The sequence below is a fragment of the Chenopodium quinoa genome, unplaced genomic scaffold, assembly GCF_001683475.1.
Source record: "Chenopodium quinoa cultivar QQ74 unplaced genomic scaffold, ASM168347v1, whole genome shotgun sequence".
Classification (NCBI taxonomy): Eukaryota; Viridiplantae; Streptophyta; class Magnoliopsida; order Caryophyllales; family Amaranthaceae; genus Chenopodium; species Chenopodium quinoa.
Window position 1 is genome coordinate 2,344,199 of NW_018742630.1, and position 60,949 is coordinate 2,405,147.

General features: G+C 36.2%; 4 protein-coding genes and 1 pseudogene across 5 annotated transcripts in view; 2 read left to right on the top strand and 3 right to left on the bottom strand.

The window, feature by feature from the left end:
- The window catches only part of LOC110721836 (cytochrome P450 71D11-like), a 7,248-nt gene extending 6,932 nt beyond the window's left edge, over nucleotides 1-316 (bottom strand). The window contains exon 1 of the mRNA XM_021901037.1: nucleotides 1-316. This exon is cut by the window's left edge and continues 599 nt beyond it. The gene's annotated coding sequence lies outside the window, so the exon portion shown is untranslated.
- Nucleotides 317-12,275: 11,959 nt separating this feature from the next.
- On the top strand, nucleotides 12,276-15,992 carry LOC110721770. Its single transcript, XM_021900959.1, has 4 exons — nucleotides 12,276-12,332; nucleotides 14,878-15,111; nucleotides 15,341-15,412; nucleotides 15,523-15,992. The coding sequence occupies exons 1-4, from the start codon at nucleotides 12,276-12,278 to the stop codon at nucleotides 15,775-15,777; spliced, it is 618 nt and encodes a 205-aa protein (XP_021756651.1). The 3' UTR covers nucleotides 15,778-15,992.
- A 3,474-nt stretch (nucleotides 15,993-19,466) lies between these two features.
- LOC110721837 (cytochrome P450 71D8-like) lies at nucleotides 19,467-22,070 on the bottom strand. The gene is made up of 3 exons (XM_021901038.1): nucleotides 21,448-22,070; nucleotides 20,496-20,826; nucleotides 19,467-20,256 (listed from the first exon to the last, which is right to left on the bottom strand). Exons 1-3 carry the CDS (start codon nucleotides 21,990-21,992, stop codon nucleotides 19,630-19,632), a joined length of 1,503 nt encoding a protein of 500 aa, XP_021756730.1. The 5' UTR covers nucleotides 21,993-22,070; the 3' UTR covers nucleotides 19,467-19,629.
- Nucleotides 22,071-33,096: 11,026 nt separating this feature from the next.
- Nucleotides 33,097-35,643, bottom strand: LOC110721839 (annotated as a pseudogene).
- Nucleotides 35,644-38,934: 3,291 nt separating this feature from the next.
- On the top strand, nucleotides 38,935-45,165 carry LOC110721838 (kinesin-like protein KIN-7B). Of its 2 annotated transcripts, none has more exons than XM_021901039.1 (15): nucleotides 38,935-39,599; nucleotides 39,964-40,217; nucleotides 40,304-40,393; nucleotides 40,483-40,583; nucleotides 40,787-40,900; nucleotides 40,985-41,066; nucleotides 41,426-41,493; nucleotides 41,682-41,741; nucleotides 41,819-41,943; nucleotides 42,071-42,269; nucleotides 42,437-42,574; nucleotides 42,799-42,885; nucleotides 42,971-43,882; nucleotides 44,339-44,643; nucleotides 44,738-45,165. In XM_021901039.1, the coding sequence occupies exons 2-15, from the start codon at nucleotides 39,989-39,991 to the stop codon at nucleotides 45,066-45,068; spliced, it is 2,841 nt and encodes a 946-aa protein (XP_021756731.1). In that variant the 5' UTR covers nucleotides 38,935-39,599; nucleotides 39,964-39,988; the 3' UTR covers nucleotides 45,069-45,165. The 2 variants fall into 2 exon arrangements, with proteins under 2 accessions (XP_021756731.1, XP_021756732.1); XM_021901040.1 differs by having other exon boundaries at nucleotides 42,074-42,269.
- The last annotated feature ends 15,784 nt before the right edge of the window (nucleotides 45,166-60,949 follow it).

Here is a 60,949-nt window from a genome sequence, read left to right on the forward strand (position 1 = left end):
TATATAAACTTGTGGGAGTATAGTTCCTTTTCTTGGTTTAAGTATAAAATATATGGTAGTCTAGTGGAGAATATGTGTCAGATACATAAACATGTGGGAGTAATTCTTTTTTGGGTTATCTATAATTCAGCTAATTTGAAACTCATTTAACAAAAATATACGAACGATTTTCCTTAATTGCATAAAGATAAAATAATTTCCTGTTTGCATCAGTTTAATTAAAAACTAATTCCTATCATATTGTCAACGTAGAATTAGTGATAGCTTTGTTATTTTATTTTATTTTTTAAAATTTTGGTTTAGTGAAGAACCGCTAATGGTAATAGCGGTATAGAACCGCTATCACCATTAGCAGTTCTTCTAATTAAAATATATCACACTTATAATTTTTTTCCACTTCCTTAATTAGAAAAACCGTTATCAGTGACTGCGGTTCTATACAATAAAACCGCTATCACCGTTAGCGGTTCTTCTAATTAAAAGAACCGCTAACCGCTAACGGTAATAGAAGAACCGCTATCACACTTATAATTTTTTTCCACTTCCTTAATTAGAAGAACCGCTAAGCGCTAACGGTAATAACGGTTCTATACAATAAAATCGTTATCACCGTTAGCGGTTCTTCACTAAACCAGAATTAAAAAATATAACGAAGCTACCACCAAGCCTACGTGGACAATATGGTGGGAATTAGTTTTAAAATCAACGCAAATAGGGAATTAGTCTATCTTTAAGCAATTTTGAGGGAAATCGTTCAAAATATATTCTGTATTCTATATTGATTTATTGTAAGAATATATGGAAGTAGGTCAGATATTGATTTTTTTTTTGTAAGTTTATTTATTGTGGCAAGTGACATAGAATATATAAAAATCAAAACATGTGGGAGTAATTCCTTTTTTGGTTTATCTATAAGTACAAAGGAAAATTTAACATAAACAAATCAATTTTTGAGTGGTTCTCTCATAATGGACCAACCTTTAAATCTTCCCAAATTAAAAACAAGTTTCATTTTTTTCTCCCAAAATGAACCCAAATGACCGGTGATCTGTACAACCGGTCATTTTTAAAATTTTTCTTTAATTATTTTTTTTAATTAAAAACCTTTATAAAAAACAAAAAAATTACAAAAAAAAAAAACAAAAAAAGAATCAACCCCTCTCCCTCCTCCGATCTCCCACGTGAACCAGTCCCCACCACCACCGGAACCCCCTATAACTACCTCTTCCAAGCCGGAGCAAACCCCCTTCTCTGTTGGCCCCACTCCCCTTACTTCGGAGCAAACCGAACCATTCGACCAAATCGCTTTCGAGTAGGAAAGAAGTGGGTTTTTGGATCTTGGTGGTTGTGGGGTGGGTTGGTATGGTGGTTTTGGTGGTTGGTATGGTGGTTTCGTTGGTTGTTATGGTTGTTGGTGGTGTATATAGGTGGTGGTGCAGTGGATGAAAGTGATGGTGATGAAGGTTAAGGTGTAGGTGGTGAAAATTACGACGGTGTTTAAGGTCACTGGCATCAAGGGGAATTGGTTGGGCGCCGGCCGCTGGTAGGGGAAGGGGTGGCTGGTGGGGAGGGGGGCTGGCAGTGATGGGAAAGGTTGGTTTTGGTTTTTTTTTTTGGTAAAAATTATCAAAATTAAAAAATTAGAAAAAAAACTTGGCCAATGATTTAATGACAAGTGGATTTTTACCTGGTATAACAGGTTTGGTGACCTGTTGGGTTCATTTTGAGAGAAAAAAATGAAACTTGTGTTTAATTTGGGAAGATTTAAAGGTTGGTCCATTATGGGAGAACGCTCAAAGATTGGTTTGTTGTTTTTTAATTTTCCAATTATAAATGGGAGTAGGTATAAGAATTAGGATTTTTTTGTCAAATTACTGGATTAAAAAAATGGTGTAAGAAACTACTAAAATATTGTACTCCGTAATAGATTACCTACTATGTCATGTTTGTTTAAAAAAAAAACTGCATCATGTTTGAAATTATCATATAAATACATTATAATAAAATTAATTTAGTGGTACCAACAACTAGCATAGTTTGATAGGATACCGTTTTGGGGGATGATACACAAGGCATAAGATCAATTCCCGTCAACATTATCATTTTGTTTGAATTTATCAGATATTATAACTAGTAGAAAATCATTTAGCAGCGAGAAATGCCCACCGGTTTTCAAAAATCGGTGAGGAAAAAAATAGGCGGGGGATTTGAGGAAAGGGAATGCGCACCGGTTCAAACCAAACCGGTGCGAAATTATATAAATAGCACCGGTTCAAACCGGTGCGAAATTTTTTTTTAAAAAAAACCCGCCTTATTCTTCCTTTTCTTTCTCTTTCTTCGTTTTCCCACTTCACTTCATTCCACTTCAGTCTTTCATTCTTTCTCTTTCTCGTTCCCTCCTCTTCGCTGCACCAGAACCCTCTCCATTAGTGCTGCCACCTGCCGCAGCCGCTGAGGTTTGCCACAACTTCGAGGTTCGCTATAGCCCCGAGGTTCTCCACTTCCCTCCATCACCCCTCCCACATCCCCAAGGTTCTTCACTGCCGCCGCACCACAGCCACCGCTCCAAAGCTCCGAGGTTCCTCCTCCACCAGCCGTCGTCCTCTTGCCCTCCATCTCTCCTCCCCTTCCACCTCCAATTATGGTGGTTATTCTCACCTTTTCCACCTAGGGTTAGTATTAATTTTTTGGGCATTTTGAACAATTGTTTTCAATTCTCTACCTATATTATCTTTTGAATTTAAACAATTGTTGGGCATATGAGCAAACTAAAGTTAGGGTTTCAATATAATTTAACCCCAATTTTGTGAATTTTTAGGTGGTTATAATGGGTAATTTTGAATAAATTAGAGATTAGTAACCTTGTTAGTTAGTTAAATTTTGGTATGTAAAATATAACTTGGTTGAATTGTGAATTTAGCTAAAATAAAATAAACTATTTCCCAAATTTCTAATTTTGTATGAATTAATGATTAGCAATTGTGTTCTAAATTAGTGAAGGAATAGTTTAGCAATTGTTAGTTTGATGAATAATGTGTTATAGTTTAGCAATGTATGTAGGTACTAATTAATTACTAATTTTTGTTTCTTTTTGTTTTTTTATAGATTCATATGTGAAGCACAAGTTTAGCTTGAGAACTTCAAGTTAGAAAGTGTACATTCATTGTACTTGCTATATTGGTATGAATTATAAACTTTACTGAGCTATATTTCTTTCACTTTATCCATTTAATAAAAGTTTTTTCATGCTATTACAACTTGTGTATTGTTTAATGACAAATAAATACAACAATATATAAAATGCTTAGTTATATTTTTTTCCTCTTTATCCATTTAATAAAAGTTTTTTCATGCTATTACAACTTGTGTATTGTTTAATGACAAATAAATACAACAATATATAAAATTCTTGCATCATCATATGCCTAGATACCCGTTCAAGGCTTTCTCATTAGGAGAAAGTCTTAAATAGTCCCCGGTTGGGACTGTTCTTGAACGTTTACTCTCACTTAGGTGGTGAATGTATGTCTTATTTTTTCGACTTTAAGGAACATCTTGGCTTACCATTTCCTCACCATGTTCTCTGGATACATATGTGGGTAAGTAATTACCTACATCGTGTACTTGGAGAACTGGGGAAATGCTACCGGATTTTCCTTAAAATTGGAAATTCGAATACATTCACTAGTGAGATCAGACGTTCAAGGATGGGTTAGGTTGGAGTGATAAGGTCCCTTTGGAAGCATGCATTTTTTTCACTATATGAATGGTATATGCATGGTGTGTACTTAATATGATTGACATAATATATGTAGCATTTACACATTATTCATAATATGTTGCTATGTTTAGAGACGATTTAAATGGAGAAGGATCGTGGTTGGATATATGGTAAACGTGATACATTGGGATTCTTTCATGGGGTTCAAGAGTTTTGCGCGAGAGCTTCATCTTATTAGCTCAGAATGGGTGTCGATTGGTTCTATTGTCCTTGTGTTGATTGTAATAATGTGAAGGTGGTCAATTGTGTTGAAATCATTAGAGATCATGCATGTAATTTGTCGTGGGTTTAGGCTAAAATACCATGTGTGGATTTGGCACAGTGAAGAAGGAGAGTACAGTGGGAATGTTGATGGGAATGATGTGCATGACAGAAGCGATGAGATTCGTGTGGACGAGGAATATGGGAATGATTAATATATTATTGATCATGTTGAAGATGAAGATGAGGATGAGGTCGAGGATGATCAGATTGATGAGGTCCACGATGAAGAGGTGGATGAGGTGATGCATGGTGTTGAAGGTGATGTGTTTGAGTCATTGTCGGAGGCTGCCAAAAAGCCTTTGTATCCTGGGTGCAAAAAGTACTCCAAACTCTCAGCCGTGCTAACACTTTTCAACGTTAAGTCAAAGCATGGTTGGACGGACACTAGTTTTACTTCTTTGTTGACCACGTTAACTGAGATGTTGCCTGACAGGAATGAAATTCCTAAGTCTTACTATTATGCAAAGAAGCTCATGTGTCCATTTGGTTTGGAGTATAAGAAGACACATGCATGTCCTAATGATTGTATTCTTTATCGAAATGAATATGAACAATTGGAAGAGTGTCCACGATGCAAGAAGTCGCGCTACAAGCACATGAGTAGCAATGCTGGTAAGAAGGGACCTCCTGCTAAGGTGTTGTGGTATCTTCCCATTATTCCAAGGTTCAAGCGTCTATTCTCAACACCAAAAGACGCTAAAAACTTGAGGTAGCTGAAAGGCCGTCATCAAGCCTACCAAAAATAAATCCTATCTTGGTCTCACTAACTAATAGCAAGGGTAAGAAAGGGTCGAACCCAAGAGAGGCGGTGAATCAACCACCAAGATACTACCGTTTAAATAAGCTAAATGAAGTCGATATTGGTTTGGTTTCAAGTAACTTCTACTAGTTCAAAACACTAAAACCTAAGGGGAGATTAACAATATTAAGGAAATCTAGGGCTCGGGTTATACCACTCAACTTCATCACAAATCACAATTAGCATGCAACAATCAAGGTAAATTAAGGGGATAAAATAGGGGAAGTCATCTAAGGCACCCAACTACCCTCTCAAGCTAGAGGGATTACTTGAATCATGAATACAACCTACTCTCGTGGTTACAAAGCATAAAACAAGTGTTAAAGCATAATCACAATGACATAAACATTTCCTTGACTGGAAATTCCTATTCTAATGGCATTTCAAGTCAATTAAGCATAAGGGAGCTAACTCAAGTTCATCTCTCGATCCTTCGTTGAGAAAGCTTGGATAAATTCTAGCAATGGCCATATACAAGAACTAAACAAATGAAACCACTTAAGCTCAACTAACTAACACCCAATAATTACCAAATTAGCACATGCAACAAATTCTTTGTGACTACATTGAGGGTTTTACCCAAACCCTAGAAAATAGACTACTCACAATCATGGAAAATAAAACAATTAAAGGTTTAAACAATTCATGAACAAATTCAAACTAAGAATTAAACTAATTAACAATCTAAGCATGCAAGAATTAAACAAGTAATTAACAACTAAGATGAGAGAAGATAGAAGAGTAAGGAAAGAGAATGTTACTAGAAGCTTCAAACTTGAACAACAATGGTGGAACCTTGTCTACAATGATTGAAATTGAGTTTTCCAAGCTAATAATTAAAATCTAACTAATGATTTGAGAGTTTTGATGTTCTAAGATTACAAACTAAGAGAAAAGCTCTAAAAACTTTGATTCCCGTACAAGGGGAGCCAAGGGGGTATATATATCACCCTCAAAACAAAAAGGACGGAAAAAACGGAAAAAGCTCGGAAACAGGCTTGCACGGACGTGCCAAATTTGGCACAGACGTGCAAGGCTCTGCACGGACGTGCCGAGTTTGGCACGAACGTGTAGAAGGGTGAAAAAGTGGGCAGTAGGTATTGCCAAGAATCGAGCAGGTCTGCATGGACGTGCAGATTTGGGTACGGACGTGTAGCCTTGCACGGGCATGCCATTTTGTTGCACGTCCATGCAGAATTTCCTACCTAGACAGCTTAACTTCGGGAGGTTGTGACTATTCGTTGGAAAGATCTTGAGAAGAACTTTAATCTCCAATTTGAATCACTTTAAAAGGTTGAGTAAATCAAAAGTTATGGTCAGTTGAAGTTGATGCTTACACAAACAACCCTTCAAGGCTTTCCAAAAGCTTCTCAATTCTCTTTAAGGCACTCCTCCTTCTTCCTCCATGGCTCTATCAACCAAGATTGACCTTATCCTTTCTCACTCATGCTTGATCACATCCATAGTGCTAAAAATGGCTACATTACATCAAAAACACAAACAACCCGTGAAGCATGGATGGTACAAAATTTGCATAAAAATAGGATAAATAATGAACTTTGATGCTGAGTAATAACGAAAACAAGGTTCAAAAGTACCCTAAAATCATACCAAATAACAAGTTATCAGTGGCATGTAGAAGGAAGAACGAGAAACAGATTGGTAAAGCATCCAGCTGACTCTCCACAATGGAAGAATATTGATATGAAGTTTGGGAAATTTGGTGATGAAGTCAAATATTTAAGGCTTAGGTTGTGCACGGACGGGATCAATCCATTATTTGGCACTCTTAGTACCCAACACAGCACATGGCCGGTACTTTTAGTGATCTACAACTTGCCTCCTTGGATGTGCATGAAACGTAAGTATGTAATGCTTTCACTGCTAATAACAGGGCCAAGGCAACCTGGAAACGACATAGATATTTATCTTGCGCCACTTATTGACGATTTGAGAAAGATGTGGGACGAAGGGGTTTCCGTTTTTGATGCTCATAAGAATGAGATGTTCACATTGCGTGCAGCCCTTATGTGAACCATTAATGATTTTCCAGCATATGGCAACTTGTTTGGGTACAAGAACAAAAGGAAAAAGCATGCCCCATTTGTATTGATGACACACCAAGCATACACCTTGATAATTTTCACAAAGAGGTATACTTTCAGACCCGAAGGTTGCTTAGGCGCGATCACCGATACCGTAGGCAGAAAAAAGCTTTCGATGGGACAGCGGAAGAGGGGACTACACCTAGGCCATTGAATGGTGAGGAGGTTTATGCTTGAGTTAGGCGTATACGAACGGTTTTTGGAAAAACTAAAAAAGCTGTGTACTCAGTTGCTCTCTTTAAAAAAGAATCAATCTTTTGGAAGATTCCATACTAGAAAGAACATGGCGACGTTAGGCATTGTCTTGATGTGATGCATATAGAGAAGAATGTGTGTGATGCTCTTGTGGGAACATTGATGAATATTCAAGGCAAAACAAAGGATGGAAAGGGTGCACGATTAGATTTTATAAATATGGGGGTTCGTCCAAAGTTGTGGGCTCAGGAAAGGGTTAGAAAGGGAAAGGAAAAGGAAAAGGAAAAGGAAAATGAAATTGTTTTGAAAAAAGAAAGGGGAAGAGCAAGGGAAAGGGAAAGGCCACGGATGCGTCATAGAAGAAAGATGAGGGAAAAGGCAAGGATGAAAAAGCTTATTTACCTCTCGCTTGCTACCCATTGTCAAGGGTAGAGAAACGAATGTTTTGTGCATGTCTGTACGGCATTAAGGTTCCATCAGGATACGCATCTAACATGAAAAGATTTGTATCCTTAAACGGAGAATTGAAGTTGACTAGTATGAAATCCCATGATTGTCACATTATGATGCAAGTATTCCTACCGATTGCAATACGTGGTATTTTACCGAAGCACGTGAGGGAAGATATTATAAACCTTTGTTCGTTTTTCAATACAATATGCAACAAAGTGCTTGATCCTAGTACACTTGATGCTCTACAGGCAGATGTGATTGTGACTTTGTGCAAATTTGAGATGTATTTCCCACCCTCATTTTTCGACATAATAGTGCATTTGATTCTTCATTTAGTTTGTGAGATTAAGTTATGCAGTCCAGTGTTCATGAGGTAGTGTTATTCTTTTGAAATACACATGGGTATATTGCAAAATAAAGTAAGAAATCCAGCTCACCCGGAAGGAAGTATGATTCAAGGGACTATGGGCGAGGAAATTGGTAATTTTGTGGCCGACTATGTAGCCGTTGCTGAACCTATTGGTCTTCTTACTTCTCGACATGAAGGGAAACTTGATGGTCATGGAACAATCGATTCGAAACGAATCTCACCTAACCGAGATAAGTTTTTACAAGCACATCTATCTGCGTTGCACCATGTCGCGGATGTTCACCCATACTTGGACGAGCACATGGCTAGCCTGCGTGATGAATTTCCATAGAAAGGTGAAAGGGCACTAATGCATTTTCATAATAAGAGGTTTTGATGTGGTTTTGTGATCGAGTGATGGGTAGATTAGATAAGAGTGTCTCAGATACAATATGGTGGCTTGCTTATGGTTTAAGGGATGATGTTCGCCCATTTAAGGGATATGACATAAATGGGTATACTTTTTGGACTAAGCGTCAGGATTTGAAATCTTCATCGACCTAAAACAGTGTTGTAACTCTTGTGGCATCATCAAGGGAATTTGCAAGTGCTAAGGATAAATCACCTGTTGATGCAGAGCTGTCATACTACGGCCGAATTCAAGAAATATGGGAGCTTGATTACTGTAGCTTCAAGGTTGCTCTTTTCCATTGTAAGTGGGTTGATAAGAACAGGCGTGACGTCAAGCATGATGACTTTACTCTTGTAGATATTGGCCATTTGAAGGATAGTGTGGAGCCATTCATCCTTGCATCTCAAGCTAAGCGAGTATTCTACGTAACTGACCCCATTGATCCAAAATGGTCTATTGTGCTAGCTGGAAAAAGAAGAATCCTATGCATTAAAGATGTTGAGGAAGAATATCATGCGTTTGATTATTCACCAACTTTCACTTTTACTAGACCTGTTGTACCAAATGACATAGACAACGAAGCAAATTATATGCGATCAGACCACAACGAAGGAATATTAGACTTAGGTACTATTATTTGTGATTTAGAGATTGTAAGCGTTGAAAGTATTATAAAATCACAAGTTAGGTGATTTAGATAATCATTTTGGTGAAAATGAATGAAAGTTTTAACTTACTTGCCTATTTTTCACATTTTATTTTAAATGAATCAAGTAACTCTCAAAACATGTTAAATATGAACTTGATATCAGATTTTAAGTGTAGAAATTAATATACAATCACAAGTTAGGTGATTTAAAGAGTCATTTTGGTAAAAATGGATTAAAAATTACCTATATGTTAACTTACTTGCCCATTTTTCATATTTTCTTTTAAATGAATCAAGTAATTCTCAAAGTAGATTAAACATGATTGGATATTATATTCTAAGAGTTGAAAATATTATAAAATCATATGTTAGATGATTTAAAGAGTGATGTTGGTGAAAATGGATTAAAAATAACCTATATGATAACTTACTTGCTCATTTTCTATGTTAACTTGTATTATAATTCATAAATTTATATTTGATTTTTAACTTTACCTAATAAATTCATTTCTATTACAACTAATATAGTGTTATGTTTGTAATGATAGGTGTTTCTCATGGAGGACGATGATTACCTTAATTGTAATGAGGATGTGGAGGATGATGATGATGACGTCAATGAGGATAAGGACGAGCTTTTTGATGTCAATAAGGAGAATGATTTGGGTGATCTAGAAGATGAGTTTGAGTTAGGAGAATGATTAGGCTCAGGATGAATTTGAGCGTAGGCTTGATGAATTTGAAATTTCAGCTAAACATGCACCCCCTATTGAAAATGTAGTTTCTGAGATTGTTGGTGAGAATCTTACTCCTCAAACTCAAAGCCAAGGACAGGGTCAAGCAAACAACACGAATGGTGGAGGGGGGGGGTAAAGGCACCGACTTAGAAAAGGGGTAGGGGTCCAACGACAAGTTTCAAGAAACCCGTCGGTCCCATGTTCCTTGAGTATAACGAGAAAGACTAACCTCGGGGTAAATGGCACCGTCAATATTCTATTCAAGTTGGCATATGTGCACGCAAAAACCCCATTACACTTGGTGGGAAACAAGTACCTCCAAGCTTGATTCAAACATTTTGGGATGATACAAGGGCAAGTGTTTTGTTGGCAAATTTACACAATTATAAATACCTTCACCTTATTGTTATTTGAATGGAGAAACTAATAATCGTTTTTATTTGTTGTTGCATAGTTTGTTCAATATTCCTAATGATGCACCCAAGCGAAGGTCGCTTGAATCTTCACTAGTGGAACAATTCAGAGGCTTCAAGACCAACTTAGTTCGTAGATGGATAACTAAGAAAGTTGTGAGAAAACCAAAGAAGAAGAAAGGTCGCAAGGGAAAGGATGATGGAGGTGGAAATGATGAAGAGGTCGTTGAAGACAAATTCCCATGGCAAATATGGCCAAGCGTCATGAAGAAGGATTGGGAAGCTTTCATGCTTCCAAAATGTACGCCAGAAGCAATTGTAAGTTTGGGAACAATCTAATAACAGTTTGTTAATATATTCAGTTTATTTGAAGTAATGATACTAACATTTCTTATTATGTAGGAACTGCGGGAGCAAAATTCAAAAAATGCATTGCAGAGGCTGTACAACCATCGTATGGGGTGTAGGACATATGATGAATGTAAGGAAACGTGAATCGAGGAGGGATTATACCCCAAATTGAATGTAGGGTCATCTCAAGAACCCTCCAACTCCACGATCACTACGTTGGTAAGTCGTGCTGGCGATTTCTTTTGTTCTCGACATGCGTTTGACAAGGAAACCGAAAAATGGGTCATCAAGGCTCCGGAAACCAAAAAAGTGGCAGATTCACTTGTAAGCTAACTAAAGGTGGGCACCGTGCCATGCTGGGGCACCGTGCCATGCTGGGCCACCGCGGGCCGTGCCTGGTGGTGGCTTGTGCCGGGTCGTGTCGTGCCTGCAACTTTGCGGGCCGGGCCACCATTTGGCACACCCCAGCCCACGGCACAACCCACGTGCCTAGCGTGCCGTGCTGTTTCGGGAAGCGGGCCACCCCGAATTAATTTTTTTTTTATTAATTGATATATTTTTTTTGAACAACTTTTAAAATGAGTATATTTAAATAATTTTATTAATTTATGTTTATGTTTTTGTATTATTATATTATTATTGTTCTTTTTATTATTATAGTTTTTTTACTCTTTATTATTATGTTATTTTTATTATTAATTTATTATAATTAATTTAATTTTTTTATTATTATACATATTTGTTATTATTTAGCAAAAAGAAACAATGCATATAATTAAAAAAATTACGAGTGCGATAAGGCCGTTAACACAAAAATTGATGAATAACTTATTTAATTTTATTATACGCCGATACGATAAATCGATAATACAATAATTTATAATGATAAAAATCGTACAATAATTGATGAATAACTTAACTTTATAGCTTATTTTATTATACGGGGTTCAATAATACAAAAATTAGCTATAATTAATAGTATGTAATAATCTAATTATTCTTCTTGTTCTTCTTCGTCTTCGTCTTCTTCTTCTTGTTGTTCAAGTTCATCGGACAATTGAATTGATTGAGAATTAGTAGAACCCGACGTTCTTTCATCGTCGTCGTTTTCTGCATAAGTACGATCTTGGCAGCGAGTTTCGGCATCCAACCAATCCTTGAAACAAACACACATTTCAAGTGTTTCCGGTTTTAGTCTTGTTCTTCTATCGTCTAAAACCCTTCCCGACGCACTAAAATCTCTTTCGGAGGCAACGGAGGAGACTTGAATAGCAAAAATATCACGAGCCATTGCCGCCAAAATTAGATGTTTCGTGCTTTGTGTTTTCCACCAATCAAGGATGTCGAGGTCGTACTTCTCTTTGTCATCCGTGCCTTTCATGAAGTCGTAACTTAAGTACATTTGCCACTCCGAAACATCGCTTTGTGTTCTCCTAGATGATGATTCACTACGTGAAAACTTAGACATCATGTTAGTAGCTTGTGCAAATAAACCTTTGGCCCTTTTACTTACATTTTTGGATGATTGAGAAGGAGCAAATTGATCCACGGTTCCATATTTAGTTTCTTAAACTCTATATAAGGCAAAAAATTGATTGGTCACATTAGTTTTATAAGATTCAACATCATCTTCAAAATTCATGCATTGAAAATAAATATCAATTAATAAAAATGTGCCATCATACTATTGCCTTGGATCTAATATAGAAGCAAAAATATAAATCATAGGAATAGTAGTGTAATATTTACGTCATTTTTCCTCCATTGATGGAAGGTATCCATCATAATCGTGTTGTAATTGGTGTTCATCGAAAAGTTGTGCAAGTAAACATGTATTGCTAAGAAAAGAATGAGCATAAGGATTATAAACAAAAGAAAATAATGTAACATACTATATAATAATTGTAAAAATTGCATATATTTTTCACAATTAGACCAATCATCATCTAGTAAAGCAAATTTTGGAAGTTTTTTATTATAAAAGATTGTTAATGGAGCCTTGTACTCGATTGCCCTACTCAACATTTCATAGGTGGAGTTCCACCTAGTTGCACAATCCATTGATATTTTAATAGCCTTTATCCTCTGTTGCCTGCAAAAAGCTTTCCATTCCTGAAATCTCATGTTAGAGTTGTTAATAGACATAATAGCATTTCTAATTTTGTGATAAAATGGACCAATTGCTTGTGTTCCATCCTTCACACACAAGTTAAGAACATAACAAATGCATCTAATATGAAGTGCATCTCCATCTAATATTACATCGGTCAATTGTGCTTTAACTAAATTTTGCACAAAATGTCATAGAAGTTGCATTATCAAAAGTCATAGACATGATTTTGGGCCTAAGATTATATGCATCAATAGCTTGCATTAAATGATGAACAATATTAAGACCGGTGTGGGGGTATTCAAGCATTTTAAAATGGATAATGCGTTTTTGTAATAACTAATCAGTATCTAACCAATGACAAGTCACACACAAATAGTGATATCCATAACCACTATCTCATGCATCAGCAGTCAAAGAAACTCTGCAAGTAAGATTACTTAATTCATCATATAACTTCGATTTGTACTTTAGAAAAGATTTCATGGTAGCCAAACGGACAGTTTTTCTAGAGATTTTTTTGTGTTGGGGTTGTAGTGCTCAATTAATGTAATTGTTAAAAGGATCATTTTCAGCAAAAAGAAAAGGTTGTTCGGCATGTAACAACATTCTCCCAAGTTCATCTCTATCTCTCTCATAATTGTAAGTGAAGCCATGTGGATGGAATTGAGAAATTTTGGGTTGAGTTGGATCACTAGATGGACCACCACATTTTTTTACATGTCTACTAAGGTGTCTCGTCCCTCCCTTGGTTTCAGCCGAGTAAATTTTGTTACATGTCTTACACTTGGTTTTGGTTCCATCTCTACTTATTTGAAAATATCCCCAAACATTACTCTTTTGATTGGTATTGACAAGTTCCTCTTCGGTACACCATTCTAATGTGTTTTGGAATTTAGGTATTTGGAATTTGGGTGGATTGTTCACTTGACCCGGCGGCATGTGTTTGGCTACCTTGACTAGTAGGATAAGAAAATTCATGTTGTGAGCCGTATAAATGAGGTGAGGATTGGTTTTGTTGAAATCCCGAACTAGGCATAGTGCAAGGAGACATATTGTCAAATTTTTCGAATCCTCCCATGGTTTGGGGATGGAAGAAGGGGGTAGAAGTGTTCGGATTGGGCATTGAAGTGTTTGGATTTGGTGATTCCCTACTAGTACTAGTATGTTTTGACTTGGCTTTCCTAGACGAGGAAGAAGGGTTCGGGTTTTGATGCCATGATTAATAATAATAACAATAATAATATCAACAATAACAATAATACAAATAATAATTACAATAATAAATAATAATAATATAAATAATAATAACAATAACAATAATAATAACAACAATAATAATAACAGTAACAATAATAATAGTGACAAGAACAATAATTATAACAATAATAATAAATTAATATATAACAACAACAACAACAACAACAACAACAAAAACAATAATAATAATAATAATAATAATAATAATAATAATAATAATAATAATAATAATAATAATAACAATAACAATAACAATAATAACAATAATAACAATAATAATAACAATAACAATAACAATAATAACAATAATAATAATAATAACAATAATAATAATAATAATAAATTAAAATAACGTTGAGTTAGATCTTACAACGACGCTTCGATTGCTTTCCACTAATTAATTTTCCGAACTTATAATTTTATTTTATTTTAATTTTTATAATTGAGAGAATTAGAATATTAAAGATTATATGAGATTTTTTTTTTTTTTTTTTTTTTTTGAGAAATAGAGATTATAATAGAGTAGGAATTAAAGAATTGGAGAATAAGAGATTTGAGAATAGATAAGTTGTGGAAAAAAATGGAGGAAGAAGTGAAGTATTTATAGGAATTAGGAAGTTGAAAGTAGCCGTTTATGGCTGTTGGAAGCTGAAAGTAGCCGTTATGCACGAGTCGTGCCTGGCGGGCCGCGTGACATGCCTGCGGACCGTGCTCGCGGGCCGGCCTGCGGGCCAAACGACCGTGCCGCCCACCGTGCCGTGCTCGTGCCATTTAATGAAAATTTTGTTCACTGCACGGCCCACGCCCCACTGCTGGGCCACCGTGCCGTGCTGTGCCTATGGCGGGCTCGTGCAGTGCTTGTGCCACCCGCGGACCGGCACGACCCATGCCCACCTCTAAAGCTAACTATGAACTTGTGAACGTTATGATGCTTTTGCATAAATATCACTATACAAAATCATTAATTATATTCATGTTAGCTTTTTGTTGTTGCTACAGCTTGAGTACACTGAACAAATGGTTGAAGGCAAGCTCGTCCCAACTGTAGAGAAAAATCCTTTCACCTTGGCTTTGGGAATTCCCTACCATCTAGGACGCGTAGTAGGTTCGGGAGGGACATTGCTAGGATGGGAAAAGGTGATGGGTCCAGAATACACCAAATCAGGAAGATCTCGAGCAAGTGTTAACTCACCACTTGACTTGGATGCCAAGGTGGCATCAATTAAGGAACAGGTACGCAACGAGATAGTAGGTGAATTCAATGCTTGGGCGAAGCAAATGAGCTTACCAAGCTTGTCATTCCCCTCGACTATACCGGTCGACTCATGTAGTCACCCACAAGGATAAAGAGAAGATGAGATACATGGAGAAGATGAGATACATGAGGTAGTTTCAAATCTATTAGTTTTGGCATATTGAGTTATGTAAGATCTAAGGTGGCATTATTGATTTACTATTGCAGGTTGGTACTCCTACACATGTAGACTCGAGGGAGCTTGATAATCCAACACCTCATGAATTTCCAGATTTACAGGTGATTTGTTTGGTCCTAGTGTAGTGAATTTCGTTACATTATCAATTGTGTAGGAAAAGACCCCTTGTGATACGTTTGGTTCTTATAAGTGATATTCCAAATTGTTGAAGGAAGAGACCCGTTGTGCACTTCTACACCCGGGGCTATCAAATAGTGGAGAATTGCATTTGGTGGCGTATGCTAGTGCACAACCGACCTATGATACGGTCCATTTGCGATCGCTTAGGCCACAACATTACTCGGTCGGGATCAATTCTGGGATTGTGGGGTTCTATGACATCCGATTAATGGTGCCCATAGAGGAGGATGGGATTACTACACTTTGGGAAGCAAAAGGTAGCTTTGTGCAATGGCCACGTGCTTAGGTAAGGTTGATCAACGAGGTAAGATTTTAAGATTTTCTGTTGAATAACCAATCTACACTAACTCACTTTACCTAAAAAAAAAATCAAAAAAAAAAAATTTGCACTCACTCAAGACTCCCAAGTCCCCATCTCAACTGCCTGGTTGCTGGTTGCTGCGTCCTGTGCAGCTTTTGCCTGGGCTGCTGCGGCCTTCGCAGCTGCTGCACGCGCTGTACTTTGGGTTTACTCTTTACTCTTTGCGTGATTGTCTTCCTTATTAGAGTTAGATGGATTTCTTTTCTAACCAATTACGTGTCTTGTTTTATCAGATTTTGAATAAACGCCAAACTTCAAAGAGAAGGAGGGTGAAGAAGCCTAAAAGCATTGATCAACCTACAAAGAAGATGAGTAAACAACGATCGAAGAGTGAACAAGCGTCGAAGAAGACTCTTCGAGAGCTTCAGCCATGCAACCTACTCCACTTATTGGAGGCATTGTCCTTCAATCGATCTCTAAGGATTTAACTTTTCTAAACAATCGTGTTAGTCAGTTGCCTAGTGACGATCCTATTGACGTTGCACTACCTAAGGCATTCCACTATGATGAGGATGCAATTGCATGGATTAGCAAAGAAGATGTGAAGGGATTTCTAAGTGGTTCAATGCTTAACATTTCCCTCATTCAAACATTCATGAGGTACTTCAATGCCACTTAAATTATGTTATTCATATTAGTGGTGATTATCCTTCATATTTCCATTATTTTCTATTATCATGCATGCAGAGCATTACAGAAGCACTTAAGTGACATTGATTCTCCTTGGCAAGTTGGGTGGTTATGCCCCGAGCTGACCTCCGCTACTAGAATCTTAGCCAACCACCCTGACGTGATGTATTATGTTGAACAGTGTATCAAGGAATCAGTGCGTGCGGGAGACAAGTTCATATTCACCCCATGTTATGAGGAGTACGTCTAACCAAGTCAAGTTCAATCGTTTCCCCTGATCATTTGTTGACTCCTAATTATTGATTTGTTTGTCTATTGTGAATTTATGTAGTTTGCATTGGACCCTTATGGTGATTTGTGTTTCCACTAACACAATCTTCCTATTTGATTCAGCTCGATTGCACGCATCAACCAAAAAAGTTGCTCGTGAAGGCCATACTACAAAAGTAAATATAGCTACCTAGTGTTGGTTATCATTACCTAACTCATTTAGTAGTCATACTAATCAAATTTTAACTTACTTTCCTATAGTGTTATGAAGAAGCAAAATTGTCGTGCTCCTCAGGGTCCTACATGGAAATTAAATCACCGATGGTAATGCCACACAATATTGTGATTTTCTTAATAAACATTGCGTAAGATGTTACTAATTTTCTATGCATGTTTGATTCATTTACTTTGTTCCTATTCTAGTGCGCACAACAAGTTAACGGAGTTGATTGTGGCCTATACGTGGTGAGATTCATGTTTGACATACTAAGTCGTTGTACGGACACTCTATAGCTTGATGAGGTATGCCATTGACTTAGTTAAATGCTCCTTTCACGTGATTTCAAGCCTTAGCCACCTAAAAATAAGTAATATTGACATGTTATGAGAAAGAACTAGTTCATTTGATAAGAAATGTAGAAAATGGCAAAGTATAAGTCATATAGGCCCTACGGTTGAATTTGGATGAAAATGCGTCCTAAAACTTAGTAAATTGCTCTTTTCATATGATTTCAAGTGTTAGCCACCTAAAACTAAGTAATATTGACATAGTATGAGAAAGATTGAGTTCATTTGATAAGAAATGTAGAAAATAGGCAAAGTACAAGTCATAGGCTTTATTTAGGCCATTTTGGATGAAATACGTTCTAAAACTTAGTAAAATGCTCTTTTCATATGATTTCAAGACTTAGCTACCTAAAAATAAGTAATAATGACGTGTTATGAGAAAGAATGAGTTCATTTGATAAGAAATGTAGAAAATGGGCAAAGAAAAAGTCATATAGGCCTTATTTGGGCCATTTTTTGATGAAAATGCGTCGTAAACTTAGTAAAATGCTCTTTTCATGTGATTTCAAGCCTTAGACACTTAAAACTAAGTAATATTGACATGTTATGAGAAAGAATGGGTTTATTTGATAAGAAATGTAGAAAATAGGCATAGTAGAATTCATATAGACCTTATTTGGGCCATTTTGGATGAAAATGCATCCTAAAACTTGGTAAAATGCTCTTTTCATGTGATTTCAAGCCTTAGCCGCCTAAAAATATGTAATATTGACATGTTATGAGAAAGAATGAGTTCATTTGATAAGAAATGTAGAAAATAGGCGAAGTAGAAGTCATATAGGCCTTATTTGGGCCATTTTGGATGAAAATCCGTCCTAAAACTTAGTAAAATGTTCTTTTCATGTGATTTCATGACTTAGCCGCCTAAAACTATATAATATTGATATGTTATGAGAAAGAATGAGTTCATTTGATAAGAAATGTAGAAAATAGGCAAAGTAGAATTCATATAGGCCTTATTTGGGCCATTTTTCCCCAACTAAACTAGTAAATACATTAATTTGACTTCTAATTGCTTATTTATAGTTACCAACAATACAAACTTGGTATATAAGCTTAGTATAACTCGTTGGATTGAAATTAATAAAGAAAATAACAACTTTGGGAACGTTAGTAGCTATTACATTCCATTTAGGCCATTTTTGCCCAAGTGAACTTGTAAAAGCATGAACTTGATTCCTAGTTGCTTGTTTATATATGGTTATTAACAATATAAACATGGTATATAAGCTTAGTATAAGTCATTAGATTGAGATTTAGAGTGAAAATAACAAGTTTGGATACGTTAGTAGTTATTACATGCCATTTTAGGCCATTTTTGCCTAAGTGAACTTGTAAATGCATGAATTTGACTATTACTTGCTTGTTTATACTTACAAATAATAGAAACATTCTATATATGTGAGCCACGTATAATAAATCATGTTTGGTATTTAATTTTTTTAAAAATGTATTTATACATGTATAACCTAAGTAATTAATTCTAACATAATTTTTGTTTATTCCAAGTTTTGCAAGGTACAAAATTAAAGGAAGAACCCTTGACAAGCAAGAAACTTAATGAAGTTCGAGACATGTTGGTGTCTTTCATCACCTTTAATTTGTAAATGTCATTTCTATTTGAATTTATATTTTGTTAACTTTTTAACTACATTATTAATTAGTATTGTTCGTAAATATGACACTTTATTGTATTGTATTTGGGATTATTAATATCTATGTATTGTTGTTATTAATTATTATTATTATTATTATTATTATGGTAGAATTAATGGAGGATGTATAGGTTTTTTATTATTATTATTATTATTAGTAATATTCTATTATAATAATATTATTATTATTGCAATATATATATATATATATATATATAACCGGTGCCAAAACTTATTAATAACAAAAAAAAAACCATGGCAAAGTGTTTTAGCACTAGTTAAAATATTAATTCGCACTGGTTAACCGGTGTGAAAAGTAAGAATTGCCACTGGTTTTGAACTAGTGCGAATGTTTTGCTTTTTTCGCATCCCTCAAATCTAGACCGGTTCAAAACTGGTGTGATAGGGGGATTTTAAACCGGTGGCGAATTTATGTTTTTCTACTAGTGTATTTTGTCTGAATAAGACAAAATTAAATAAGATAAGATAATATAAAACAAAAGACCCTTAATAATTAAACATACATGTAAATATTACAAGTAATAAAAATTGACCACAAATCACTTATTTGAAAGAAAATACGTTGTATTAGACTATTTCCATTGCTCATAAAGCCAAGATGGTTTATTTATATAGCAACGAAAAGACCATCATATCATTTGAAACCTGAGAAAGTGTATAGCAAAGGAATTACTTGCAAGTCATTCTTCCTCCTCCCTACTAAGCCAAAAGTCTCATCCATGTCCAATTCTTGAGGTCCAGTCCCATTAGGTAACTTCCAATCAAAATGGTAAAGCAACATGGCTAGCACGAGCTCGATTGTGGCAATACCTAGTCCCATTCCCGGGCAAATCCTTCTTCCTGAGCCAAATGGAATTAGCTCAAAATGCATTCCCTTAAAATCAACTGAAGATTCTTCAAATCTTTCGGGATTAAATTTTTCAGGGTTTGTCCAATATTTTGGACTTCTTCCAATAGCCCATGCATTAATGAAAATTCGAGTTTTTGAAGATATTTCATAACCATCAATTTCACATCTTGCTATGGACTCTCTTGGAACCAAAAGAGGGGAAGGAGGATGAAGCCTTAAAGTTTCTTTGATTACAAGCTTCAAGTATTTTAGCTTGTCTAGACTTTCCTCATTAATTAATGTCTCAGTTCCTTTTAAAATTTGTCTCACCTCATCTTGTGTCTTTTTCATAACTCCAGGGTTCCTTAACAATTCAGAGATTGCCCATTCGATTACTGTTGAAGTTGTTTCGCTCCCAGCAACAAATAACTCCTACATGCATAATTTTATAACAATGTAATTAATCTTAATACATATATTTTGAGAACTATCTCTCATAAATCTTGCATAGTTTGTAAGAATTTGATCTTAATCTATACTAGATATACAAATTTGATCTTTACCCTTTTAATAACTGTATATATGTAGAGAAAAAAGAATCACAAATAATCATTAAAATTCCAAACAATAATTGATGTAAGCAAGCAATCAATAAATTAAGTTGAACTCACAAAAACTATGGCCTTGATGTTGTTGGTAGTGAGAGAAAAATCGGTGTTAAGACGTACGTTGTCCTTGTGAAATTTTAGAAGAGCATCAATCACATCTTCGTCTTCAATACCTTGTTTTTTGTTAGACATATGCTCTTCAATTATAGGATCCATTAAATTGTCAATTCTCTTGACTATCCTTTGAAGTTGCCCTTTTAGTCCACTAATGGTACTTATAAATCTCAATGATGGATATAGGTCTCCAAATGACAAGCCAGAGGTAATCGCTGTCACATCTCCTACAAGTGTTTTAAACGCGTCTCCATCTTTGCCTTTCTTGTTCATTCCTAATCTGTTGTTACACAACGTACTTATGAGAAATCGGCAAATTTATGAATTGAAATATTCTATTGAACGAAAAAAAGATAAAATAATCAAGCTACAAGGATAGAAGCTAATAAGGCTAGCCATCATAGGGTTACTTTATTAGTGTAATAGGAGTTACTTAGTCAATGCTAAAGGGGTTACTTCGTCAATGTTATATGGTTACTCAGTTAGTATTATACGAGTTACTCAGTTAGTATTTCAGGGGTCACTTGGTCAGTGTTATATGGATTACTTTGTTATTTCATAAGTGGTCATATGGTGGGGCCAGCCACATACAAGACAGGCTATTTTTATAGCGTGTTTTGTTTGCGGCTGGCCACACCATGTGATGACTTATTAAAGAATCGAGTAACCCTATAACATTGAATGAGTAACCCTTATAACACCGACAAAGTAACCTAGTGATATTGACTAAGTAACCCGACTCCTATAACATTAATAAAGTAACCCCCATAATAACCGTGTGGCCAACCACATATAAAAATTTGTATATTTTTTTACCGTTGACCCCAGAAGCCAAATATATTTCAAAAATAAAAAAATAAAAAAATTACCAAACGTACTCAGCTCAAAAAAATGTACATACCTTAAAGTGATGTCAAACAAGAGGGAAAAAATCAGGCTACTAATGTTAACCACGGAGCCAGCTTGAGAAGCTAAAGACTTGACAAACTCCACAACTTCCTGCTCTCTTATGGGCCGAAACAACTGAACACGGCGGTTGGTAAGGAGTTCGAGGGTGGCGATCTTACGAACTTGGCGCCAGTAGTCCCCATAGGGGCAAAAAGCAATGTCACTAGAGTTATAGAGCGCTACTTCTGTCAATAACATTGTTGGCCTATTACAAAGCAAAGAATCATGAGTTTTCATCACTTTTTTCGCCATCTCCGCCGAGGAAATGATCACCGTAGGCACTTCTCCTAGGCGGAGGTGCATGATAGGGCCGTGCACACTTGCTAGCTCGGCGAGGCGGTGGTGAGGGAGGGTGGTTTTTGATGCAATTTGATGGAGGTTGCCTATTAAAGGTAACTTTGGAGGCCCTGGTGGTAGATTTTTTTGTGTTTTAGTAAAAAAGTGAAGTATAAAGTATGAAAATATGAAGAGTATTGACAATACCCAAAGTGCCTCCATTTTGAGCTCTTAATTACTTGAATTAACTTAATTGTTTGGAATAATTAGAGTGTAATTGTATGATTTTTATGAGTTAGTGGCAATAGTATATATATATATATATATATATATATATATATATATATATATATATATATATATATATGGATATATGGAAGTAAGTCTTGACTTTTCGTTATATAGGGACATAGACTATAGTCTCACTAGCTATAGTAGTTTTGCTTAATTATACGCAAATTAAATATATTGTGAACTTTAATTGACTATATTTAGATAGTGATGATATGTTAGTTTGGGAACGAACTAGTGCAAGTAAATAAAAAACGTTTAGAATTATGATTGCCTTTAACGCCAATTTATTTAGACTTTATCACTAACCCCATGTTGAAAAGGGTTAGTTTTTGCCATATAAGTTTATGACTTGCTTGCCGTCCTATATATTTATAGTTGTGATTGCCATAGTTTCTTTAATTACTAGATTCATTGTTTGATTGAACGTAAGTTGATCAATAATGCAAACCCATCTTTAACTTAAATCCGCTTCAATAATACAAGTATACGAAATTAATCAGTAAATTAAATTCAGCTTCAATTAACAAATTATTAACAACATAATTTCAGTCCTTTAGTGAATGTTAGGTGAAATAAATGAACTGATACCTCACAACATCAGCAAAGGAGAGTAGCGTTGAACGTGGGAACTAAATTATTAGTAGTAAATTAATGTCTTAATGATGACCATCTTTTTTCTGCTTTTTCTATAAAAATTATGACCAACTTTTGATAGTTTCACGAGTGAGGTAATTTTGTTGTATATTTTTTTTTCAAACTATTGAAAGTATCTAACATACAAGACAAAATTAATAGTCTAACTTTGAAATCAAAATGGAAAATTCTTAAATTCCAAATCGTCAAAGATATTAGTAAATAGAGTACAATTAGTAAAATATGAAGAAAAATAATATTGGATCTTTTATTGAAATGATTATACATCAAATTTATTGATCAAAATGACTATTTATTTTCAAATTCTAAACAAAACTCTTGAAACTATTTGGAAAAAAATCTTGACTTGGAAATTTGTAATGCATATCATTGAGCAATAATATATTTTTTTAAGAAAAATTCCCACAAAATGATTTTTTTTCTCTTCGGCTCAAATTTTTTTTAAAGGCAACCCACTATTCATACCTACTTTTCCTGATCAAGGTAATAATTGAATTTGCTTATCAAACAACAACAGAGGGATTCAATTCTTACCTTGACCACTTTTCTAACTACCTTGACCACCAAGGAATGGCGCAAGCTATTGTTAGTAATGAGACATATGGGGGTGAGTGTGTTCACATCATCAACCGTTGCAGGAAAGCTATAGAAGACATAAGATGGCAAGTAGAGGTGAAACATGTGTACCAAGAAGGGAACCGCGCGTGCACAGCTGATTGGTTAGCTAACCAAGAAGTGTCCAGAACAACCGAGTAGAGTTGATTCATTTAAAGAAAAGATGATGTCAGCAACGTTTTATTTTAATATTAGTTAATAGATGCTTGACAAACATAAAAATTCAAAGGTTGCAATAAATTACAAAAAAAACGAAGTATTAGATTTGCGTTGTTTTCGACTTTTAGTTGCGTAATTTTCTTTTCATTCGTTCTTGAAGTCAATTTCACGTGTTGTTACCAAAAGATAAAAAAAAAAAAAAAAAAAAAAAAGGTGTCAATTTCACGTGTTCTATACTTAATACTACGTACTATTCTTTTTTGACGCACCTTGATACTATTCAATTGGGTTGTCTTCCAACTTCAATTAGTTCAAAACCCTTGCTATCTACGGTTTTACAATAATATTTCATTCTATCTACGGTTTTACAATAATATTTCATTCTTCAATTATTAGAAATTATACAACACGAAATCATTGCAAATAAAAAAAAACATTAAATAAAAAGGTACAATAATAAGCATTGTGATATACCTAGGGATGTCAATAGGGCGGGGCGGGGCGGATGTTGGCTTTCCCATCCCCATCCCCACCTAAAATTTTCATCCCCGTCCCCGCGGCGGGTACAATTCCAAAACCATCCCCGCCCCAACCCCCACTTGGATATCCACCCTCACCTAATCCCCACCTAAGACCCGCCTAATCCCCGCCTCCTAAATATACAATCCTTCATAATTAATAAAGATTGCAAAAGGAAAAAAATTATTGTTAATATTACACATTTTTTTGTTTATAATATAAGTGTATTACAAAGTATTCTATTTACTATTTTATTTTACACAATTTTTTTTATAAATAGTATAAAAGTATATAATTTTGTTTTTAAAAATATATGGATGTGGGGATGGGGCGGGTACGAAGTGGGGTAGGTGGGGATGGGGCGGGTACGAAGTGGGGCGGGTGGGGCGGGGCGGGGATGGGATGGGGCGGGTACAACCTAAAATCCACCACCGCCCCATCACCCATGGCGGGTATGGTTTTTATCCCCATCCCCGCCCCATCATCCTCCAAACCAAGACCCATCTCCGCCCCGTCGGGGCAAGGATGGGGCGGGTCTCCTATTTGACCCTCCCCACTGACATCCCTAGATATACCATAAGATTAAGGGTAATGCTATATATAGCCCTTAGGGTTACAACTAAGAATTAAATACCTTTCCTTATTTGGTATTAGTTTATGAATGCATGACAAAATCACGCGCAAATCAGTGTAATTGTTGAGCCCATGAGCAAACCCACATGTGAGTGAAAGTGTTGTCTCACATTGAAAGAGTATAAAAGTGAACAGGAATATTGGGATGTGTATCCCACATTAAAGAAAAGAGAAAGTCGTGTCCACTTTAAAGGCTAAGGGGTTACTCCTCTCATTGGCATATGGTTTTGAGGTGGAATCTCCTTGGTTATATAAAGTGGACAATCATGACGGGTGCGGCTCGGGACCGTTTATCAGTAATTAATAAATATATTTCATAAAACTTTCCACTATTAGCTATATATCGTTTTATGTGAGATGGAAGGAGTAATAATATTTTAGTATCCATAGTATGAAAACATACTATTGTCTTAATTAAAATGTACTCATTATTCATGTTATTCTTGGTGATAACAAAAAAAATAAAATAATAATAATGTTTTTTGATAATATCCTAAGTAGTATTTTATAATATTACGAAACATTTCTTATTCTTTACCACTATATTTTTTAATTTTATTTAAATTATTATTGTTGGGCATCATTCCCTAAATATAAGGCCAAAACTTCTCTCTAAGATATAGTAATAAACTTCTTTCAAAAAAAAAAAAAGTAACAATTTTTTGGAGGGAAATTTTTTTGCAACGTGATGACACTTGTACTTAGGGGATAATTATGGGGATTACTTTAGTATATAAGTATAGAAGATTTCTTAAAAAAGCTTGTTACAAAGTATTGTATGATTCTTACGTTATTACAACAAGCTCAGAGATGCATGCGTGCGTGTGCAATATAAGTAATTTTTGAAAGAAAGAAAAAAATATAAGTAATCTATCAAGCTTGATCTTTGTTTTTTTTTTTTCACAATATTATCTCCTTAATTCTAATTAAAAAAAATATTAGTGGGTTTACAAATTGTTGATAAAATATGTTACTTCATCCGTTCTTTTTTTATTGCACCATAGGGGTCGGGCACAAGTTTTTTGATAGTGGAAAAAAGGATGAGAGAGAAAAGTACAAATACAAGATTGCCCATGTGATGGTATACATAAACTAAAAAAATCAAGTGATGAAAAGTAAGGGTATATTTGGTATTTTTAGTGTGAACACAAATATTTCTTTTCCTAAAATAGAAATGGTAAAATATTTGTGATATTTTCTTAAAAGCCAAGTGGTGCAATATTAAAATAAACGAAGGAAGTATTAAAAAAAACATGTGTTGATGATGTCATGTTGGCTAAATCACTACTAGAAAACAGGTGATTTACGACGGAAAAATTCCGTTGGAAACCCCCTGAATTCTGTCGGAACCGGTTGTCGGAAACCCTTTTGTCGAAAAAACGGCCTTTTCCGTCGGAAAACACTGTTCAGACAGAATTTTCGACGGAATTTCTTCGTAGGAAGAGGGATTCCGGTCACCGGAAAGTCCGTCGGAAAATTCCGACGGAATTCAAATCCGCCGGAAACTTCCGACGGAATTTCCGTCGGAATCTGCAAAAAAAAAAAAAAAATCCCTGCCACCTCCGGCACCACCACCCACACCCACCTAACCCACGCATAACCCCCACCCACACGCAGCCCCACCCACACCCAGCCCTACCCACCCCTGCCTGCCCAAAAAACCCCCACCGACACGCAGCCCCACCCTCCCCCGCCTTCCCAGAAAAACCCCCACCCACACGCAGCCCCACCCACCCCCCGTGCCCAGAAAAACCCCCACCCACACGCAGCCCCACCCACACCCAAAAACAAAAACCACACAACCAAAAAAATAAAATCCAAACAAAAACCACATGAAATCCGTCGGAACGTTCCGACGGAATTAAAATCTGTCGGAATTTTCCGACGGAATTCCTACGGAATACAAATCCGTTGGAATTTATGGGTTTTCCGACGGAATATTCCGTCGGAAACTGAATCCTTCGACGGAAATGACATCCGTCGGAAATTTCCGAGGGAATTTTCCGTCGGAAAATTATGTTTCCGACGGAAATAAAATCCGACGGAAAATTCCGTCGGAAAAGTAATTAAATAATAAAAAAAACACAAACTTAAAATACCCTAACCTCCGTCATTTAGGCTGTGCGCCTCTTTTGCAGCCTTCTCCCTCATTTTTCTTTCTCTCTCCTCCCTCATTTTTCTTTCTCTCTCCTCTCCTCCCTCATTTCTCAGAAACATCAACAAGCCTCTTCTATTTCTCTTTCCCCCTTCTTCTATTGCAACATCAACAACATCAACAAGCCTTCAAAAAAAATAAAATCCCCAGCATCAACAACCGCCGCTGCTCAACAACACCTTCAACCACCAGTCGTCCACCGTCAAGCACCGTAGAAGGCCGAAAGTGTAGGTTTGTAGATCTAGGTTATTTTTGGTTAGTTTGTAGATCTAGGTTTTTTTTCACAAATTTATGATTATAATTATTTTTTTGATGAAATTGTAATATAATTATTTAAATTTTGTAATGTTAGTTTGTAATTTTTCGGATTTTTAGAGAATGTAATATATAAATTGTTTTTTTCGATTTTGTGGTTTTTGTTTAAATTTTGTTTTTTTTGGTTGTGGTTTCGATTTTGTTTAGATTTTGTGGTTTTTGTTTGGATTTTATTTTTTTGGTTGTGTGGTTTTTGTTTTTGGGTGTGGGTGGGGCTGCGTGTGGGTGGGGGTTATGCGTGGGTTAGGTGGGTGTGGGTGGTGGTGCCGGAGGTGGCAGGGCTTTTTTATTTTTTATTTTTTTTTTGCAGATTCCGACGGAAATTCCGTCGGAAGTTTCCGGCGGATTTGAATTCCGTCGGAATTTTCCGACGGACTTTCCGGTGACCGGAGTCCCAATATTCCACCTCAAAACCATATGCCAATGAGAGGAGTAACCCCTTAGCCTTTAAAGTGGACACGACTTTCTCTTTTCTTTAATGTGGGATACACATCCCAATATTCCTGTTCACTTTTATACTCTTTCAATGTGAGACAACACTTTCACTCACATGTGGGTTTGCTCATGGGCTCAACAATTACACTGATTTGCGCGTGATTTTGTCATGCATTCATAAACTAATACCAAATAAGGAAAGGTATTTAATTCTTAGTTGTAACCCTAAGGGCTATATATAGCATTACCCTTAATCTTATGGTATATCTAGGGATGTCAGTGGGGAGGGTCAAATAGGAGACCCGCCCCATCCTTGCCCCGACGGGGCGGAGATGGGTCTTGGTTTGGAGGATGATGGGGCGGGGATGGGGATAAAAACCATACCCGCCATGGGTGATGGGGCGGTGGTGGATTTTAGGTTGTACCCGCCCCATCCCATCCCCGCCCCGCCCCACCCGCCCCACTTCGTACCCGCCCCATCCCCACCTACCCCACTTCGTACCCGCCCCATCCCCACATCCATATATTTTTAAAAACAAAATTATATACTTTTATACTATTTATAAAAAAAATTGTGTAAAATAAAATAGTAAATAGAATACTTTGTAATACACTTATATTATAAACAAAAAAATGTGTAATATTAACAATAATTTTTTTCCTTTTGCAATCTTTATTAATTATGAAGGATTGTATATTTAGGAGGCGGGGATTAGGCGGGTCTTAGGTGGGGATTAGGTGAGGGTGGATATCCAAGTGGGGGTTGGGGCGGGGATGGTTTTGGAATTGTACCCGCCGCGGGGACGGGGATGAAAATTTTAGGTGGGGATGGGGATGGGAAAGCCAACATCCGCCCCGCCCCGCCCTATTGACATCCCTAGGTATATCACAATGCTTATTATTGTACCTTTTTATTTAATGTTTTTTTTTTATTTGCAATGATTTCGTGTTGTATAATTTCTAATAATTGAAGAATGAAATATTATTGTAAAACCGTAGATAGAATGAAATATTATTGTAAAACCGTAGATAGCAAGGGTTTTGAACTAATTGAAGTTGGAAGACAACCCAATTGAATAGTATCAAGGTGCGTCAAAAAAGAATAGTACGTAGTATTAAGTATAGAACACGTGAAATTGACACCTTTTTTTTTTTTTTTTTTTTTTTTTTTTGTCTTTTGGTAACAACACGTGAAATTGACTTCAAGAACGAATGAAAAGAAAATTACGCAACTAAAAGTCGAAAACAACGCAAATCTAATACTTCGTTTTTTTTGTAATTTATTGCAACCTTTGAATTTTTATGTTTGTCAAGCATCTATTAACTAATATTAAAATAAAACGTTGCTGACATCATCTTTTCTTTAAATGAATCAACTCTACTCGGTTGTTCTGGACACTTCTTGGTTAGCTAACCAATCAGCTGTGCACGCGCGGTTCCCTTCTTGGTACACATGTTTCACCTCTACTTGCCATCTTATGTCTTCTATAGCTTTCCTGCAACGGTTGATGATGTGAACACACTCACCCCCATATGTCTCATTACTAACAATAGCTTGCGCCATTCCTTGGTGGTCAAGGTAGTTAGAAAAGTGGTCAAGGTAAGAATTGAATCCCTCTGTTGTTGTTTGATAAGCAAATTCAATTATTACCTTGATCAGGAAAAGTAGGTATGAATAGTGGGTTGCCTTTAAAAAAAATTTGAGCCGAAGAGAAAAAAAATCATTTTGTGGGAATTTTTCTTAAAAAAATATATTATTGCTCAATGATATGCATTACAAATTTCCAAGTCAAGATTTTTTTCCAAATAGTTTCAAGAGTTTTGTTTAGAATTTGAAAATAAATAGTCATTTTGATCAATAAATTTGATGTATAATCATTTCAATAAAAGATCCAATATTATTTTTCTTCATATTTTACTAATTGTACTCTATTTACTAATATCTTTGACGATTTGGAATTTAAGAATTTTCCATTTTGATTTCAAAGTTAGACTATTAATTTTGTCTTGTATGTTAGATACTTTCAATAGTTTGAAAAAAAAATATACAACAAAATTACCTCACTCGTGAAACTATCAAAAGTTGGTCATAATTTTTATAGAAAAAGCAGAAAAAAGATGGTCATCATTAAGACATTAATTTACTACTAATAATTTAGTTCCCACGTTCAACGCTACTCTCCTTTGCTGATGTTGTGAGGTATCAGTTCATTTATTTCACCTAACATTCACTAAAGGACTGAAATTATGTTGTTAATAATTTGTTAATTGAAGCTGAATTTAATTTACTGATTAATTTCGTATACTTGTATTATTGAAGCGGATTTAAGTTAAAGATGGGTTTGCATTATTGATCAACTTACGTTCAATCAAACAATGAATCTAGTAATTAAAGAAACTATGGCAATCACAACTATAAATATATAGGACGGCAAGCAAGTCATAAACTTATATGGCAAAAACTAACCCTTTTCAACATGGGGTTAGTGATAAAGTCTAAATAAATTGGCGTTAAAGGCAATCATTGGCGTTAAAGGCAATCATAAATTAGCTATAACAAGCGTATCGCGTGCGTTAACTTTCCGAGTAACGAGAAATTTTTAATAGAAACGGTGAAGTTATAAGCCTCATGATTATTCTTACGCTTATGCCATTTTTCTAGATAAAAAAAAAATAAATAAAAATAAAAAAAAATTGTTATTTGGAATGGCTAGGCTAAGGACATACATAGTTTTGCTTGTATGCCAAAATAATAAATTGAACTTTAATTGACTAACTTTAGTGTAGATAGTGATCGATATACTGATAGTGATATGTTAGTTTGGGTGTACTGAGATGTTTGTTTGGGAATAAACAAGTATAACTTATAAAATTTCAGGGCTGTTCAACGCTAGAGAAGGGGAGAGGGGTGGTTTTCGAGGTGGGAGGAATGGGGAGGGGTGGTTTTAGGGGGTGGGGGTGGGAATTGGGGTGGTTTTGAGGAGGGGCGGTTTCAATGGGTGGGAGGGGATTCCGGAGGTGGGGGGTTGTGGAGGGGGGATACCGTTTAGGTAGTGGCATGGATGGGCTGGTTTTTTTTTTTTAAAAAAGAAAAATTAGTATTGGATCAATCACGTGGTAAAACGTGTCCATTAAACAAAAAAAACATTTTTAATAAACAAAAAAAACATTTTTAACAAGTTACCGATCAATGGGACTAATAAAAACAAATATCTCATGATGTTCAAATTATTATAGTAATTCAAAATTGGAAGTATTAATTAAAAGCGAATGACTTAAAGTTGAGATTATTAAAATAAATTTTTTTAATATAATATTATTTTTTCATTTAATATTATTTTATTATCATTATAGAGCACACTCTCTTTCATATAAATAAACATATTAATCAAAACTTAATATTCAAACCTTAGTATCTTTTACATTAGCATGTATAGAACCACAAAAGGTAGTGATTGTTGTAAAATAAGTGTTTTAAAGACTACAAATATAATTAATAATGTGTTTGTTTGATCAAAGGAAGATGGTGTGGCGTGACATTTCGTCATTGATTCTAAAAACAAATTTCGGTACATTAGGGGTACACATTGTAGTACGTTCCCTAAGGTTACACACCACTCTCACTCAAAGACACTTTTGGGTGAGAGGTGGAGCTATATAAACTTATGCCCAAAAGAAGAAGAAATGTGTTTAGCTCTTTGTGTTTAGTGTAGTATGATGTCCATAAAAGATGAAGAATAATCAAACCAATTTTATATGCAAGGATGGAGTCTGAAGAGGATGAATCTAGATATCATAAGGGTGATTAAATCAGAATAATAAAGTTGATTAAATCACCATAATCATCCACTTTAATGGGGAGTTACAAGAGAATCCAAGAGATTGAGGAAGAATGAATGTTGACATGAAATAGTCTACTCCACAACCCACTTGTGGGCAATCGTTGTTGGCCACAACCCACTTGTGGAGTAAGCTGATTTTCTTCTAAAATGGACATGAAAAGTCTACTTCACAACTCACTTGTGGGCAAACGTTGTAGGCCACACTTTACTTGTGGAGTAAACTGATCAACTTTTGAAAACATGATTTTTACTCTCTTTAATCCAACAGTGATGTACATGGACGAGTTTGATTCTAGCCTTCTCTACTAAATCAGTCAACATCTACTACTTGGACGACCTTTTTTAATTTTTATTTTGTTTACTAGTACGTGATTTGATAAAATTTGGGTGCGCATGCGAAAGTTTAATGGTTCTGATTTTATGAAATATTTGTATGAAATTCCACTCATTAGAATTGGATGATAATTTTGTTACAAATTTGGGGAGATATATATGACATATGTGATATGCAAGGTTCCATAAGGAACTGTACTCTTGCTTATGGATATGGTACGTGGGAACCGTATTTATTTAGTGCTAGATTAAGCTTAATTTCTTAAATGGCATAATAATACACAAAATATAAAATGTTATTACTTGATAGAGAATATTCATATTCTCATCCTAGGTTTATGATATATTTTGTATAAGAATATCTTTATGATATCTTTACATATTTTGTTAGTTAACTTATGATTAGGACTCTCATTGTAACCCTATAAATATTGATGAATAGAAATCACTCTAATCAACGAGTTTATATTATCTGACAAGGTATCACAACTTAGATGAGATCTTGGGATCATATACAAAATTTCTCACCCTGCCGGTAGGTTGGATAATTAAACCCACCGCGGGATATAAACAATTTTTTATGCTTTCGCAATTAATCACACAAATATAGATTTTTTTTCGTTTCTCAAAGTTTTTTTTAGTATATGTATGTAAACTTGCACCTCCCACCAATAGTAGCAACCCTGATAGCCTCTTCCATCATTGGTGGCAATCACATACACCGCCTCCCCACTACTGGCGGCAACCATATCCGCCTACCTACTCCATGCGCTACACTCTGTTTCCACCTCCTCATGACCAACAATGACTCTGCTATTGTCCCATTGATTTTTCTACACATAATCACGTAGATTTAGTTCGTTGGTGGTATATCAGAATATGGTCAACTTTTGCACATTACTTCTGCTATCAAGTTGGCTCCTCTTATTGTTGCAACACTAGGAATCTTTGTGGAATATTAATTTTTGCTACCTGGTCTCTCGTTTGAGAATTGATTAATTTCAAGCGGTGGAATTTGATCTTTTCTTGCGCAATTTTATTTGTTTTTCTTCAACTATGATTTCCCGTATTAGTGTAGTGTCTTTTCCCTGATGATGGTTTGATCCCTTAGCTTCTTCTTTTTTGGATCTGCAACTTGGTCCAAGTCTATGCGCGGCTCTTCTCCTTCTCCTCTAGCCTAGCAGCACTTATCTCTACTCTACGTAGGTCGTGGTTGTTCGTTGCTTCTCATCGTCATCACCGGCACAAGTCTACTACTTCTCTTTTGATCATGGGTTACCATACTATCCTTACCGTGCGATGCATGATGCAGATTCAATCTTAGCATCCGATTTTCTCTTGCTCCGACTGCGGGGGTGTGATAGAAAATATTCTCATCTTAAGTTTAGGATATATTTTGTATAAGAATATCTTTATGATATCTTTACATATCTTGTTCAATGGAAATCACTCTAATCACGAGTTTATATTATCCAACATTACTAATGAACATGTCTAATAAAAAACACTCCAACGTCATCTTGTAAGTAACGATAAACAACTAATGAAAAGGGACAGGAATTGCAAACAAATTGTTTTTCCTTCTCATTGTCAAGCCATAAGATTCATCCATCTCTATCTCTTCAGGTTGAGCTCCATTAGGTAACTTCCAATCAAAATGGTAGAGCAACGCGGCTAATGCTAGCTTGACGTTAGCTACCCCTATTGTTCATCCGGGACACCTTCTCCTTCCGGCACCAAAAGGAATTAGCTCGAAATTATTTCCTTTATAATCAACCAAACAATTTTCAAATCTTTCAGGACTAAATTGTTCAGGGTCAGTCCAACATTCAGGGTCCCTTCTAATAGCCCATGCATTGATCACAACTCGAGTTAAAGCTTCCCTTACCACGTGTTTCAAGTACTTGAGCTCTTGGAGCTTCGTCTCATCAACTACTCCGCTCTCTTCATATACTCGTCGTACTTCAGCTTGTGCCTTCTCCATTACTCTCGGGTTCTTTAGCAACTCGGACATTGTCCATTCTAGTGTTGCCGATGAATTCTCACTTCCACCTCCTAAAAGCTCCTATATAAACATACACACATATATAAGCGTTTTAAATCTTTTTGTATACCATAGAGCTAATTATAAATTATTTTTTTTTACTTTGAAAAAAATCGATATATTTTGTCTGATCACAATAAAACTAGTCAAACTTATATAAATCACGTCAATTTTAAAAGTTGACAGATTGACATAGAAAAGTGAAACTTATATTTAAAAAAAAAAAAAAAAAAAAACAAACAAACAAACCAACCAGCACTAATCTAGTTAATTTAAGTTTAGAAAATAAACGATGGACTTACCACGATAACTCCCTTAATATTATCAGTTGACATGGAAAATCGTCGGGATCATCAACGTTGTCCTTGTGATATTTCAATAGAACATCAACCAAATCTTCTTCATGTCTGCCCTGTTTCTTATTAGATTGATGATCAGAAATTATAGGATCTAATATTCCATCAGATTCCTTAGTAAACTTCTGAAATTTACCCCTGCTAATTGTTTTAAGAAAATTAATCGAAGGGTAGACATCTGCTGGGCAAAATCCAGTGCAAGTTTCTGTTACTCCTGCTGTATATGCTCTTAATGCTGCTTGCTCGTTACCTTTAGTACCAAAAGTTGCTCTGAAATCCAAAGTCGTCGTAACGTTCGTTAATCGTTATTACCTTTGCATATTTTCATATGCTCAATCTAAGTAAATAATGTATCTATGTGTAAGAAATATTAAAAATTCTACAATAGTCATTTAAACCACAATTTTTAAATTGAACGATTGTGATTTAAATTAATAATTTTTTATTTTTTTTAATGTTAAAATTACTTAAAATTCATTTTCCTCATTTTAGGAATTCACTTTAATTTTTTGAAAATTAATGTATTAATTAAATTAAAAATCAGAAAAATAAATTAAAAAATTTATCATGGAATTTAACATTTAAAAATAAATCAAAAATCATTAAATTTAAACCTTTCAATTTTAAAAATTATGGTTGTCATTTTTTAAAATAAATACAGTATCACAAATGGATTTATGTAAGAATTAATCAAGAACAAATTGAGATTTGTATAATAAAAAGTCGAAAATACAGTGATGTATGTCGATAGGGAGGGATTTCTTCCAAAAAAAAAAATCTCGATAAGGAAGGATAAAATCATAAAAGTGTGAAATTAGAATAAATGAGGTAGAAATATAACCAACTCAAAGGAACAAATAAAAATAAAAACGTAACCAATTTAAAGGAAGGAGGTGATGTTAGTTATCACATACGAGTATATTCAATTCACATACTGACATACCTACACATAACGTCGCAAGCAAGGACAAAGAACTTGTTGCTAAGATTAACAGCACAACCAGCCTCCTTCCGAATTGCCTTCAACATATTCAGAGTCTCCTCCTCCCTTATGAACCTAAACGACTCGACTCGTTTCACGGTGAACAACTCGAGGGTGGATATCTTCCTCACTTGGCGCCAATACTCGCCGTAAGGTGCCAACCCTATGTCCAACAATCATAGAACACTTCCTTACCTACCATGAGCTCAGGCCGGTTACAAAACACCGCGTCATGAGTTTTCATCACCTCCCTAGCCATGTCGGCGGATGTGACTATAATCGTTGGTACTTGGCTGAGTTGTAGCATCATGACTCGGCCGTACTTCTTAGACAACTCCGCGAGGCGGTGGTGGGGGAGGGTATTTTTGGAAGAGAGTAAGTGGAGGTTGCCTATAAAGGGTAGTTTAGGAGGGCATGGAGGTAATTTTGATGTTGGTTTTTGCATGGATTTTATGACGTAGTTGAAAAATACGGTAGAACTAAAAATAAAGAGAGGGTATTGAAGTAGAGTTTCCATTTCTTAATCATAATAATGTGGATGGGATACTATATGCTATCTATTGTGCACTTATTTATAGGAGTTCTATATATATTATTGGAAATAATTTCAAACTTCAACTTGTAACACATCAATGCAATAATGTAATAACATAACATTAAATGTAGCTCTACCTTAAAAAAAGTTGAGGTTAGGCGTGAGTAGATACATGTAAAAAAGATAATACTCCCTCCGCTCACATTTGTCATAAATGGGTGCTCTCTATTATGTGCAATAAATTTTTTTATTTCCTCTTTTAGTAAATTTTAAAGAGTAAAAAGACCCTCTTACCCTTACTTTTATTTTTAACTTTGTTTAACATTTTTTAATTACACTTGCTTACCAACTAATTACCACCTTACCCAGCCACTTCACCGCCCCTACCACCAGCCCAGACGAGCCCAAAGCACCAGCACCACTGCGACAAGACCCCAGATCGTCGCGCAATTCTTCGACCATCCCCTACCCCTTTCCGTCGCCACTAATCCACCACAACCAATAATCTGAGCTTGTGGATTTCGGTGGTTTGAGTTCATGGGTTTCAATTCCAGATTTGCGTTTCGTGGCCAGAGCACCAGCACCACCGCGACAAGACCCCAGATCGTCGCGCAATTCTCCGACCATCCCCTACCCCTTTCCGTCCCCACTAATCCACCACAACCAATAATCTGAGTTCGTGGATTTCGGTGGTTTGAGTTCGTGGGTTTCGATTCCAGATCTGGGTTTCGTGGGTTTGGTGGTGGGTTTCGGTGGTCTGAGTTGTGGGTTACGGTGGTCTGAGTTCCTGGGTTTCGTGCGGTCTTCGAGTCGTGGGTTTCAGTGGTGGGTTTCAGTGGTTTGGGTTCGTGGGGTGGTGGTTTCGGTGGTGGTTTGGTTTGTGCGTGAAAGATAGAAAATTGTTCGTGGAGTGGTGGTTTCGGTGGTTTGGTTTGTGGGGTGGTGGGTTTTGGTGGTGGTTTCGTGGGGGTTGCGTAAGTGGGGTTGGGTGTTGGTGGTTCGTGGGGTGGCGTGGTGGTTCTGCGTCTGTGAGTGGTGGATGTTCTCCACTGTCTAATTGTGTGTTTTTTTATAAGGATTAATTATCCCTTCTCTCTCTTAATTTTCAATAATCTTGTTTAAGAAATTTTGCCTAGGAGTCCGCAAAAAGGACGTTTGGTGCAGATAATCGTGAACGGAGGGAGTATATTCGATTGCATGATTGAATTATTGGTATAGTTCAAGATATTCATCCACGTCTAGCTAATTCTTCAAGTTGAATTCCAACAAGCTAACTTTAAATTCTAATCAAACTTGAATTATATCTATTTATTGTCACATACAACACTAGGTTTACTCGATCTACATGGATTATTTGGTACGTACTCAATGTAACAGTGCATTGTTCGACTATGACCCTGTTTGGTAATTAGCTGATTAACTGATTGATATGCATGGTTGTATTAGTTGGTTTGACTTAGTGATATATTAACCGATTTGATGATTAACTAGTTGTAAACACTACCATAAAACAAGTGATTTTCCGACGGAAATTTTCCGTCAGAAACAACCTGTTTTCCGTCGAAAATTGTCGTCGTATAAGTTTTTGCAGGAAAACGACCTTTTTCGACGGTTAGATGTTTTTTTTATTATATGAAACAACTAAAAAGCTAAATGTTCAATAAGCTAATTCTAAAAAAAACCTCATGTTTTGAGCTTTTTCAAAAAGAGTTTTTTAAGTCCAAAAAACTCTTTAACAAGCTTTTCACCAAACAATAAAATTAGCTTTTGATACTCTAACAAGTTCAATAAGCGTAAAGCTCTCCAGAAAGCTCTTTACCAAATAAGATCTATATTATAGATAAATCATGTCAATGGTAATTGTTATTCATAAGTTCATAACACGTTTAATATGCTAAATGAAGTAGGTAGTCACTTTGCCATCCTTGGTAATAAAACAGTTCACCCTAATCTTAATTCCTTTAGCCAAGCATTCATAATGACTAAGCAACATTTATACTTAGTACAATAAAATGTTGATCTTTGAGTCGGATATCACGCACCATCTATTAAAGTCTATTAGAGGTGGGTTTTCACTCATTAGGTAAGCCACGTTTTGCACGCCAATGCCATTATATTTAATGCGACATATTAGTGTCACCATAATTTTTCAACAAAAGAAGAAAATAATTGTAAAAATAAAGAGTCGCCTATTATTTTGAAATATGTTCAAAATTCTAGTAATTTGTTAGTTGATCTTATTTTCAATCTTGGTTTATTTTATACTTTAGATGCATGTGTGGACGAGTATTGAGATTAATCTATCTTATGTTTTCTGTTTTACACATGATCGTCCATTTTAATAACTTTTTCAATAGTACCTGCTTACCTTCAATTGTTAATCCTATGTTTTATGTTTCTTTAATCATGCTAGTAGTAAGCTTCCTTAATTGTACTCTTGGTTGCGGGTTCAAATGCCCTATTAAGTATTAATTTAAAGTTTACACTACTACTATTACTTTAGTCTCTGTTTTCTAATTGGTGTTATTGAATTTCACTTCATTATTAAAACTAATGCACAACGTTAATTGTTATCATTTCTAATTATGAATAAGCAAAACTTATAATAAGTTGATAGTTTAAAATTAATGTTTTACGTGATAATATATTTTTATATATTAGTAGAAAAATATGGCAAAAGTACTTAATACATGTGAATAATTAAAACTCAATATGATACAAGCATACAACTTTAAAGGGAGGAAGTATGTGTCTACCAAAATTTGAACTAATTAAGATCCTTTATAAGCTTAGATTGTAAATCCTTTACATTGCAAGTAGGAGTTGAGGTTCGTTGTGACTTGTGAGTTTAAGTCTTGATTAACAAATTTCTTTTAAGTAAATTTAAGGAATACGAGTAACAATTTATGATAACAATAGGCTAGGGCTATCACTATTGACGATAAGATCACCAACATGCAACAATATGATATTACAATCAGTTTTTCCATCTAGGGTTTAGCCAGTTTCCTCATATTTATCATGGAGAGACTTTAGTTTTAGTAGTTTGTCATGTGTGCAACAATACAAATTTGGAAAATTTGTCTTCCAGATTTGTTTAACTAAGTGTTTGTTAGCATAGCGTTAGTTGTAGATTTAATTTAAAAGATTTTTTTTTATCTTGATCAGATCCAATCAAGTTTTGTTATTTTCGTGACCATACATCAATGGAGTTTTGTCAAAACGATGCAAAGACATTCAAAACTATTCGTCATTAGTTTAGGAGTGTTTAACTGTATTGAAAATTTAGAAATGGTAAGGAAGATTGCAAGGGATGAATTTTGACAGACACATAGTCCAAGTCTCCAACACACTCTAGATTTTAAAAATTCTAGTCAAATTGAAATCTAACTGAAGTAATTTGGCCAACTTCTAAATTTTGTTGCCATTTTCACAAATTTACATGTCATTTTCTTTTTACACAAACTCACACAACGGTCGAATTTTAATTCAAATTTCAAAAAAAATAAAAACTATTACGAATCCACACCATTTAATAATAAACTAAAGCAAATTCTTGAGTATATTAATGCCTCTGTATTAACGTCCAAAACTTGATATTAACTCTCGTCTATATTAATTCGTTATGTGGCTCCGGTCACTCCCTTGGAACAAAAAAAAAAAAAAATAAAAAATTGTACAAATAGCAATAAATAATAAAATTTGAAAGTGGGTTGTATTCTTTTCAGGTACCCGCAAATACCGCCAAAACATTAAAGTACCTGAACAGCGTAACTAGCCGTTACATTTTTCTTCATCTTCAATCTTCACTCCCTGAAATTTTTGTTTTTGTTTTCGTTTTACTATTCATCTCCTCAAATACCCAACTTTCCATATTTCTTCGTAATTTTGGTTCATATTTTTCAATAATTGAGGCAGAAGATTCTAGAATTTAGCAATAAAATCTCTTTCAAATTGGGTAAGTTTCAATATTCTGTTCACATTTCCTTTTATAAATTCTGGGTTTTGTTAGAATATTTGATCCAATTATAGTAACTTATCTTTTAATTCGACATTTGTAATCTGGGTTTCCTTTTTTCTTGGATTTTGCTGTCTAATTTATGTTTGATTTTTTTGGTTTTTGATGATTTCTTGAAATGAGTGTAGTTCTTAAATTAGAAACAGCCTAAATTAGTAATTTAGCAGTAATCGATAATCTGAAGCTTGATTAGATTGATTTTTTACCCAATTATATATGCAAGAGTCTTGTTTAATGTCTGTTAAACCCAATTCTTGTGATTGCCATCTAAGTGTTTGATAAAATGCCTGAATTATTTGAGCAGTGGATTTTGAAATTGGGTGTTGAAAATGGGAGAGCCCAAGACACCATTGTCCAAGATCCTAACAACCACATCATCATGTACTCCTGGGGGAACGAAAGTTCGAGAGGAGAAGATAATGGTAATGGTTCGAGTAAGGCCGCTGAGCTCGAGGGAGCAAGCAATGTATGATTTGATTGCATTGGAGTGCCCAGATGAGGAGACAGTAGAATTCAAGAATCCCAATGATGAGAGGCCTTGTTCCTCCTTTACCTTTAGTAATTTCTTACTTTTTTAACAAGGGTATGATGCATGATATCATAAAATGTGAAGCTTAATTTAACATGACTGCATTGGGTAACAGATAAAGTGTTCAGTCCAACTTGTGTGACCGCGAGGGTTTATGAAGGAGGGGCAAAGGATGTGGCCTTATCAGCTCTTACTGGGATTAATGGTGATTATATGCTTGATTCAATAGATATCTTTATTCTGGTGAAGTTTAGTAGATGTTTGTTGATTTAGTTCAAATTTTCTTTCTCGCAGCAACCATTTTCGCGTATGGACAGACTAGTAGTGGTAAAACGTTTACTATGAGAGGAATCACTGAATATGCAATTGAGGACATATATCAGTATATGCAAAATGTAAGCTAACTACTTGTGACTGTTCCTGTTATATCATTGGTTATGTGGCATATGTATGCTGGATGTTATTGTTACTTTGAATTTCTTATTTTCTTGTGAATTTTGAATGACTGCAATTGATAATATTACAGCAGAGCTTGTAGTATGTGTCATTGTAATCTGGTTTTGAAGGCTGGTTTTGATACTTTATACTATTCTTGCAGCATCCTGAAAGAAATTTTTCAGTGAAAATGTCTGCTTTGGAGATCTACAATGAGACTGTGGTTGATCTTTTAAATCGTAGTTCTGGTCCACTTCGACTTTTGGATGATCCTGAGGTACTTGTTGCTACATATTCCGTATTTGATATGTTTTAGATTTGTTTCTTGCTTTTGTATAATATAGCAATCTTTCTGTTGCAGAAAGGAACCATGGTTGAAAAGCAAGTTGAAGAAGTTGTAAAGGATAGTCAGCATTTGAAGCATTTAATTGGCATCTGTGAAGGTAGCTTTCTTAAAATTCCATCTCTGGATAATCCTCAAAGAATGTGTACTTGAACAATTATATACTAGGAATCTGATCGGAGATATTACTAAATTAGGCACTATTTCGTGCAATTTATGAGATTATGTGAGCCACCCTTTGATTTATTGTTGTTTGCTGGATGCATAATGATGTAGTTTATGCTTTACAAGTGTTTCTCTAAAGATATTATAATTTTTTTTTTTTTAAAAAAAAAAAAAAGGTTGTTAGCTTCTGAGGCTTACCAAACAAGTCTAGATTAAGGTATATATTTCTTGCTTATTTGAACAAACTTATCTGAGTTTAATTGTTCCAGCATATGTTTTGCTCTAATTTTGCAGCTCAAAGGCAAGTAGGGGAGACAGCCTTGAATGATAAAAGTTCAAGATCACATCAGATAGTGAGACTGGTATATGCACCTGCTTTATTGTACTTTGTTCCTAAGAATCAACAAAGCTGAATTTCTAGCTTGAATCTAAAATATCTATCATACTTTTAGGATTTGATAGTTGTTGATTTGATTAAGATGGTTATAAACACCACTCATACCTGCGTCACTTTCCAATGTTTGCCATTGTCTATATATTTTTTATTTAGACCATTGAGAGCCGCCTCAAGGAAAATGCAGGCCGTCTGAAGTCTTTCGTAGCAAGCCTGGTACATGCTTCCTACTCTCTTCTGGTCTTGGTTGTTGCAACTGAAAGATACTTATTGCAAAACACCAAAATTTTCAGAATCTTGTCGACCTTGCTGGTAGTGAACGTGGCTCTCAAACTAAAAGTGCTGGTTTAAGGTTGAGGGAAGGAAGTCATATAAACCGCAGCTTGTTGACACTCACCCAAGTTATCCGAAAACTGGGGTTAGTATTTGTAATGGCTGGCAATCAGATTGTAGTTTATCACATTAAACAAATGCATATTAAAATTTTTATTAAAGAATTGATTTTTAGTCTGCTAATTTGTTTTGCTGTCTTGCATCCATTTCAGCAGTGGAAAAAGGACAGGTCATATACCATACAGAGAATCAAAGCTTACCCGAATATTGCAGTCTTCACTTGGAGGAAATGCACGAACTGCAATAATATGTACCTTAAGTCCTGCATTGAGTCATGTAGAACAATCACGCAATACACTGTTATTTGCAACAAGTGCAAAGGAGGTTACAAACACTACTAGGGTTAATGTGGTAAGATAGTCTTTACATACAATCTTTTGACAGTATAATATCATGTCTATTGTTTTATTTTGTAATGCAGTTGATATCATGCATAGGTTTCATGGTCCTCTATGCTTTGTTTTTGATTTATGATCTGAATATCTTTATCAAATAAGCAAGCAATATTCTCTGATCAGGTTGTTACGGACCAGCAGTTGGTTAAGCATTTACAACAGGAAGTTTCTAGATTGGAAGCTGAGCTCAAAAGTCCAGAACCTTCATCTTCATCAGCTTTAAAGGCACTTTTGATTGAGAAAAACGTAAAAATCCAAAAGGTATGTTTCTTAGCTCGTGAAAACAGAACCATTTCAGCCTTTTTTCTGTGTTGAAAATCTTGAAATTAAAGGTTTGCTCTGCTGCTTTTTTAAGCAGAAGTCAGAAGTTTGAAACACAAACCCAACCTTATCTGATCCCCACCCATAAAAAAATACAAGAGTGAGGGAGAATGAGATTGCTCTTTAATTATATTGACTGACTAAAGCCTTGTTATCATGTATAGTTGGAGAGGGAAATGGGAGAGCTTAAGCGACAAAGAGATCTTGCACAGTCTCAACTTGAACTGGAAAGAACACGCAAGGAAAAGAAGGTAAACCAAGAATTTTGACACTCCATTTCCAGTGCTTTTCAGTTGCAATATTCTTCTTTTTGCTCATCCCTCTTTTCTATTTTAGGAATCAAGTAACTCCAGCCCATCTAATCAAGTGAGAAAGTGCCTCGCTTATCCATCAGACACAATTGCGAGCAAATTTGCATCTGAAACCCAGGAAAGATATAAGGCTGGAAGGCAGTCAACGCTTAGGCAATCAGTTACATCCACTGATCCTTCTCTCTTAGTGCAAGAGATCCGGAAGCTTGAAGTTCTGCAAAGACGACTTGGTGATGAAGCAAATAAAGCTCTTGACATACTTCAAAAAGAAGTTGCGTGTAACAGACTGGGGACACAAGATGCTGCTGAAAATGTTGCAAAGCTACTTTCTGAGATCAAAAACATGCAAATTATCAATTCCATATCCGAAGACATCATGGTAAAGGACAAAGCTGACCTGAAAGAGGAAATCATCCGGCTGAACTCGCAGGGGCAGACAATTGAATCTTTAGAAAAGAAGCTTGAGAATGTCCAGAACTCTGTGGACAGGTTGGTATTTACTTTGGGAAATAATGAGGATACCCCAGATTCAAAGACACAATCTAAAAGGAAAAAGGGTATCCCATTTAACCTAACCAACAGTCCAAACATGTCAAACTTCATAAGGGCTCCATGTTCTCCTCTTTCCTCTTCTCGGAGAGTAATGGATGAGATAGGTAATACTATGTCAGATAACCAAAGTACTGTGCCAACTAATGATAGTCTGCAGAATTCCTGCAAAAGCACCCCTCTTAAAGGTGACCAAGTTGGTTATTCTCATTCCTCTAGGGAGAATACTCCTGCAAGGCAGAAATCGAATTCAGTTAATGTAAAGAAAATGAAGAAAATGTTCAATAATACACTTGAAGAGACTGCACGTAACATCAGGTCATATGTTACTGAGTTAAAGGAAAGAGTTGCTAAGCTTCAGTATCAAAAGCAGCTTCTGGTTTGTCAGGTAAGAATTCTGATTGATCTATCCAACTGTTTCATGGCTTTTTATTCTGGTATTGACCCTTGTTGTATGGATGGATACTTATACTTATGTGATCTCAAGAATGATAATGTTCTGCTTGCTTGCTGTGGTTATCCACTTCATATCATGTCATGCCTTCTAGCATAGTTGCTACTATACAGATAAAACTACATCACCAATCACCATTGGAGGTCCTTGATATTAGAGTATCTTGGCTACATATTTGTTGTTTTATGGTCCTAGATAGGAAGTCAGAGGTTTTCTTATTGCCTGAGTAATTCATACCTTTAAAAGGACACTCGTTTACAGTAATCTTACATCGTTCTATCCAAAGAATATTTAATATGCAGCTTGTAGGCTTATGAATATGTAAAATCTCTTGTAATCTTTGTCCTTAAATTCTCACACATCTTTTGTTATCTGTTTGTTGATAACTAGGTGCTGGATCTGGAGGCTGGTGAAGCAACAACCAGTTCACATGGTGAAGCTGACCAATCTCCTTTTTCTTGGCTGTCAATGTTTGAGGAACAAAGAAAGCAGATAGTAATGTTATGGCATCTGTGCCATGTCTCGCTGGTGCACCGCACCCAGTTTTTCCTGTTATTTAGAGGTGATCCTGCTGATCAGGTATACATGGAAGTTGAGCTGCGAAGATTAACTTGGTTAGAACAGCATTTGTCAGATCTTGGAAATGCTAGCCCTGCTCTCTTAAGTGATGAACCAGCCTCCTATGTTTCGTCAAGGTACTGTCTCAGTTTGTCAGTTATTTAATATTGTATATAAGCGGCTTAGACGTTTTCCGTGATAACCCATAATGGGTGTGTGAACTACTTGCAGCATTAAGGCCCTTAAACAAGAGAGGGAAAACCTAGCAAAGAGGGTTAGTTCAAGATTAACACCAGAAGAAAGGGAAGCTCTCTACAGAAAGTGGGATATCCCACCAGAAGGGAAGCAAAGACGGAGGTTGCAGTTAGTCAACAAGTTATGGACTGACCCTCACAACTTGCAGCACGTGCAAGAAAGTGCGGAGATTGTAGCAAAGCTTGTTGGGTTTTGTGAATCCGGTGAGCAACTTAAAAGGGAGATGTTTGAACTTAATTTCAAGTCACCTTGTGATAAGAAAACATGGATGGGCTGGAACTTGATATCGAACCTGTTGCATCTGTAAATACTTGATCTGATTAATCTTCTGCAAATATATGTGTAAAGTTTGTCCTGTCTAACTAACCTTAGAATGTAATAACAAGTTTTATGCTGTCTACTAATCTTAGAAAAAAATGGGTGCACCTTTCGGAACACCCTGCAGAGCTCTTGTATTAAAGTGACTTCTGAAAAACCTTCTTACTGCACACTTTTGATGTTGCAAACACCATTTCGATGGTTTAATTCAAAATCTGCTTCATACACAAATAGCATCTTCTTCTCATCCCAAAATTGACATATTATTAGGAATTATTATATTCTTATTTCAGGATATATTTTCATATACTCTGATATGGTCAGATTTAGTTTCCTAGTTTTCCTAGATGTTGCCTTTTTCTAGAATTCTAAATGTCTTTGACTTGCTAGGATATACAGAATTGAAGATAATGATTTTTCTAAAGATTAATGTTCTGCTGAAGAAAAGGAACGTTTGATTATAATCAGAGTAATGTTAGGAGAAGATTATAATTTTCTTTTTTGATAGATAACAATATTCTATGCCTATAACAAGCTATTATTTTTTTTTTTTAATACTGTATTTTAAGGGATAAAATTCTGGTTTTGTACTTAAATCGAACTGTCATAAGTTTTTAATATTGAAATTTGGCTTATTTGTAAACACATGTAATATCAGAGTTAGATATTGAATCAAATACCAATTACCAAAAATAAAATTTATCTTAAATTTTTTTTTTGAGGAAAATTTATCTTAAATTATAGCATAATAATATCAATATCTAGAGAGTCCCAAGTTTATACAATCACTCCTTAAAAATCTATATTATTCCTTTACCTCATGCTCAAAAATTACACAAATCAAACCCTTAAACCCTTTTGTTTTATTGTTGATTATTGTTGAGTAAACAAAACAAAAACCCTACAAAAACAATGAAGACAATTATATTCATTAGTTTACTAGCTCTTTTCTTAGGAGGAACCCTTGCCCAAGAAGTGCAACCAGAGGTGTTCTTACACCCGCACGGGCCACGCCTACTCCCACATACTCACCCACACCTTCACCCTCACCCTCACCTTAAGCCGCCTCACCACCGCCACATGTTCCCTGGATGGAAGAGGGCATTGCCACCATTAGCTGATTTACCACCATTGCCTCCATTGCCTGCTGGCATCGATTGCAAGAATGAAGTTGGAAATTATCTGATTAATCAAGGTTCCCTGAATGATGAATGTTGTTCGCTACTCGAAAACAACCTGAGCCCCTTAGTCCAGAGTATTTACAACCAAGCATGCTCCGGTGGGGCTGCACCCACGCCTAGTGCTTAAGAAATTATTTTTAGTACTTAATAGTGTTACAGTAGTTTTATTAGTACGGAGTATTTTTTTATAATGCATCATTAGGAACTTTAGAATGAAATAATGTGGTAATCACATATTTAAATATGTACTGGTTAGCAGTATAGTTTGGATATCATCATTAATAAAGTTTATTTACGTAAGTTTATTAATTCTTATTGTTATATTTCCATATAGCTTTGCGGTGTCTGGTTAGAAAACATTGCCATAAAATTAAATATTCAAGTTGTTCAAAAAATTCTCTATCATGGAGCTTCTCATTAAAAAAAATTAATAAAAAAAATTGATTCAGCTAAATACTACAGCAAAAAAAATAAAAATTAAATCGATCATATGATGTACAAAATTACTCCGTACTTTCTAACTAGACCAAAAATTTTACAATGTAATTGTTTGAACCAATATATATATATATATATATATATATATATATATATATATATATATATATATATATATATATATATATATATATATATATATATATTAAAATCAAATATAGAAATAAACTACTACTGTGATCGATTGCATAAATTAGCAGTCAAGAGTATATGAGTTTTTTCCCGAGTTTTAGAGCCACCTTGGATACAAATTTCTTAACGCGTTATGTAGGATTATAAATTTTAGTTATAGTCAATTAAATAATATAAAATTAAATAATTCATTTGCCACATACATAAACAAAATTGGTGAATAAGATCTTTTGAGATTATGAAAAAAAAAAAAATTATACAAATCTTTTACCTTTTAAATGTGAAAAAAAATAAAAAAAAAAAATTATCACACAAATATAAAAAACATTTGTTTTAAAAAATACAAACAAAACAATATTTTAATAATTAAAATCCCTTTTTTTCTTGTAAAAAAAAAGTCATGTTTTGTTGAACCAACATTTGATGATAATTAGAAGTCCATGCAAGGACACAATAAGAACTCTGATTTTTTTTTTATGATAAAAAAAGAATATTCTAGTCTAATTATACTAATATATCTCTAAAGCTAATATCTTAATTCATAGTAATATTTGATAGAAATTCTTGTTTGGTACACAAAATAACAAACAACTATAATCTAGATATTACCATTACTTATAATAAAACGCCTGTATAATAAAGAGTTAGAGGTTGAATCAAACACCAACTCTTAAAAAATTTATCTCTTAATATATTATCAATTTTTAGAGAGTCCAAGTTAATTTATAACTCTTCAAAAAACTATATAAACCCCCTTTATTGGCCTTATACCTCAACTTAAAAATTACACAAGTCAACCTTCATACATCATACCCTTTATTAAGAAAACAAAACCAAAACCCTAAAAAAAACAATGACGACAGCAGTTATATTCATTGCTTTACTAGCTCTTTTCTTATTTTCTTAGGAGGATCCTTTGCCCAAGATAATCATCCACACCCACACCTGGCCTTCTCCCTCACCGTAAGCCACCTCATCACCACCACCACACGTTCCTCGAATGGAAGAGGTCATTGCCATTATTATCCCCACCATTACCTCCATTGCCTGCTGGCATTGATTGCAAGAATGAAGTAGGAAATTATCTTATAAATCAATCATCAACAAGGTTCTTTGAGTATTCAAAGTTCTTTACTCGAAAACGATTCGATTCCTTTAGTCAAGAGCATTTACAACCAAGCATGCTCCGCTTGTGCTGCATCCCTCCTAGTGCTTAAGGATTTTTTTTTTTTTTTTTTTTTTTTTTTGCAAAATCTTTTAGTAAATTATGTGTACCAATATTTTCTTTCCAGTTTAACAATCATATTCCATGTATACCCAAATGAAATATTTCTGAACCTCTTTTATATACTTTATATTTTGTAATATTATTGTCAAATTGCACGGGATTTTAACCTAGTTATGGAATAATAGTCATTAGGAACTTTAAAATATAATAAGTGTGTTAATCACACATATTTAATAAATATGTACTGATAGTTCTCCTTAAGGAAATTAGCATGCAGTAGTATAGGATTCATCATTTTTGCAATTTTGAATCCGCTCCTACATTCAAGCTTGCATACATTATACATTTTTACACGATAAACAATATTTCGATGATTTCTTATCCTTCATCCTTGTTACTCAAATCTTTAGACCTAGAATACTTTTTAAAATATTTGGGTATAACATATAATTATTAGTTCAGACTTTAAAAATATTTCCGGCCAAATTTCATGACTTGACTTAATTATTAGTCCAGACTTAAAACAAACCATATAATTCTTCATGTAATCATATTAAATTACACAAAATTTAATATAGGAAATTTTGATTTTTACCACCTTCAAATAACGACTTTATTGAATTTACCACCTCTAAAAAAAAAGATTTACTTTACCACCTCATAAAAAAATAAAACATCAGTTTTACCACCAATCACCTCCAACTAACGGATTCCGTCCATAAATCCGTTAGTGGGGCCTACCTTGCACACGTGTCGCCATATTATTGGGTAAGTTTTAAAAAAAAATTAAAAAAATCCCCATTAATCAACCGGTGTTGCTGCCACCGTCAGGACCCCACCGCCGACCGGCCACGACCAGCCCCCACCACCTAACCGCTACGACCAGCCCCCACCACCTAACCGCTACGACCAGCCCCACCACCGCACCGCACAGCCACAACCACCTTTCCACCAATTTTTATTTATTTTTTGGCTCTGTTTTCTCGACAGCCACAACAATGGCGTCTCTTCCAATGGAGTTAATCACCTCCATTCTTTTCGATTACCCACTAAATCACTACTTCGCTTCAAATGCGTTTCCAAGGCTTGCCATTCCTTAATCAATCAACAGCACCCATTTAATCAGACTTCATCTTGCTCATTCTCTCTCCTCTGACCGTCGTCTTCTTATCCTCAACCATGGAAGTCACCTGGAATCGACTCCATTGAAGTGGGGTTCTGAGCTTGATGCTAAAAACGATTGACAAGGTTTGATTTACCCAATTCTTTTTCTGGTTTTGAGGTTTCGATTTGTGGGTATTGTAATGGATTAATTGCTTTGGTTTGTAGAAATGTTGATGATAATCGATTTGTATCCTTGTTGTTGGTGATTTGGCTTCTTAGTTTTTGGCAGCCACCAAATCCCGACCACCCATAAATCCCCTTCTAATTCCGACCACTCTAAAAACCCTAGCCACCACCAAATTTCGCACTCCTAAAACCCTAACCACCACCTAATTCCGACCACCTCCCTAACCCACACACCAAATTCCGGCCCCTCCTTAGTCACACACGAAATTCCGACCAACCGAGGTAGTTGATTTCGTTGCTGGTTGGTTTACACGGAAGATCGGGGAAGATGAAGAAGAAACGTCAAAAAGGTGGGCCCTACTAACGGATTCGTGGACGGAATCCGTTAGTTGGTGGTAAAATCGATTTTTTTGGAAATTTTGTTGGTGGTAAAGTAAATCTTTTTTTTTTGGAGGTGGTAAATTCAATTAAGTGGTTATTTGAAGGTGGTAAAAATCAAAATTTCCTTAAATATATTACTTTAACAACAAGAGTATACTTGTGCAACTAGAATCAGGAAAGTACAGTCTGAATTATAAGAAAATGGCTAAAGCAAATAAAAAACTACATATCAGAAGGAATAACTAGCCAAGTGCAGCCCAAAGCCATTGCATAAGCGCAGCTTTTATAATTTATTTTATCCTCCGGCTTATTCGCCACCCTTGACAGTGCTGCAATGCTAGCTGCTAGTTCAATTGCCAAGTCAGATTAACAATTCTTCAATTTGATGGAAGCAAATACCACATCGAGTTCGAAAGTGTCAACAGTAGCTACAAGCCTACAAGTTATAATTTACTACGACATAATCCAAATTTGTCAAATTGTAGCAATTCAATAATAAGAGAGAATACAAACATTAGTACGTATTAACGATACACTCCAAGGAAGATCGAAGAGCCTCGTCAAATTAAATTATTATTATCATCATCTTCTTTAATTTTTTAAAAAAACATCTATGCTATACGGTTGATTGCTAATAACGGCAAAACACACGTTTAATTATTACTTCCTCCATTTATTTAAACGTGTTTAATTTTTTACACCATTCACATAAGTTACTTTAACTATTCTGTGTAAAGTATTCGTAAGATATAATTTACTTATGCACGACGTTGTTAGACTGGCCGCTGTTAGCAAACTTGACTCCACCATCCTGTAGAGTAGATTTTATGCGATTAGTATCACAATACATGGGTTCGTAATCCTGTTCGGTATCAAGATTATAAGGATGCATGGACTCGTAGTCCTCTTCCTCTGCATATTGGTCAACCATAAGTTCAAAAACAAGAGACGTGCGACCAGATTCACGAACTTCAGTGATCAAACTCTCACAACTTTCGACCACAACATCAATGATAGCATCCCAAGCATTGACATTAACATTAAGATGAGCGAGCCAACCCATGACATCAAATTGCCAATCAGAGCTTTCTCTCTTCAACTTTAATGTCCCAGTAACAAGCAAGTTTGACGTGGCCGTAATACGCTAAGTGGATGGTGAAGAAATCATCGACTGACCTCTGGTCATCACTAGAATATTCGTCGATTGACCATGATTCAACTTTGATGCCTGGCTTTATTACTAAACTTAAACATCTATTCATCGTCATATGAAATTCTGCAAGAACAGATTCTGAAATTAGGAACGAATTCTAAAACTCACACTTCCATCACAACACCAAGACCAATTCAAACAACATTTTTTATCAAATTAATCGTGATGTATATAAATAGTACTTAAAAATAAAAATAAAAAAAAAAAAAAAAAGGACAACCTCTTTTTTATCCTAATCCCACTTACTAATCCTCAAAAATTATCCCACTTTTTTATCCTCCTTATTCATATCCCTCATATTAAACACCCCGGAAGCCTCGATATCCTCCCCACAATACTCTTTCTCCTATTTTGAGTTAGCTCGCCATTGTGAAAGGTGACTCATGGGGTGAGGCTCCTCCCTCTTCCAAGTCACTGACCGTCTCGGCACACGAGCGTAGTGATAAACAAGAAGATGACAAGTGACTAATTTGTGCATTTTCATTAAATTTTTTTGCCCAAAATTAACATAAAACAAATTTTAGATTCTAGTGAGCTAACTCGCCATTATGAAAAAAATAAATAGGTAATTCAAGTTAGTGGAATATAATGTGAAAAAATTAAAATTAAAGAGAGAAATTGTGAGCACTCCACCAATGTAAATGCTCTAAAATAGAACGAGTTTGCTATGTCCTTAGAATAATATTAACCTCCCATATGCTGATGCTGTTGAGAACAACAATACAATCTTAGGCTATGTGGACCCCCTTGCGTTAGACTTAACATTTAAAATTTGATCTTTATGTGAAAGCTTTTTTAAAGTGTCGTTAATGAACACTTTACAGAGACTATAATGCACACATGTATATTCATTAAATGATTAACCCGCTTTTGTAATTGATAGGAAGATACTAATACGGAATTTACACAACTGCAATCCTGCAAACAGCACAATAATGAGAATCATAGAGTCCTCAAGATCTTTAGAGTACCCACACAACCTTAATAAAAATGTTCATTACCAAAAGTTTTTGAATCAATCCACTTCACACGATTCCAAAATGCCTTTATATATTCCCAAATCCCAATGTTTAAACAATCCTTTTACTTATGACCAAAATCTCTACAAAAAAACATAATAATCACGATTACTTATTGGTCAAAACATTATGATATGGTATGCTATCAAACACATCACAATGGTAAAGAAAACTCTTTGAATGACATATATCGGGTCTTCTTTTTTCTTTTAACACAATTTCAGCTTATTTTGAACAAGTTCATATAACATAGGTTTATATCAATTTCGACATAATAGCATATCATATCATATTATCAATAAATAAAGTCGGTCTCGCAGCCAAGCCACGAGACAGCAACACTTGGCATTTCATTTTTTCGCCAAGTGCCGCACCACGTAGGCGACAAATATGTATTATTGTGACACATATATATGTTGCTAAGTAAGCGATTCTTGGATAGATTTTTTTTAAAATAAAAATATTATATAGAGTTTTATTATCACTACACTTCTAATATTTCATATATACAAAATTAATCATAACTTTTAATAAATATCGTATAACTCAGTTTTATTTCCATCATAAAATTCCTTTCAAAAGTTCTTTAAAACAAGATCGATTTATAATATATTTAATTTAGTTAAAAAAAATAGAGAATCAGTAAAAATAAATTTTAATCAATAAAAATAATTTTAATTCAGTAAAAATAATTTAAGTTCAATAACAATAATTTCAAGTCAATAATAAATTAATAACGAACATAGATATCTATTTACAAACAAAACTACAAAAAATACACTATTATATGATATTGTATGTCTAAATATCTTGCATTATAAAAAAGGATTATATGTCCATATCATACCATATCACTATTAGATTTTGCAATGTCTGACACCGACGGAAACAAAACCCGATAAATTGGATCGCATGCATAATCATTACAACATAACAAAATAGCATGCAAATAAAGAAAACACAAACACATAAAGAGAAGAGATAGAGAGAGAGAAGCCCATCCTTGACGCGTACTTCGCTCGCAACTCGAGCTCAGACTTGGAAAACTTCAAGCCCCCAAATGCAAGACCTCCAACGTGTCACCCTCGACTACCGAACTGACCCCTACCCCGTACCTTAGACGGGGCTAGACTAAAATTACTTAGAGTTTACGAACTAAGGCTTTCTCTCACTTTGGGAGATTCCTTAGAGTTCACCAGAGTTTTCCCATTACCCAAGGTGGGTATTTGTAGGGAAAAGCTTTCATGAGTTTCCATCAACTTTCCATGTAGGAGAGTTGGTGAAATGAGAAAAATGAGCTTTTAATTTAATTCTAAATTAAATTAAATACCATGAACAATAAGCAAATGACAAGTGTCAATCCAAGGGAGGGGTTAGGTAAGGACCACAAACCCTCCCATTGGAGAGTAAGCAAGCCCCAACAACCCCATGTGCACGGCATGCCCCTAGCCTTGGGCCTTAAGGCGTGCCGCACTGGCAGGCATGGCCTTCGGTTGGGCCTGCCTCGTAAGCTTAGCTCGCTGCTGGTGCTTGCGCCATTACGGGCTGGCCTCACTGCTTATCAGCGCACGCAAGCGTGCTAGGCTAGCAGTCTTGCCGCACGCAACGGCGTGCTAACCTGGAACACTTGTTGTGTGCTTGCGGGCTGGCGCTGCTAGCTAGCATGCTCGGTAAGCTCATCCAACCAGCACACATGCATGGCTGTTGGGCTTGCGACCAAGGCAAGCACATGGCTAGCAGCCTTGCTAGCCTAGCGCGCCTAACCCTCGCTTGGCTAGGCCAATGCGATGCTAGGTCTTTGCGCGTTGACTTGTCATTTGACTTATTTTCTCGTCTTCTCAAATCGTTGAATCGATTCGACGTTCGAAGCTCTAAGCTCGGAATCCGACGTCTTAGTTCGTAAAATCTCTATCGACTTATTTAATCCTCCGGATTAATTGTCGCCTTGGTTCGATTACACGATTGGGTGTGACCTGAAGGGTTCAGTCAGGAGCAAGTTGTTATTAATTATACATTAATATTACTGATCGGAAGCGGCTTCCAGCTAGGCATTCTGATCACTTAACCTCACAGAATAATTAGCTTTCCTAATTACTTCCGAACCCTCTATCCGAATAATACACTTGTTCGAAGAACACCATTCCTTTCAATCACATCACATCACTTATAAAGTCGGTCTCGCAGCCAGGCCACGAGACAGCGGCACTTGGCATTCCAGTTTTTCGCCAAGTGTCGAGCCACGTAAGTGACAAATAGATATTATTGTGATTAGATTATATGCCACTTTATATTAAATTGGATAGATTTGTTTAGGATAAAAAAAAAAAGTATGCATAAAATAATTTATAATTCTTTTGAAAAAAAATTATCTTTTTATTGACAATAGAATTTTATTTATAGCAACACACCACATATTATAATTAATTTGAATTGAATATCCAAATTAACAATAGAATTTTACTCCTATATGAATAACCACGTAATTATAATTGTAAATATGGCCATGTATAATTTTATTTTTTTTGTCTACCATTGATTTACCATTAAAAGCTTTTGAATAAGGTATTCTTCATATTCGGTAGTAATATTTTTGTATATGTTTTTTATTTTGTTAATGAAATTAAAGAAGTAAAAAACTATTAAAATTAGAAAACAACAGGAACTGACAATACAAGATAATCTTGAAATGAATTCAGATCAATGTTAGCAAGGTCTTAGAACTTTACAGTTTTTTCACTTAAAAGCGTTTCAATTTCTTTTCTTTTTTTTGTGTATGCTAATCATATTATTATTATTTTTAGCTTATTTTAAGTAGAATGGAAGCAATAAACGGTTAAGGGTACTACTAAATTTAATATTACAATTAGTTTCCGTTTGCTTTTTTATGTTAACTCAAATTTCTCAATTTTTATTTACAAAATCATGCTTAACCATTCACAGGCATTGAACATCACATGAACAAGTAAACTATAATTTGATCAAGGATTTAGAAATCAATAACGACAAACAAGATTGTTGGATTTTGAAAGTAAGGATCACTATAATGTGGGAAGTGTTTCGGGGTTTTTTATGTGTCCTACGGGAGAGTTACAACACCAAAACTGGCCTCTAGACACCTGTACCTGCAAAACAGCAAGGACTCTGATGATCAAGTTAGAACGTGTTCATATGTAAAAAGTGCGGAATGTAAAGGGGGATCAAGCTCCTCTTAGGAGAGTTACAACACCAAAACTGGCCTCTAGACGCTTGTACCTGCAAAACAGCGAGGACTCTGGGGGTTGGGAGCTCCGCCTCCGATGATCAAATTAGAACGTGTACGGATGTAAAAAGTGCGGAATGTAAAGGGGGATCAAGCTTCTCTTAGGAGAGGAGTGATCATCTGACTATCTCAAACAGCCTCAATATCCGAGTATTTACTCTCGTAATTTGTTGTGTATTGAATGTGTGTATGTTATTCAATGTGTGTTTCCAAGGGGAAACATCTTCCTTGTATAGGGTTTTGGGATTCATGCCCGTCCTAGGTTACGAAAACCTAGGACTAATGGGCTGCCTTAGGATTTGGGCCTTAAAGGCTGCCAAACCCTTTTTTATATAAGTTGTCACGTGTCGAGCCCTGATAGGTCCACTTTGGACTCTCCTTTGGCTGGCACGTGTCAGTCTATGGTTGGTCCACGTGACGGGGTTAAAAATCCCCAAACATTTGCCCATCTGTGACAAGTGTCACATGCGGTCGGGTGGACGGAATGTTTACCGTTTGCATTCGAAAGTAAAGGTCAGGGGTGCCCCTGAATCTTCTAACCCTCTACATCTGGCTATCAGCCTTAGCATGCGGCCGTTGGCCTCAGTATGCGGCCGTCGGCCTCAGTATGCGGCCGTCGGCCTAATTAGGTTGTCCCATTCAATTTCACCGGGTCCATGTCGGAGACAGCGGGGCAGTCGTTACACCATTCGTGCTAAAAGGAACAACGCTGACTGCTAAGTTTTAAGACTTAGCTTATGTCTACTCATGTTGGAGTAGACGATTTTAAATATCATGCGGCCATTGGCCTCAACATGCAGCCATCGGCCTCAGCATGCGGCCATCGGCCTCATTAGGTTGTCTTAAAAGGAACAACGTTGAGATGCTAAGTTTTAAGACTTAGCCTATGTCTACTCATGTTGGAGTAGACGATTTTAAATATCATGCGGCCATTAGCCTTAGCATGCGGTCGTTGGCCTTATTAGGTTGTCCTAAAAGGAACAACGCTGAGCTGCTAAATTTTAAGACTTAGCTTATGTCTACTCATGTTGGAGTAGACGATATTAAATATCATGCGACTATTGGCCTCAGCATGCGAGCATTGGCCTTATTAGGCTGTCCTAAAAGGAACAACACTGAGCTGCTAAGTTTTAAGACTTAGCTTATGTCTACTAATGTTGGAGTAGACGATTTTAAATATCATGCTGCCGTCGGCATCATTAGGTTGTCCTAAAAGGAACAAAGCTGAGCTGCTAAGTTTTAAGACTTAGTTTATGTCTACTCATGTTGGAGTAGACGATTTTAAATATCATGCGGTTATTGGCCTTAGCATGCGGTCGTCAACCTTAGCTTGCGACCGTTGGCCTTATTAGGTTGTCCTAAAAGATACAGACTACTGTGAAGCCATCTTAGTAGTACTCTCCCCACATACGGCGCCAAATGTTTCGAGGTTTTTTATGTGTCCAGCGGGAGAGTTACAACACCAAGACTGGCCTCTGGACGCCTGTAACAGCAAAACAACGGAGACTCCGGGGGGTGGGAGCTCTGCCTCCGACGATCATGTTAGAACGTGTTCGGATGTAAAAAGTGCGGAATGTAAAGGGGGATCAGGCTCCTCTTAGGAGAGGAGTGATCATTCGGTTGTTTCAGACAACCTCAATATCCGAGTATTTACTCTCGTAATTTGTTGTGTATTGAATGTGTGTATGTTATTCAATGTGTGTTTCCAAGGGGAAACATCTCCCTTTTATAGGGTTTTGGGATTATGCCCGTCCTAGGTTACGGAAACCCAAGACTAATGGGTTGCCTTAGGATTTGGGCCTTGAAGGCTGCCAAACCTTTTTTTAATATTTGTCTGCCACGTGTCGAGCCTTGATAGGTCCACTTTGAGCTCTCCCTTGGCTGACACGTGTCAGTCTCTGGTTGGTCCACACGACGGGGGTAAAAATCCCCAAAACAGGAAGTATTAGACCCAAAGAGGAACAATCATCAGTTTATGGGAATTGGACTTAAGAACAAAAGAGGTTGATGAAAGATATATCATATACAAGAAGGTAAGAAAAATAAATGAAAGATAGAGGCTGAAACCATCAGACCAATGACTGAACAAGAAAAATGAAAGAAGTACTCTACTTTGATTTCATTTCATTTGATAACATTCTTTTAACACAAAAACAAAAAAAAAATATTTTCTTTTTCTTACAAAGCTTCCATAGCCCATTTACCAGCCATATATTACAAATGATCCAATTAGGCCAATAATATAATATGTTGATTTTATTGTTTTACAAAAATAATTACTTTTAAGTTTTTATTTATTTTATTATTTTTTTACCGACGCTCTCTTCTTTTCACAAAATTATACTCCATCTATTTTTTTAGCGTCCCGTTGAAATTTAGCACATATGTCGACATAGAACTTTGATAAACAATATCTTAATTACATTTTTCTTTTCTTATGTATACTTCACAAACATTGGTCATAATAGACCAAGTGAATATAGTGCAACTTACAAAAACAGAAAATAATAACAAACGTGAAAAAAGTAATAGGTAGTGTTCCTACTCTCTTTTTGTATCTAACATGCAAAACATGCCTATAAATAAATACACTTTCTAAAATGGGTATCCGGGGCAACGCCCGGGGCACGTACTAGTCACTAATAAATAAAGCCGGTTTCGCAGACAAGCCACGAGACAGCGGCACTTGGTGATTAGGGGATTTTTATCCACCAAGCGCCGTTTGACAAGTGGACCAACCAGGTTCCGCCACGCGTCCTCCACGGACCACTTAAGACACGCCACGTGTCCACCCATGCCAAATGGGACAACCGGCCATCAAGGCCCATTTCAGTCTAGAAGCCCGATCGGCCCTAGGTTTACCTTAAACCTAGAGAGTTGCACGCTTCCCAAGGCTATAAATACTCGATTAATCCTCATTAATCAAGGGACCGAATAATTTACGGAACACACTAATAACCGGCTGATCTCGCTAGCAAAGCAGATTACCTACATTAAATACTCTCACCTAGAGAGACCTTATTACTTTAATTTCTGTATTAATTACTCCTTAATCAGGTACTAACTTGACCGTTGGAGGCGGAGCTCTCAGGAGTCTCCGTTATTTTGCAGGTACAGGCGTCCGGTTCCAGTCTCGGAATTGTAACTCTCCCGCAGGACATCAGAAAACCCCAAAACATTTGGCGCCGTCTGTGGGGAGAGTACTTCAGAGATGGCATCCAAGTCTGTACCGACCCCAGAAGAGAGGCGTCCCCTAGACGACCCTCAAGTTCAGTCGGACCATGATACCGAAAGTGAATTTGAAGTTGAAACTCATACAGCTCCAGACGGGACCCTAAGGGCCCGCCGTACCCGTCATACTGAAATAAGGGAACGGGAGTATCTTCAAACAGGAAGCGAGCCAGCAGGCGCACCGCTTGCTCGGCAACAGCCGACTGATGGGTCTGCTCCGATCACAAGGAACGAACTCATGACCTTCATGAGGGGATTCAAGGGAGAGATCCAAGAGTTGATCAACAAAAAACCGCCTGCTTCAGTCAAAGAGCAGGCGGCCAAAAAACCTTCCACTTCACTGAAGAGGAAGCCAGTTCAAGGGCGAGAGGCGACTCCCCATCCTAAATCTAAGAAGCGGGAGCCGTCTGCTCTTGATTTCACAAAACTCCGTTATCCTACGGGAAATAGGAAACCGGTTCGTCATATTCAGGCGGACGGGTCAAGGCAAACGTTCACAGATGCTCGGCACCTGCTAGAGCAGAAGAAGAGTGACCGATTATCAGAGTCGGCTTCTACTTCAAATTTTCAGGACAGTTTGCGAAATGCCTCGATGAGGCCAACTCAGTCGTACCATGAGAGTCAGTCAGGCGGCACCTCCCGTCAGTCTGGCTTTCATAGTGCGCAGGCGGTACCAAATTTGCCATTTGTGCCGCAACAACAATATTTTATGCAGCCACCTCCATTTGGTGGACCTGCAGCAAAAAACGTCCAACCTATGGACTGGCAGCTACGGCTGCTTAGACTTGGTGAACAGCCGTCGGCCTTCTCCAAGGAAATTACTGAAGCCGCTCAGCCGGCCAAAGTAAAAAATGTTTTAGTAGGCGCCTATGATGGCACTACTAACCCGGAAGACCATCTGATGGCATTCACCAACCTGATGTACCTTCAAGGGTTGGATGATCCCACTTGGTGCAAGTGTTTCCCAGCAACTCTCAAGGGAATTGCACAGCAATGGTTCGGCAACCTGCCGACTGGTTGTGTAAACAGTTTCAGGACGCTTGCTTACTTATTTGCCTCCAACTTTGCAATGAACATCCCTGCGAAGAAAACGACCCTTGATTTGGGAACAATTCAGCAGGGTGAAAAGGAGGGGCTTCGTTCCTACATCAGGCGGTTCAACCTGATGAGAATACAGATTCAAGGGTTACCGGATGAGGTAGCTTATACTGACTTTTTTAGAGGTCTCAAAGACGGGTCTACCTTCAAATTTGATTTAGTTCGAAAAAGGGTGGCGACTCTTCAAGAGGCCTTGATTGAAGCAGAAGCCTATATACAGGCGACTGATCTGTGTACAATGAAACAGTCGGACGGGAAGAGGTTCGACAATAGAGAAGGACGACAGAAACAGTCGTCCAACAAAGATGAAAAAAGAAAAGGGGTCTGGGCGGCTGATTCCTCTAAACAGCCGGCCAAGAAGAAAAAGGAATTCAAACCATACTCCCCAAAGTATGTGTTTAACAAGGATAACCAGTTTATCCTAAAAGAAATAAAGGGACGGCTCTCAATTGAGAAACCGCTCCCCATGAAGGGTTCTGCGAGCAACCGGAACCAAGACAAAATCTGTGCTTATCATGATGACATTGGTCATCACACCAACGACTGCATTAGTCTCATGCGGTACCTAGACCGCTTGGCTGATCAAGGTGATCTTGACACTTATGTCAAGAAATCTACGGGGAATACTTCCTCAAAAAAGCAGTCGGCCAAAAAGAATCAACAGGCCGACAGTTCCGATACAGATGATGCAGTCGTCTACACCATTGCAGGCGGCTTCTCAGGAGGCGGCCCCACTATTAGGGGCAACAAAGTTAATATAAGGCGGTTAGATGTAAATTCCGTTCACCAAGAACGACCGTCCAAATATACATTTCCTGAGATTGTCATCACTGAAGAGGATCTAGGAGGAATAAGGGGGCCGCATGACGACCCTCTCGTTATTGAATGTAAAGTGGCCAACCAGAGAGTTGGTCGAATCCTCATAGATACTGGGAGCTCTTCAGATCTCATCAGCAGCAAATGTCTGTCAAAACTGAAATATCAGACGGACTGCATACATCCGGCCTCCCACCCTTTAATAGGGTTTGGAGGAGGAGTCGTCCACCCACTGGGACGAGTTGATCTACCCGTCCGCCTGGGCGAAAAAAGGGAAGGACGACACATGGTAGTCCGATTCCTAGTTGTAGAGGAACTCTCTGCCTACAACATGATTCTGGGTCGCCCAACCCTGAATAGTGCCAAGGCTGTTATAATCCCGTCACTTATGCTGCTTAAGTTTGAAAGGGACAATGGAACAGTCGGCTCCCTAAGGGGAGATCAGAGGATGGCCCGAGAGTGCTATCTCTCGGATGTCAAACCCACTGCTAAGGCCACTGGGTCAAGTGGAGAAAAAACAGACC

What these genes read in the sequence shown, in the direction of transcription:
- LOC110721838 (XM_021901039.1), top strand. Translation starts at nt 39,989, where the DNA reads ATGGGAGAGCCCAAGACACCATTGTCCAAGATCCTAACAACCACATCA. An exon ending in CACATCAGATAGTGAGACTG is followed by an intron (nt 41,494 to 41,681) that starts GTATATGCACCT and finishes TTTTTTATTTAG; the next exon opens with ACCATTGAGAGCCGCCTCAA. An exon ending in CAAGTTATCCGAAAACTGGG is followed by an intron (nt 41,944 to 42,070) that starts GTTAGTATTTGT and finishes CATCCATTTCAG; the next exon opens with CAGTGGAAAAAGGACAGGTC.
- LOC110721770 (XM_021900959.1), top strand. Translation starts at nt 12,276, where the DNA reads ATGGAAGGTATCCATCATAATCGTGTTGTAATTGGTGTTCATCGAAAA. An exon ending in TTCATCGAAAAGTTGTGCAA is followed by an intron (nt 12,333 to 14,877) that starts GTAAACATGTAT and finishes TTGTTGCTACAG; the next exon opens with CTTGAGTACACTGAACAAAT. An exon ending in TGGCATCAATTAAGGAACAG is followed by an intron (nt 15,112 to 15,340) that starts GTACGCAACGAG and finishes TTACTATTGCAG; the next exon opens with GTTGGTACTCCTACACATGT.
- LOC110721837 (XM_021901038.1), bottom strand. Translation starts at nt 21,992, where the DNA reads ATGGAGGCACTTTGGGTATTGTCAATACTCTTCATATTTTCATACTTT. An exon ending in TTGTTTGACATCACTTTAAG is followed by an intron (nt 20,827 to 21,447) that starts GTATGTACATTT and finishes GTGTAACAACAG; the next exon opens with ATTAGGAATGAACAAGAAAG. An exon ending in ACATCAAGGCCATAGTTTTT is followed by an intron (nt 20,257 to 20,495) that starts GTGAGTTCAACT and finishes TTATGCATGTAG; the next exon opens with GAGTTATTTGTTGCTGGGAG.